This window comes from Phocoena phocoena, chromosome 12, assembly GCF_963924675.1.
Source record: "Phocoena phocoena chromosome 12, mPhoPho1.1, whole genome shotgun sequence".
In the NCBI taxonomy this organism is placed as follows: domain Eukaryota; kingdom Metazoa; phylum Chordata; class Mammalia; order Artiodactyla; family Phocoenidae; genus Phocoena; species Phocoena phocoena.
In genome coordinates, this window is record NC_089230.1 from 2,188,612 (window position 1) to 2,259,337 (window position 70,726).

At 51.3% G+C, this 70,726-nt stretch overlaps 2 protein-coding genes across 2 annotated transcripts; both read left to right on the forward strand.

Annotated features, from left to right (window-relative positions):
* Positions 1-23,683: 23,683 nt before the first annotated feature.
* UNC93A (unc-93 homolog A) lies at positions 23,684-50,546 on the forward strand. The gene is made up of 8 exons (XM_065889200.1): positions 23,684-23,770; positions 28,455-28,636; positions 29,534-29,763; positions 31,360-31,485; positions 35,510-35,724; positions 37,830-37,965; positions 39,058-39,189; positions 50,281-50,546. The coding sequence occupies exons 1-8, from the start codon at positions 23,684-23,686 to the stop codon at positions 50,544-50,546; spliced, it is 1,374 nt and encodes a 457-aa protein (XP_065745272.1).
* Positions 50,547-66,160: 15,614 nt separating this feature from the next.
* GPR31 (G protein-coupled receptor 31) lies at positions 66,161-67,114 on the forward strand. The gene has a single exon (XM_065889201.1). It carries the CDS (start codon positions 66,161-66,163, stop codon positions 67,112-67,114), a length of 954 nt encoding a protein of 317 aa, XP_065745273.1.
* Positions 67,115-70,726: the final 3,612 nt, after the last annotated feature.

Sequence of the window (70,726 nt, forward strand, 5' to 3'; positions counted from 1 at the left end):
CAGGCCGGAGGCTTCCTGGCTGTCCCTGGACCACAGCCAGCGGTAGGGGCCCTGCCTTCGGAGTCTCCTTTCTCTGGGTCCACGCTGCTAAGGGAGCGAACTCAGAGGCTAGAACGTGGCCTGCGGGGATTCTCCTTCACTTCCCACCACTGATGTCCCAATGCTGGCGCGACCCTGCGGAGCCTAGTGCTGGATTCAAGCCCCAGGGAGACACTGAAGTTGACCTGGGGGGTCCCGAAGCTGCTCACACACACCCCCCTCCTTCCCCACAGCTTCCCGGGGACACAGCAAAGAGGGAGGGAAGCATGGCCTCCTCCTTCTGCAGCCCACAAAATCGGGAGACAAAGACAATCCCTGGGGCTCTGGCAAATACCCTGTTTCCTCCAAATTAACCAGGAGAGTAACACCGAGCAGTGGCTCGCTTTGCTTTAGTCCGTCAAGCAATTGCTCCCATTCTTTCCTTTTCTTTTCAAGAAAAGCAAAGGAAAAGAATTGAAGGAAGGAAGGAAGAGAAACAGACATTTTCAAACCTACAACTGCAGCTTTCCAGGGTCCTCTTGGAGAGCTGAATGCGTCTGAGCCCTTGTGTGTGTGGCGTGAAGGGAACCCTGGCCACTCCTGGGAATCCCAAGATCAAAGGAAGGCCTTCCTGGCCACTGTGTGTGTTTTGAAAGCTGCCGCTTTGAAGATGTGATGCAGTTATGCGTTGCTCTCTTTCAGAAAGCGGCTTTACATTCTTTTCTCTTTCAGGTTTTTCTACTAAGTTAGGAAAACTATCTTGTCATTTACTGCCACCTCCTGTTCTGCCCCCGTGGTTTTTAGATGACGCCTCACCAAAGGGCCTGATCAGTGTGCGATGGGATGCCCGCTCCTGCGGGAGGGACCGGATGGGGAGAGGCAGGAGGCAGGTTTGTCTGGTGAGGTTCCTGGTCCCTAACTAAGAATTAAGGATGGAGGAGCCACCTGCCTTCCTTCCCTTCCATGGGCATCTTCTTTTTCATTCTTGAATTCTCCCCACTTTGTTGGGAGGCCCTGGGGTTTGGAAAAGTGTGAGAGAAAGCCCGGCTTGGACTCTGCTGAGCGAGGCTGGCGGCGGCCCTGACGGCCTGACGGGGTTTTCTGAGCCCAGGACCTTTCCAGCTTCCCCACCTGGCAGGCAAGGCCACGTGGCTGATTCTGGCCCGTGGGGAGGGGGCATACGAGCCCTGTCTCTGGATGCTTCTGACCGAGGCGGGGCCTCTCTCCCTACGCCTCCTCTGGCTGAATGGGGAGGACTTCAGGGACGGAAGGGTGGGAACATGGAGGGACCCAGCGCAACCACGGAAAAGGTCACTTACCCACCCGATGTTTTCTAAGCAAAAATTAACTTTCTGAGATTAAGCTACAGAATCGGGGGTTTATGTGTCGGGTCAGCTAGGACTATTCTGAGAAACACAGGCCTGTTACCCCACCTCCAAGCCCTGGTTTTCTTGTCTACACCGAGTGAGAAATAACACTGCCTGCCTTGCTGTGTTCACGCCAAGATCACAGGACATGAAATTTGGGGGTGTGCCTTGACCACCCCCAAATATTTGACAAACCAAATATTTATCAAGCATCTGTCTGGCCTCTTTTAAGACAGGCTCTCGCCTCTCTGATTATCTTCGCTGCCTTTCTCTGAAACGTCTCCATCCCTTTGCTCATTTGTGTGGCACAAAAGTCCTCACAACTGCCCATGATATACAGTGAGGGCAGCGCCATGACTCTGCAGCGGGCTACGCCCCGTCTTCTGCCATCTGCCGTTGTCATTCTTGCCAAGTAACATTCCCTCCACCCCGCCAGCTTCATCTGGTACACCAAGGGGATCAAAATCAGGACACCGGGACAAACGTGTCTATCACACCGACACCTAATCCCAAGAGGGCTCCGGTCCCACGATTGTCAGGATGACGGAGTCGCTCCCAGTAGGAACCAGGCTGGTATCACTCCCTAGGAGCTCATAATTATGTGTCTGGCAGCTGCACGCCCAGGCAGAAATGCACAGAGCATAGGCTCCAGGCAGGAAGCAGGGGCCCCGCCAGGGCCGGCGGACTCCTGGTCCTGAGGTCGGCCCCGCAGCCTGTCTCTGGGTGCCAGACACCAGCATGTCCCTAAGTCCCGGCCCTGGGGGCACCCACAGAGCAGGGCCCACCTTTTTAAAAACGTTAATTTCTTTTGCCCAGCTTGATCCGGGTATAAGTGACAAATGAAACTTACATATGTAAGGTGTACACATGGTGTTTTGAGTAGGAATACGTGGAAACTGTCTAGCACACCAAGTTCACTGACACATCCACACCCCACATAGCCACTGGTGATGGTGAGAACACTTAAACCTACCCTCTGAGCAAATTTCAAGTACACAGAAACCTATTACTAACTACAGGCCCCATGCTGGCACCTGATCCCAGGACGTCCTTACCTTTTAAGTGGAGGTTTGCGTCCTTCGACCGACATCTCCCCATTCCCTGCCCCAGCCGCTGGTGACAACCGCCCTGCTCTGGCCCGGCAGCTGGACTGCTTTTGATGCAACACAGGTAAGACAGGCAGTGTTTGCCTTTCTGTGTCTGGCTCATTTCACCAGACACCCTCTGGTCCATCCATGCAAACGACAGGAGTTCTTTCTTTGTCGTGGCTGGATAATATTCCTCACATGGGGAGTGCAGAGCAGATGGAATTGGGGCCTGTTTCAGAGATCAGAGCAAAGAAGGAGCTGCAAGCGCCCCTTTCAAATGGACTCTGAGATGCTCTGAGTCAGAAGAAGGTGATTAAAGGGCTTGGCCTGGGCAGGAAGCTCCTTTACCAAAGGCACCACCGGGCCCAACTAGGGTCCCCAGAAGCAGGGGCAAAATGGACCATAGGAAATGCAGCTCGTACATTACACACCACCTGTGTCTCACACGCGTGCACACACACACACACTCACGAGGCTCTCCCACAAGCCACCGCAGTGAACCAGGCACTGGCTGTCTGCTTCACATGACACCCTTACACTCACACCTCTGACCTCCGTGCACAGGGGCGGGGGGAAGCCCCGAGGCCAGTGGCCTGACACCATCTCAGCGGAGTCACGTCTGCCGCTGTCTCGTATCTGCCATCAGAGGTGATGACTCACCCGAGGAGCTGGCACGGGACAAAATCCCACTTCTTCTCCCCGATCAATGTGATTTCAAAACACACAGTCCCCAGACCCAACCGCTGGCCTGTGGCCCTAATCAGCCCTGAAATCTCAGACAGGACGGCCAAGGGGAAGGGCTGTCTGCCGGCCATCCATCCCCACGACGGACAGATCCACGGGCTTCCTCACCTCGTGGGGCAAAAGCCATGCCCTGGAGGCCTTAGAAACCCCACTAACGATTCATCTCTCACATGAGGGGAAAGAGAGTCTTGCGGGCTGCAGACCAGAATACCGGTGACTTGCTTCCCAGAAATGGCAGACTTGGGAGGTTTCCAAGGGGGACAGGCAGCCAAGGGCAAGGGGTAGGGGGGAGACAGGACCAGCGTTTGGCAGAGAAAGTGAAGGGAGGTTGCCGGTCCGGGGCTTCCCCCACGCAGAGATGGGGCTGAGGACGGCTACACAGTTTGCAAAGAGAAACTGTGTGTGTGTGTGAGTGTGTACACGCATGTATGTGCACGTGTGTGTGCACACATGTGTGTGTACACGTCGATGAAAAAAATACACAGCGTGAGAGTTGTGAGTTAGGGTTTATTTGGGGCAAAATGTGGACTATAGCCCAGGAGACAGCACTTCAGACAGCTCTGAGGAGCTGCTCCAAAGAGGTAGCGGGGAAGGTCAGTGTATGTGTGATTTTGGTGAAGGTGGGTACAGGCAATCAAGCGCACATTCTTGCAGGTTTCTGCTGGTCACTCCTTGCATGGGGTGTGGAAGGCCAGCGGTCACAGCAGCCTGTGATTTGATCATTGTAGAGGCAGATGGCAAGTGCCGATGTTCAGTCGGCATGTGCATGTGTGCACGTGTGTGTCCCTTCCTTCCCGCAGTTCCCGCCCTCAGGGGTCAGGGATTGTCACCTGTGACGGCTGACCTCTTCGGGCATGTGAGGAACAAAGCAGTGATCAGACCCTTGGCTGCCAAGCCACAGAGCAGCCCTCCCTGGTCCAGGTGTGTGAAGGCAGGAGGCCACACCTGGAGATGCTTCCTTGCCAGGCTGGCTGGGGCGGCTTTGGCTCTGATATTGCACCAGGTTCTGGCCACTGCAAGGACCCACGTGCAACCAGAACCTTTGGCGTGTGAGGCAGGACCAAGATTTCTTCTGACTTGACGTTTCAAAGACTCAGACGTGCGCTTTGCAAACCCTCCTTCGATTTGGTGGCGCAGACTCAGGCACCACCATCTTTCCATCTTTAATAGAAAGATCTATTAAAAAGAAATAACAAGCCCAGAATGGAGTCATTTCTCCCCCGCCAGGACAGCAACTTCTGCTGATTTCTGTTCATTGCAGTTTCAAGCTCTCCCAGAAACGGGACCTTTAAAGAGACCGTCCGAAATGCCTGGTCAGCACCCGTGAGGTCACTGGTGTGATTAGACCCCTGTCTTCCTTCCCCCAGAAGAAGGCGGCCTGGCCTGGAGCAGTCCCTTTCCTCCTCTTGTGACATCTCCCTGCCCCCTCACCCCGCCCCCTGTAAAACCCTGTCTTTTGGGTCCTTCCTCAGAGCTCCCTTCTCGTTGCTCTAAGGGGTGCTGCCAGATACGCGAATCACTGAATAAGGCCAATTGGATCTTTGCATTACTCAGTCTACTTTTGTATTTTAACAGATCAGAGCCATTGGCCCTCCATCCTCCCAGCCAAAGCAACCACGTGCGTGCGGCGACAGCGGGTCCCCTTGGCTGCAGGCGCGGTGATTTCTTTCTGCTGCCCATGTTCCCACGTCCCACACGGGGGCCCTTCCTTTCTCAGTCACACGTCAGCTACAGGTCTACGTGGGAGGTGATGATTCCTGTCACGTCTTGTAAAATCTCCTTGGGTGACAGTTGATACTTCCTGAAATGATGGTCTTACCAGATCTGCACCCATCTAGAGAAGGGCTGGGATCCAGGCCCCGTTACCTCCCACCCCGCTTCGGGCACCTCCCCAGCCTCGGGCTTTGTTTCTCATCCTCACACCCAACAGCAAAACGGCCAAGCAGAGGGCCTTGCTGTGCTCAGTAAGGACGTGATGAGACGTCTGTGAAGTACGCTCTCCCTAAGCTCGTACTGTCAGTGAAAACTGCTTGGTCAGGACCCTTCCCTCAGCACCTGGAGGAAGCATCTCTCAGTGGAGAGAGAAGTGAGTCCCCCGTACACGCTGCCCCCAGACCCAGCCGATGACCCCAGCACGTTGTCCACGATAGGCCAGGCCCCAGTTCTCAACCACAGAGGGCCCAGCAAGCGTGACACAGGGGTCCTTGGGGCAGGCCCTGGGCACAGCTTGCCTTGTTCAGGACGCTGCCCTTGGAGGCACTTGGGGTCTCTCTCCTCACTCCTCACGGCACTGCTGGCGATCCTGATGAAGCACTGCGAGACGTCTCTGGGGCCCCCTGTGAGGCCGCGTCAGCCTGTTACCCGGCCACCCGGGACAGCTGCCGGCCCGGGGGAGCCTCGGTCCCTGTGGAGGCAGCTGGCTGCTTCAGGGACATTGGGCTCTGCTGGCTTTCTGTCTGTCTTTCTGTCTGTCTGTCTAATGGGGTGTGGCCTCTTCACATCCCTCCATTCTCCAGGCGATTCTCAAGGTTGCCCAGAGAATGCAGGTCAGTCTCCAAGTACGAGCCCCCAGACGTGGACTTTCCTGACACCTGGTGGCCACTCGCCACCTCCCAGGGCACCTCAAGTCTCACGCATCTTAGGGTCACTGCAGAGGCTGCAAATTAGGCTGACTTGAGAGAGAGGAACAGGAGAAAAAGAAACAGAAGTTACTAAAGCGTGCGTGGCGTGTCTACACCGAGAACTCAGAGACGCGGAACTCAGGGTGGTGGGAACCCACAGCTCACACAGCCTCCCCGCAAAAGAACAACAGGCTTGGAGAGAAGGGACAGGCCAGAGGACAGGGACCTCGAGCTTCCAGACGCAGCGAAAGATGGAACGGCAGATGCATGGGGCGCTGACGGGAGGTGAGGGTGTCTCAGGGAGGGGCGGAGGCTGTCACGCAGGTTCCTCGGTGCCACCTCCGGGCTGAGAAGAGTCTAGAGTCATCTCATAATTAAGAATAGTCTGGCCCTTACTGATGGGGGTGCGGGAGAGTTTTTCTTGTATTTACTTTTTCTCAATGCTTTCAGCTCAAAATCTTCCCTGTGCCAGAGCGGCTTATCTGGGGTGACACCCCCCCGCCCCTCCAGAATCCAGCCCCAAGGGGCAGTGCAGCCAACGGGCTCTGGGGCCTGGCTCTTCACCACCTGGAGGAGATGACTTTCCCGTGCGTCTGCACAAATGTGGTCAGAGTCCCAGCCTGTGTCAGTCACCTGAGCAGGCAAAGCCCCCCAGGCCGGCTGGTTTCTCCTCAATCACTCCTCTGCCACAGCCCGGAGCCCAGACGGGACGTATCGCCGTTGAGTCAATCTCTCTGCCTTTGTTTCTGTTCCACTCGGAACGGATGCCCTGTTCCTCCCGAAGGACAGGCTCTGGTATCCCAAGAATGAGTCTTTCCTTCGATTTGGATCTGAGCTGAATTCCCTGGAATTAGGGGAAAAGCAACAAGGATGGGCCCCGGGCGCGTTGAGATTAGAATTTAAGAATAGTATCCACTGCAGGAAGATAAAAGCTTTTTCCTAAAAACTTAAAAACTTTTGCCAGCCATTCTCTATCGATTACTCTTGAGATGAAATGCTCGAGGTTTTGTGACCCAACCTTTATCCCCCTTTCAGGTAGATGTTGCACTCTGAAAAATGTTGGGTTTAGCAATACAGCAAAATTGGAAAACAATGTAATTATTCTTTTGTATACACTGGTTTCTTTGGATTTTTATAAATTCACCTGCTAAGTATGTCATTGTTGTAGGAAGGGGGACCCCTTCCAGGGCCCGAGAGTGGGCTCTTGTCTAACACCCAGAAATGAATTGTCCACGGAGACACACGTGCTGACAAAGCAGGAGACTTTATTGGGAAGGGGCGCCCTGGTGGAGAGCAGCAGTGTAAGCAGTCTCAGGGTTTATGGTGATGGGATTCGTTTCCAGGTTGTCTCTGGCTGATCATTCTGACTCAGGATCCTCCTTGGTGGCATGTGCATCACTCAGTCAAGATGGATTCCAGCCAGGAGGATTCTGGGAGACTGGTAGGACATACGGACTGAAGTCTCCTCCCTCCTTTTGACCTTTCCCAAATTCTTCCGGTTGGTGGTAGCTTGTTAGTTCCAAGGTCCTTACCTCCTGTTGTAAGATGACTCATGCAACTGGTTACTACGGTGCCTGGCCAGGGTGGGTGGTTTCTGTCAGTGGTTCCACTAACATTATGACTCAGCATTTCCTACAAGCTCACGTGGGGACATCTTAAGAGAGAGAGGGAGTTCCTCAGGGCCCCTCCACTGAGGGGACACCCCTGTTACTTTTCTCTAAAAGGACAGAGAAAAATTTCTTTCTGCACGACACATCGTGATTTTACCTTTCTCTGAAGATTTTCTTTCAGACATAATATACAGACACAATGCACAGAATGTATTGTGAATGAAGAATGTTGCTGCCATATCAGTAAACAAAGGATGTTGCAGCCGTCCCCAAAGGTGCACCCTGAGGGTACTCAGGATGGGAAAGAACAGAATGCCGGCCCCAGGTAGCTAAGGCGCATATCAATGTAAAATAGATAGCTAGTGGGAAGCAGCCGCATAGCACAGGGAGATCAGCTCGATGCTTTGTGACCGCCTGGAGGGGTGGGATAAGGAGGGTGGGAGGGAGGGAGACGCAAGAGGGAAGAGATATGGGAACATATGTATATGTATAACTGATTCACTTTGTTATAAAGCAGAAACTAACACACCATTGTAAAGCAATTATACTCCAATAAAGATGTAAAAAAAAAAAAAAAGACTGACTTCAATGACCCGGACACTTGCATCTTCCCATACACAGAAAAGAGCTAAATCCATTAACTTGAAATATCTGATTTTCTTTAATTAGCAGTACTCTTTTGATGTTCTGACTACCTGGTTTCCGTTGCACATATCCTGGCTCCCCCCTAACCTCTTGGGAGCAGTCCCTCAGAGCCATCGGAGAAGCTGTCTTCCAGACTAAAGTCCTCAGAAGGTCCAGCAAATAAAACGTAATTCTCAACTTTCAGGTTGTGCATTTTTTTCAGTGGACAGCATTATACTGTTTAGACTTTTGGTCCATGGTTAATACTCTGTCACATGTGAGTGACCATTTTAGATTCTGGGCTTCCAGGAATCAGAAAGCATACTTTCTCCTTGATTCTGTTCCGAGTATGACCGTAGGAAAGATCCAATACTTACAGCACTTCTGCAGAAAATATTTGCATAGTTTGCCTCAGGCGGGGCACTACCACAGGAAAATCGGGGGTCAAAGAATTTAGTGAGCACCAATTGTGTGCTCCGCAAGGTGCCAGACAGCAAAGCAGCCAGACCCTTGTCCTTGGAGAGTGAAAGAGGGTGCAGTGTGTGAAGGGCTTGGAACACCCTGCTCTGTGGTTCAAAGTAGTGTGACCGGGCAGGACCCAATGGGGCCTTCCTGGGACAGGCCACTCCCCCAGGTCCTCAGCAGCTCCGCTCTGAAGTACCCAGATCATAGGATCTGATGCACCTTTCCAGAGTTGTTTTACAGATGCTAAAACCACCACCAAATGGAAGAAATTAACTACTTGACGACCATGGGCACATAGCCCCCAGCCCTACTGGCACCTAAGGATTGATCATGTGAACCCCTGTGACCCCGCCCTGTGACCTCACCATCAACCAATCAGAACTGTGCACAAGCTGATCACACACCCTGGGACCACCTCCTCCCTCAGTTGGCCTTTGAAAATGCTTTCCTGAGACCCACGGAGGAGTTCAGGTGTTTTGAGCACAAGCTGTCTGGATTCCTTGCTTGGCGCCTGCAGTAAACACTTGCACTTTCCTTCCCCACAGCCCGGGGTCAGTGGATTGGCTTTACTGCTCTGGCGAGTGGACCCAAGTTTGGCCCAGTTACATGACGCCAGTTGAATTCGAATCTGAATTATCTGGGAAAATAAGACTATATGAAATACCTAGACGACAATGCCAGGCGATCCATAATTTACCGTGAGACGGTGTAATAAAATACGTTCTCAAGGAAATCCAAGAAAGCAAATGCCACTGTGAGCTCAAGAAGACATTTGCTTTCCATGAGTCGCAGAAGCCCCAGCTCACCGTCAGCTCACATCACTGACTTTTATTGATAGCTGTCAGCATCAGGTTTCACAGCCCAAGCTCATCTTTCAAGTTGCCCACTCATATGTAAATGAGATGTTCAAAAGCAGAGGACCAGCTCCTACCATCAGCAAAAGGAACCCCGTCCCCGCCTCGTGTAGCAGACTCATCACCCAGCCTAACCTTGCGTGGGCTGCTATAAGCCCAGGTGCGTTCCCTTTCAGAGATCTGTAGAGGCTGGGGGATACAAGTGCACCCTTGCTTCTGGGGAAAAGAAAGCGCTTTACAGGGGAAGAGCTAATATTGAGGGGGAAAATGTTGTCCTCTACCCTTCTAGGTTCTGGCTGGTCTAAGAATTAAACTGACATGAGACGGATTAACAGGAGAAAATCAAACAAAACTTTAATAACATGTATACATGGGAGACCCCCCAGGAAAACTGAGAAACTTTTCACAATGGCCAAAACCCTCACCTTAAATACCATAAAGATAAAAGAGGATGTTGAGATGGGGAGAGTCAGTTATGGGAAGTCACCAGGAAAAGTGCAGTAAATAAAGACGATTGTGACGCAGATTTAAGTCTTGCCTTCTCCACTGATAAAGAGTTTCTAGAGATATGGTCACCTTCCTCTTCCAGGTATAGAAAGGGAGACACCCTTACAAACCTACTCAGTTTCAGAGTTTTTTCCATGTCTGCTGTTTCTTATAAATAATCACCTTAAAATAATTAATACTCCAAAGAGGTATATTTCAGGGTGACCCCTTCTGCTCCCTACACTAGCTTCATTGCAACAGCACCCCGAGTTCTGTCTTCAGAGAAGGCAGGAGGCACCCTGTTCCTGAGTTTTTGTTTCAAAGGGCTTCATGTGTTTGCCAGCTAAAAATTGGCACTTGCCGTCTGCCTCTATAAAGACTAAGTCGCAAACTGCTACGGCCACTGACCTACAGCAACCTGAAAGGAGCTCAGGGTGGAGAGCAGGGACGAGGCGCTCTGTGCTCCGGGAAAAGCTGGCAGAACAGCCTTCGGGCAGTTAGATATTTTCAGGAGAAGATTTTAGGAGCCCAATTCTTGCATCTCCCGGTATCTAGAAAAGCAGTAAAATCATGAGCGGTGACGTCTGCTCCTCGTGACCGGCAGCCGGCCTCTGCCACCACGTGTGCCTGACGCACGTGCCCCCTTCTCTAAAATCGTAGCAACGCTGACCTTCCCCCGGCCTCTTTGCAGCGGTTCCTCAGAGCTATCTGAGATGCTGTCTCCCGGGCCATAGTCCGTGTTTTGCCCCAAATAAAACTTAACTCACGACTCTCACGTTGTACTTTTTCTCAGTTGACATGTTTAAGAAGGAATGTGGGCAGTTTGGGGCATTTTCGGTCCTGCTGTTTCAAATGACAATTAAAAAACATTATTGATATCCCAGTCTTTAAGGGATTCAAAGAAAGCCTGAGGCAGGCTGAGTTAGGACGCCTTGAGCGACCTCCCTTGTGGAGCCCACAGCTGGGCTCACACCGGCTCCAGAGGGACAGCGCAGGGCGCTGAGGACCAGGGGACCTGGACCCTCACCCAGGCCCAGCTCCCGGGCAGCAGATGGATGGGCCTGGCAGGGCCTTCCTGTGCCCACGTGGACTCGGGACTCTAGAGCCAAGGCTGGAATTTGCAGGGTGTAGGGGAGGAAAATTTACCACCCCAGAATGTGTCTCTGTGCAGTGACATTTATTTTAGGCACCTTATTTTTTTATTTTTGGCTGCGTTCAGTCTTCATTGCTACGTGTGGGCTTTCTCTAGTTGCAGCGAGCAGGGGCTACTCTTCGTTGAGGTGCGCGGGCTTCTCCTTGCGGTAGCTTCTTTTGTTGCGGGGCACCGGCTTCCCGCGCACGGGCTTCGGTACTTATGGCTTGAGGGCTCTAGAGCGCAGGCTCAGTAGTCGGGGCACACGGGCTTAGTTGCTCCGTGGCACGTGGGATCTTCCCGGACCAGGGCTTGAACCCATGTCCTCTGCCTTGGAAGGCAGACTCTTAACCACTGTGCAACCAGGGAAGTCCTAGCACCTTATTTTTAAGAAACAGAAGACTCAAGAAGTTTTTCTTTTTACCTCCCCCTTTAGCTACCTAAAGATTTTAGATTAAAGGGCCAGTTCTTGGAAGAGAGTTCCATAGTTCACTATAGTATGAAGGTGTATAGACACGGAGGAACCTGTCTACAGGTTTTTGTTGGGGCAAAGAATAGCGGCTTTATTCAGGAAGCCAGCAGACAAAGAAGATGGTGGGCTCGTGCCCCAAAGAGCCATCTTGCCTGAGTTAGAATTCAGGCTCTTTTTATAGTAAAAGGGGAGGGAGTAAAGTCAAACACTTCCTGGTTCCGGGGCAGCCTCCAGAGGGGATGTGTTCATTTCTTCCTCCCTGCAGTCATTCACAGGAGGGCTGGCCAGGATGTTCTTGTTAAAATTCCTCTCTGTGGGGCTTCCCTGGTGGCGCAGTGGTTGAGAGTCCGCCTGCCGATGCAGGGGACACAGGTTCGTGCCCCGGTCCGGGAGGATCCCACATGCCTTGGAGCGGCTGGGCCCGTGAGCCATGGCCGCTGAGCCTGTGCGTCCGGAGCCTGTGCTCCGCAACGGGAGAGGCCACAACAGTGAGAGGCCCGCGTACCACAAAAAAAAAAAAAAAATCACCATGGTTAGAGATTTGATGAGAGTGCATTTGATAAGAAAAGTTAGTTATTTCTGTGCCACACAACAGTTTCAGATAATAACTGGACAATGTGGGTATTGACAAATTTCTATGAAGTTCAAACAGTTTCTGGATACCCATATTACTGAGAAATATTTATACACATGTAAACTAAGAAGGTTTATCATCAGTTCCTATTTGATACTTCCCACATAATTTCACATACCAGATTAACTTCATGTATCTTTTAAAAAAATTTTTTATTGAAATATAGTTGATTTACAATGTTGTCTTAGTTTCAGATGTATAGCAAAGTGATTCAGTTATAAATATATATACATTCTTTTTTTACATTCTCTTCCATTATAGGCTGTTACAAGACATTGAGTAGAGTTCCCTGTGCTCTACAGTAGGTCCTTGTTGATTATCTATTTCATATATAGTGGTGTGTATACGTTAACCCCAAACTCCTAATTTATCCCTCCCCCCATCCCCTTTTGTAACCATAAGTTTGTTTTCTATGTCTGTGAGTCAATTTCTATTTTGTAAATAAATTTCTTTGTATCTATTGTGCTGGCCAAAAAGTTCATTCGGGGTTTTTCCATAACATACGGAAAACCCAAATGAACTTTTTGGCCAACCCAATATTTTTTTCAGATTCCATATATAAGCTATGTCATACGATATTTATCTTTTCTGTCTGGCTTATTTCCCTTAGTATGATCATTTCAGGGTACTTCCATGTTCCTGCAAATGGCATTGTTCCATTCTTTTTATAGCTTTTCCACTGTATATATATATACCATATTTTATCCATTCGTCTGTCTATGGACACTTAGGTTGCTTCCATGTCCTGGCTATTGTAAATAGTGCTGCAATGAACATTGGGGTGCATGTATCTTTTCAAATTATGGTTTTCTCTGGATATATGTCCAGGAGTGGGATTGCTGGGTCGTATGGTAGTTTTATTTTTAGTTTTTTAAGGAACCTCCATACTGTTCTCCATAGGGGCTGTACCAATTTACATTCCCACCAACAGTGTAGGAGGGTTTCCTTTTCTCCACACCCTCTCCAGCATTTATTGTTTGTAGACTTTTTGATGATGGCCATTCTGACTGGTATGAAGTGGTACCTCACTGTAGTTTTGATTTGCGTTTCTCTAATAATTAGCGGTGGTGAGCATCCTTTCATGTGTTTGTTGGCCATCTGTATGTCTTCTTTGGAGAAATGTCTATTTAGATCTTCCGCCCATTTTGACTGGGTTGTTTGGTTTTTGATATCGAGCTGCATGAGCTGCTTGTATACTTTGGAGATTAATCCATGCTGGTGGCGTCGTTTGCAAATATTTTCTCCCATCCTGTAGATTGTCTTCTAGTTTTGTTTAACTTCACGTGTCTTTTAGCAGGGTCCCTCTGGGAAATCTCAAAGTTAGTTTGAGGTCAAAAAGATTCCATTCAAACTTTGATTTGGGGAAGTTGTCAAAAATGTCAACAGATTTGAACATTTGATCAAATAAGATCACAGATCATTATGAAATAATGCTTAATTGTCTGTTGAAACAAAGGACAATGGGAGATTTTAAAGGCAAATACAGAAGTTTACATAATTGTGAATAAAATTTAGCTCTTTTAATATTGAGAAGACTCAGTTCTCCCAAGCAAAGACCTGATAAAGACACGAAGCACAGGAAGTTTTGGTAGGACACAAGATCTTTGCTTTCCAGGCAGATCACCCAAAAGGTAAAGAAAAACTTTTCACACTCTCTTATCAAGAGCAGAACAATAGTCTAAGAAAATTGTGCTCTTTTAACAAAAGAAAACTAAATTCTAATTTTGCACCAGATTGCACTTGTGTAGTTAATTAGAAGCCAGTCTGTGATTTGAAAGGTGAAACTCCAAGGGTATCTGAAGGCCAATAAAAGAAACTCAGAAACTGTACAGACTATGTGATGTGCTGGGAAAGGCATGACTTTGATGTGAGGGGCAGAGTCAGTTCCTCTACCTTAAATTTAAGGGCACAGCACTACCTGTGTCCATCACAGTATCATTCGTACAAAATGAATAGTATAAAGTGTTTGGCAAAACATAAAGTGCCGCACAAACGAGAGTGATGACAGACTGTGAGTGTTAAATGAATTCATGTATGTAGAGTTTTTATTACAGAGGATGGCGTGTGCCAAGTGTTCAGTGAAGGGAGAGGGCAATGTTCAATGAAAAACTCCATTACAGTTCACTGAATAGCATAACAGACACACCATTATAACAAATATGCTGGGAGAACAGAACACACAGTACCTACTCTGGCTGGAAGAATTGGAGAAGACTTTGAGACGAGGTAATTTTTCTGCAAGGACTTAAATTCTAAAAGAGAGTTCGCCAGGCAGAGAGAGGTGGGTAGGAGGGAAGGCAGGTAGGAAGGCACGACACGTGCTTAATAAAGACAAAGAGAAAGGAAGGGCAGCCAGCTAGTTCAGAGTATGGGCTTTACAGAGAGCAAAGTGGGGACAAGAGAGCAGTGTAGAGAAGAAAATACCTTCTTAGGTTGTCTGCAGGGGCCCTGTAAATTAGGCTCACAAAAGGCAGATTAACAAGAGACAAATGACAGAAGTTTAAGGTGTGCATTGCACTTACACGTGGGAGCACCTGGAGATGAGTAACTCACAGCAATGGTTGGAACCTGAGGTCTCCAGACCCAACTTTATAGGGAGGGAAGGGCACTTATGGAAAAGCAAGTGACATTTTGAAAAAAGAATGGGCCTCTAGGAAACTAGATGAGAGATGATAGGATTTGCATTTGCTATCAGAGCCATCTAGAGGTATTCCACATCTGGAGCTGCGTTACACTGCTTAGAAATCCTGGCTTAATGCAAGACAGAAGAGAGGAGACCAAAAGAAGCTCTTAAAAGCAGCCAGAGAGAAAACTCAGATCACCCACGAATGAATGGCACTAGACTGATGTGAACTTCTGAAACACAGGCATCTAGAAGATCTTCACAGTTCAAAGGGCTGACCTAGAATTATATGCCCAGCTTTTAAAATAACAGTGCCATAATTACAGTTTAAGATTAAAACAAACAAACAAAAAACTGGGAGGTTTTACCACCCAAGAAGAACTCACTAAAGGAAATTCTATATAATAAACTTCAAAAAAGGGAAAGTTATCCAGTAGAACGGTCTGACACATAAGAAGGAATAATGAGTAAAGACATGGTTGAGCATACAAATAAATGTAAATTAACATTGCCCATAGAAATTGAAGTTTAATTTGGGAGATTAAATTTAAAATAGCTAATATACTACAAGACAGCAACATACAAATTGGGAAGGATGCTCTTAAATTCTTGTTATTCAAATGGAAGGGTTAAGGCATTAATTAACTTGAGGTTAGTTACATATGTGTAGTTAAAAGTCAAGGAGTAGGAAAAGAGTACTTAATCTCTAAAATAGAGAGAAAATGGAGCACGAAAACAAGTATAAAGTCAACCGAATAAAAAGAAACTGTATAGGAGAACAAAAAGTAAAAAATTAGGACAAAGAAAAAACACAAATAATATTGACAAAGATAAGTTTAAATATTTCAATAGTCACAATATTATTGAACTAAATTTCAAGTGAATAGGTGAATTTTTCAGATTAGATTCTTTAAAAATTCAGCTACATCTTGAGACACACCTAAATTATAAGAATATGAAAAAGTTGCAAATAAAAGTATGGAAAAGTATATGTTAAGCAAATAGCAATCTTTAGAAATTTATCATTATTATATCTGTATCAAAAATTCTTTAAGACAAGTAAGAGCATTATTGAATAAATAGGGTTACTAAATAATTATAAAGATTCAACTCAGGGACTTCCCTGGTGGCACAGTAGTTAAGAATCTGCCTGCCAGTGCAGGGGACACCGGTTCGAGCCCTGGTCCGGGAAGATCTCACACGCCGTGGAACAACTAAGCCACAACTACTGAGCCTGCACTCTAGAGCCCGCGAGCCACAACTGTTGAGCCTGCATGCCGCAACTACTGAAGCCTGCATGCCTAGAGCCTGTGCTCCGCAGTAAGAGTAAGCCACCGCAATGAGAAGCCCGCACACCACAAGGAAGAGTAGCCCCCGCTCGCGGCAACTAGAGAAAGCCTGCGCACAGCAACGAAGATCCAATGCAGCCAAAAATAAAATAAAAAATCTTTTTAAAAAAGAGTCAACTCAATAAGAAGATATAAAAAATCTAAACTTATAAAGAAATAGGCTTTATTAAGTAAAATAAGTTATAACAAATCTAAACTTATAAAGAAATAGGCTTTATTAAGTAAAATAAGTTATAACAAATCTAAACTTATAAAGAAATAGGCTTTATTAAGTAAAAGAAGTCAGGCAGAGAAAGACAAATACCACATGATTTTACTTATACGTGGAATCTAAAAAACAAAACAAATAAACATAACAGAAACAGTCAAAGATACAGAGAACAAACAGGGCAGAGAGATTGGGGGAGGGAAAAAAATAGGCGAGAGAGGGAGTTCCCTGGCGGTCCAGTGGTTAGGACTCAGCACTTCCACTGCAGGGAGCTCGGGTTCAATACCTGGTCAGGGAACTAAGATCCTGCAAGCCATGGTACGGCCAATAATAATAATAATAATAATAAAATAATAATAATAGGTGAGAGAGATTAAGAAGGACAAAACTTCCAGGTATTAAAATAAATGAATCATGTATGAAATGTAAAGTGTGGGGAGTATAGTCAATGATTATGTAATATTTTTGATTGATGACAGATGGCAACTAGACTTATGATGGTGATTATTTTGTAATATATAGAAATATCGAATTACTATGTTGTGCACCAGGAATTAACATAGGGTTGTAGGTCAAGTATACTTCAAAAAACAAACAAACAAAATCATAGAAAAAGAGATCAGATTTGTTGTTACCAGGGGTAAAGGATGGGAGGAAGGGGGAATTAAATGAAAGCAGTCAAAACGTACAAACCGTTTTGAAAAAAAAAGGGAAAAAAGAAATAAAATAGGCTTTAGAATATTTAAAGCAAAACTGATGGCTCACCAAGGGAGTAACAGGTAAATTCACCATCATAGTGTGAGATTCAGTATTATTTCTCTCAATTACTAACAGGTCAAGAAGACAAAAAATAATCAAAAACATAGATATTTTGAGAAGTGCACTAAACTAGCTTCATCTAATAGAGAAAAAAATATATATAGATAGATACCACTCTGTACTAAAAAGTATACACATTGTTTCTTAAGCGCTGTGGTTTTGATTTGCATTTACCCTAATGACTAATGACCTTGCCCATCTTTTTATATGCTTATTGACCGTTTGGATAAATGTCTTTTTTAAATAAATGTCTAGTTTTTAGTTTTATTGTCTTTTTATTGTTGAGTTGTAAGAGTCTTTATATATTCTTGATTCTAGAACCTTATTAGATACATCATTTACAAGTATTTTCTCCCATTCTGTGTTCTTTTTCACTTTAAAAAAAATCGTACTTCATATATACACTAATATGTATAAAATGGGTAACTAATAAGAACCTGCTGTTTAAAAATAAAATAAAATAAAATTCCAAAAAACATAAAATCATACTTCAGTTCTTATCTTCTGAAGCCAGGATGCTGACCCAGGTCTGCACATCTGGGACTAGGAATGTTGGGAATTCTATCCTGGAACAGGGCGGGGGTCTTGTTTGGAAGCTTCACTGACCTAAAGGTAAATCCAATTCCTTGTGAAATCAGTATCTAATTGATCTTTGAATAAAGCACAAAACGCCCAGTGTCGCAAAATCAATCAAAAATCGCAAGAATTTACTTCACTTGAGAGGAGAGCTATGAAGGATGAGCCCTCTTTTGAAATGAGGTGATGCCCATCCATTGTCTGAAAACCACTTCTAAACCCAGACCTGCACAGGGACTCCCGAATTTCCGGGGGTCGGTCTGGCTTCTGTTGCCCACTGCTGGCGGTGTCTCCGATGGCAGCCTGGCTAACGGTACCCTTCCCAGAACCAAGTGTCCTGTGCTGAATCTATCAATAAACGAGTGGCCGAGGGAAGGAGAGAGAGAGGGTGCTACTGCTCTGTCTCCTCCCACACCTCTTGGAGCTTCTCCAGCCCCACAGGTTCTGTTCTCCAGAGACGGGTTTGATGTGAATCTACTTACAGACTCATTGCATGTAGGTATGCATGTGCCTGTATAGATGCGTGTCCATATGTATAGATTCTTACATGCATACACGCAGATGTAGATGATCTTTTTCATTAAAATGATTTCCTACCATTTTTCTTCAGAACCCACGCAATCGTTTTCAATAGAGGTCTTTACAAAATGTTCTCATTTAATCACACCAAGTCCTCTTCCAGTCTCTCTCTCTCTACATCTTGCCAACTACTTTTCCAAAGTAGTTCCCAGGTCAGCAGCTGTCAGGGCACCTGTAATTTACAAACAGCTCCTGCCACTTGCTGGAGCGACAATAGGTGTGACCACGTGATTCCCCAACATCCTATCAAAAGGAGTTATTTCCCCGCAACCAAAAGCAAACCAGGGAAACATCTCAGCGTTCGGAAGCTCTCCAAGACTGAGAAGCCGCGCGCTAGGATGGTGACTGGGACTTAAGGAGGTCACAGAACTAGGTCAAATTATTTGGCATTATTTGGTTTGGGGACAAAATTCAAATGTTATAGATGTTTGTGTGTGGTGGACACAAAGGCACAACATTGTCTTTGGCAATTTACCAACGTAACGCTACATCGCTGTGCTTTTGCCCGTACGGAACATCCGATCGATCGAAAACTACAGCATAGTCACCACTTTTGCCCCCATCGGGCATCGTGGGCCCATGTGCATTTGGCCCTCGGCTGTCCAAATTATGGCCTCAGATTCCTTAGCTACTCAGCGCCCGGCCGGGCCTCGCTTGAGCTGCCTGCTCCGATGTGCTGGGCTCACCGCGCCGGGCTGTGAGCTGCAGAACTTTCGGTTGCCGTGGAGAGAACCCTGTCTAGGTTTTCATCTGGGGAGCTGAGCGGCTGTATCAGTGGCTTGAGGGTATTCTGCCACTTTGTGGAGATGTGGGGCTGGGAACCGAATAGGACCGCCTCCCCAGACTTTCTATCAGATGACCTGCTTTATTTGGGGGATGACACATACCTCCCCTGAATTCGTCTGATTCTTCTCTTTGCTTCGCTGTCTATTTCGTGTTCGTCCGCTAGTACAGGAGCCCTCGCCATCCCTTCCGTGTGGAGCCCCAGCACCGGGAGGGGCACCTGGCACAGGTGGGCACCCAACAGGCCGCGCGCAATGACTGTGGAAGCAGTTCTCTGTCTAAGGCAGCAGAGGGCCCATTGGAAAGGGAGAAAGGTGTGCATGCGTGTGTGCACCTGTGTGCACAGCACGTGTGTGTGCGTCTGGGCACGCACGAGTGTGTTCATTCTACCCCAGGAGCCGCCATCATCCCTCTGAATACCCCAGGGCGGGGGGCGGTGAAGATCGCCCCCTCTGACTCATTCCACTTTGCACGGCTGATGGGGCGAGTGAAAGGCGTGGTCGCTGTGGCCTGCTGGCCGCCTCCACCGGGTTCTGAAACCGCACTCCTTCGGATGGACTCGAACCCACAGTCTCTGCCTTAGGTAGGAGGGGCCTTGAACCCGGTCGCACCTCAGCTGGGACTCGAACCCACAATCTTCTAACCGAAACCACACAACTCAGCTCAGGCTCTAAATGAAGCTCAGGTTCTTCATGTCCCAGCACAGAAAGAACTCAGCGAGAGGCAAAGCGGTAGGCAAGAAGTCGATTTATTAATACAGGACGGTTGCGAGGGACATCAACGGGTAGGTGAGAGGGCTGTGCCCCGAGAACTTAGTGAGCTACTTTTTGTAACCAAAGGAAAAGTGGGGAGGGAGAGAAGACCACCTGCTTCCTCTTCCTTTGCAAAGATGCTGCAGGAAAACGGGGCACGAGAGGATGGTCACGTCCCAGGTCTCAGGGGAGTCCCTGGGACGGGCTGTCAAGTGAGGGTCCTTGGCTTCAAGCAGGAAAGGACTCAAGATCAAGCCATAGTCAAGTGAAAACATGTTTACTGAGAGAGACACCCGTTCCATAGACGGGATGTGGTCCCTCTGAAAAGGCTAGCGCGCCCCGAGGCGTGGGGTGCTTAGTTTCCACAAGCTGAGCAATTTCATGGGCTAATGAGTGGGAGGGTTACTCCAACTCTTTGGGGGAGGGGCGGGGCTTTCCAGGAACTGGGCCACCGCCCACTTTTTGGCCTCCTGTGGTCGGCCTGGGAACTGTGATGGCACCAGTGGGCGCGTCATTTAGCTGATGTGTTACCATGAGCGTCTGCTGAGGCTCAAGGTCCACTGGAAGTTGAATCTTCTGCCATCTTGGGCGTACTTAGTTCTAACCAGTTTATGTCGTCCTCAATGGCTATGTCATTCTTTTAAGGTTGTGCCCTGCCCCTTCCCCTCCTGTCTCAGTTCAACAGAGGGCGTGTGACCTCACCAGATGCCGCAGGGCAGGGGGCTCTGCAGCTTCCCCTGGAAGGTTCTGGCTGCAGAGTTAAGCCTCTCAAATGTCCCAGGTGGAAATGGGTGCTCAGGACCCCAAGGGCAGAGAAGACCCAGAATCTTGAGAGGGCGGGGGGCTGATACCACGTGTGAGTGTTGTGAGGGTGGAAGTATAATAGCTGGACTGTTTCATGTCTTTTTGTGGCCCTGCTTCAGCTGAGTTTCCCTCAGGGTCTCTGCTGTCTCTGATAAGTGACGGGAATGAACTAAAGGGTGCTGACAGAGGGAGGGCTCGGCCCAGAAGAACCCCCGCCCAGCTCCAGCGTCTTTGTCCCCGCCCCGTCTCAACGCAGAGGACAGCAGGCGAGGCTGCCGCTCCGAGGCTTTAGCCGCTTTGGAAGACTTGCTATGAGAAGACGCTTTCTCAAGCCAGAGTCATGCTAACATAAATCGCTTTTCTTTTTTTTTTTTTTCCTTAAAAACAAAGCACTGAGTACATTGATTTCCAAAGTGTAAGAATTCCTAACTGAGGCAATAATTTGTTCCATGCCCTACCTATACATTTTTCATCTTTATGTAGGTGAAAGTTTAATTAATGTATAGAACAGATACGAATTCATATGGCACTGCTTTTATTAAGAAAGATGTCACATTTAAATGTCAGGAAAGGTGATATTAATCTTCTTACATAAGTCATTTCTTTAAAAGAGCAAACCGTTGATGGGACTCCCTTAAATTAGGAGTAACCTTTAGCTCCTTAACAGGAAGTTTGCTGATTTTAAATGTGATTCTTTAGCTCTCAAATCCATGCGACGCGGGTAACAGAACAGTGACACCTAGTGGCTGGTAGAATCACGCCCCACATCAGCTGTCCCCTGTTCTCTAGAACATTCCATCACTTTGCTATCCAATAAGCGATCATGAAAATTTAAGCAGGTCTACAAAATCATCTTTTGTCCTCAAAGTGAAATGGTACTGACGTTAATATTGAGAGTGAAATGACTATTGGCGTCTTTTGAGTCATTCTTCCTCATCTCTTTGGCCACTTGAGGGGTGCCCTGGCCTGGGGTTCACGGCTCTGGGGACACATCACCGATGGTGCAGAAATTGACTGAAAGGTCAAGACACCTTCCAGGGTCCTGGAAATTCCCATGGTCTTCCCATCCCAACCACGTGTTTGCAGGAGTGTGAGTCAGTGGGGACACCCTTGTCCCCACTGGGTCCCTTTGATTATGAGGAAAGTATCACATTACTGTCCTCATCCAGTAACAATTCGGGAGCAGTCCTGGCGGACGTTTCTTCTAAGAAGTATTTTGGGAGAGTGATGTCGCCAAGATGGTTTGACATAGGTCGTTCCCGACTTTGCTCCCCTCACAAGAAGGGCAACTAACCACATTCGAGAACAAGACAGCTCTGAGAGAACCCTAGAACTCTGGGCTGACCCTGCAGCGCCCCTGACCCCAGGGACCAAGAGAGATCGCGTTGCCGGGTAAGAAAGCGGCCACAGGCTGACCGCATTACCCTCCCCCCAGGCTGGCACAGCACCACGTGGAGAGGCCTCCCTGAGCCCCCGAGCATTTCTTTAAATATTGTCCCCACTGATAATTTCACTGAGAGTTAACGTCATCTTAGCTGATTTACATTCACTGGTGATTTCTATGTGCCAGGGCTGTTCCAAGGGCTTTCCCAATGGTTATCTTCTTGAAATTCTGCAACCCTCCTTTTTCAAGAGGAGACCGAGGTTTGGAAAGTCACGCGATCCACCTGAGATGGTCCAGCTAAGAAGTTACAGGATTAGGGTTAGAACTTCCAGATCTCATTCGTGTCCAGGGTTATCAGCCCTTTTCCTAGACTGTGCTGCTCACATGTCTCTGTTAAGTGTGAAAGTACGTGTTTAGTCAATCCCCAAAACTCTTATTTTCCCCAAAATGTGATTTTCATAGGAATAAGTTAAGCTGCAAGGGCGTGCTGTTCAAATGGTAAAAGGTGAGCTGTGTCACCACCCCGTGTGACATTTACCTACACTGTAAGGTTTGCCTTATTGATCCCAACTAGATGAAAATAACTCATTTCACAGAACTTTGGAAACAATCCCCAAACTCCAAATTTTACCAACAATGGAATAAAGCAACTGAACTAACAATTGGAAAGACAAATGATTTCGCTTGCTTATTGGCTGTGAGATGTGGGGTATGTTTAAACTCCAGACTGGTCCTGTCCAATACGATAGCCACTGGCCACAGGCAGCTATTTAAATTTAAATTTTAATCAATTAAAATTAAGTGCAATTACGCATCCAGTTCCTCAGTTGCGTTAGCCACGTTTCAAGCGCTCAAAAGCCACGTGTAACTAGTGGCTACTGTACTGGGTAGTGCAGAAAGTTCTCTTGGACAGCACTGCTCTAAACCTGCAATCCAAAACCTCCAAAGTCTTCTGAAGCTGCTTCCTGTCTGGTAATGGGTCTAAATTCTAATGATAAGTATCACAGCACTGTCAGAGGACAGCAGGTAAAAGTGCTTTGCAACTTATAAAGTGTTACATAATTATTTTTAATTATTGCAGTGTTGTAAAATCATAGTCTTTGACGTACTAATACTTTGGTCCTTGGATCTTCTAATCATGTTAACTCTTTTTCAGAAGTTGAACTATAGCTCTTGAAGCTGACATTTATTCTTTGTTCTTTAAGACTGAAGTACATTCCAAGTTCTGCACCATTGGCAATTTCTCTTAATGAGGAAGGTACCATTTATACGTATGTATGTGTGTGTGTGTGTGTATACACGTAATACTATGTAATATATATAATTATATAATATATGCGATTATATAATATATATAATATGAAAATCACCACTTTCCTATAAGGACCATATCTATCAGAAATTAGTAGAAAAATGTTCCAGTCCATATGAGCTGATAAGAGTCCTAATTTTTGCCCAGTTAGAAAGTGATTACTGCGGGTTCCAGAGAAGGTGAATGAGTAACAGCCCCGGGTGCTTCAGTGACTGTCAAGTTCATTACGACTCAGCAGCCTTAGTGACTGATAAACGTCTAACTCGGACTCCAAGACAGAACGTGTGACTTCTAGGTACTGACTGCTTTTCCTGGGCCCTGATTGGTTTCCTTTAGGGGACTGCAAATCTCCTGGTGCTTGCAGTTTTCGGGCAGCACGATGGAACGAGGCCTGAAGAACATTCTGGTGCTTTCCTTTGGATTTCTGCTTCTCTTTACTGCCTACGGGGGTCTGCAGACTTTGCAGGTAGGTGTGTACAGTCGCCATGTGATCTTACCTTTTGAATGTCTCTGGGACTCCAAGAATTCCCGTGGCACAGACAGCGAGGAACGTGGGGTTTCACCCTCCAAAATCCTCTAAAACACACAGCGGTTTTTATGTGCAACCCCAACTCCCAGTTCAGCAGGATGGCACGACCGGGGGTGTTTGACCCTCAGACAAGGAGAGCTGGTCTTGGGTTAGTGATAAAATCCACTTTGCCTTTGTGTGGGTAAAAGGAGACACAAGACGAATCACTGTGAATTTGTGGTCAGGGGCAGTAATGAGAATTCATCAGAGGTCCTGATACCACATAGATTCCTGCTAGATCTTCCCCCGGGTAGTTCCATTTTAAGTCTGATCTTTAACTGTGAATGAAACCGCAAGGAAGCCCCAGGGCTGGTCAGGAAGCAGCCTGTCATCACGCCCTTGTGCTTTCTTCACCAGCTTCGCGCTCTGTGGCCTGGGGGCTGCCACACAGAGAAGCATCTGCAAGGTTTCTGATGACGAGTTAGTGTGGTCCTGGAAGGTCTGTCAGTCAGCGACAAGAAGTAGCGCCTACTGTGTGCACAGAGCTGAACAAGAAAAGCGTGTGCGGGGGGCTCAGAATTGGAGGTGCAGGACAAGAGAGGAGAGATTCAAAATTTCCGTCTTCATTGTTACAGTACAAACCCTTTGGACTTGTAGGTTGGCGAGGTAGCTCAGATTCAGCCCTGAATTCCAAGTACATGTTTTCCTCCATGAACCCCTATTCAGTCTTTTTTCTGATTAGGGTCACAGAGAATGAAATTATAGCCCATGGTGATTCCCAGAATCAAGTTGAAGGGGAAGCACAGCCCTCTTTCTTGCCAGGATACTCCATGACTTTGTAGACATTGCTCAGAACGTTGTGATGTTGTAAAATGCTAATGTGTGTGGAACACCTGTTGTGTCTTGCTGCCTTGAGCTCACGTCGAATGTAGTGTGTGCTTTCTGGAAGGAGAACGTAGCGAGACCATGGACCCATCAGTGACGCTGTCCCTACAGAAGCTTGCCCCACGGGAGGAAGTCCTGCTGTCAGCAGGTGGGGCAGCTCCCCTGGGTTCGGGCGTGACTGATGGGGTCCGAATTCTCAGGAAGCAGTTGTGATCTGACAGCTGCCGCTGAATGACGGCAAACTGTCCCCCTTGGAAGCCAGGGGAGGGAGTGGGGGGACCCTAGGAGCTGCCAGAAGTCCCTTCTCTCAGGCTATGGCTGTGGGACGCTGAGGCCACACACACGTGGAAGCCTCACTCAGGAAACTCTCGGAGTGGCGTCTGTGTGGAGAGAGCAGCACAGCTGAGGGGGAGCCACACTGGCCTCCACATTCCGCAGGGCTCCTGGGCTGGGCACTGCTGTCACTGGTGTGGCCTCTTCCTCTCCAGAAGACCGGAGATGTTAGAGAACCAGCCCTCCCACCCTGCCGGGGAACTATCCCACCCGCCACTCACCACTGCTCTGTCCTCGCCCTTATCTGGCCCTATTTCCTTGCCCACTGCTCCAGGACATGTAAACATGGTTTAACTGTCAGTCAGGACTGGCTTCGGGAACAGCAGGTAAGGACAGGGATGGATGTGGCCCTAGGGATGGCTGGATCCCAGCCACGTTGAAGGGACTTGCCGGTCTCCATCACTTCCTTCTGCTTTCATCTGCTTGGCTTCTTTCTCAGGCCCCAGCGAGGCAGCAAAGGTGGTCATAGGCATCCCCAGAGTGCCAGCCCTGGTCTGGATTCGGTTGTGCACTTGCCCAGGACGCAGACACGCATCTACCCCGCCTTCCCCACGGCAGACGATCTCTTAGTTGTTATTCAGATCTCAGTGTACACATCACACTTCCTTCTCCCCCTTCCCTGTGCCCTGGGTCCCACATCTGGGTGAGGCACCCCTGTGTGCACGCCAGGTCCTCTGGCACACACCACACGGTGCCTGTGAGCTCCATGAGGCCAGGCCCTCGCCACCCCGTCCATCACTGTATCCCCTGCCTCAGGCAGCGCTCAGCACTGGATCCAGTGGATCCAATCCATTCCCCAGTATGGCGTCTGGGGCTCCTGTTGGTCTAGTCTGGCTGGCTGTCCAGCCTCACCTCACCAGAAGAGCTCAACAGCTGTGGCCAAAGACCCCAAAGACCTCCTTGGGGCCTTTCCTCTCAGGATGGGGCCTCTGTAAACACGTCCCCTAAAAGTCCCTCCTCACCCACACCTCCCGACCTTTCCCTGGTCACCTCCGCACCCTGCAGGTCTCGCGAGGCCTTAACTCCTTCCAGAAAGTCTTCTGACGCCTCTGGACTGGACCTCGTGCCCCCCCAGGAGCTCGGCCCCTGAGCGTCCCCCTGCAGGACTCACTGTCCCACTGCAAGTGGCCTGTTGGAGGCGTCACTGGCCCTGACAGTCCTGTCCATCACCCGCTCCTGCGTGGTGGCTGGTGGCTGGTGTCTTTCCCTTTTGTATCCCAGGAGCCACACATAAGCCTCTGTCAGCCAGTGCTTACAGTCGATTGACTTGCTGAGTGAGCTAAGCGACCGTCCTCGTTGTTTACATACAGGCTGAGCGACCGTCCTCGTTGTTTACATACAGGTCCCTCCCATGGGCTTCTCCTCGCGCACGGATTTTGCAGGCTGGCTCTCCTAACACATGGAGAGACAGGTATTTGTCTCTCCTGTAAAAAAAAAAAAGACATTTGGTTTCGAAATTTGGTTCCCACTTTGGAGATTGAAATCGGCCTTCCTTTCCAGCGGTGGGCAGCAGCGGAACTCCATTATAAGTAACAAATGTACCTCGCCGCCGGCTGGCAGCAGGGCTGTGGGTGGAAAGGAAATTCCAGAGCAGAGCAGTGCTGCCAGCCTCTCATTAGCACACAGAGAGGCAAGGTCACTAAGACATGAGACCTTAATACGTTAGTATTAAGAAAACAAAGGGCCCCGGCTGAAGCAGTTCCCACATTCCACACTCCTAGCAACTGGAGTTAGGAGCAGAGTTCCAGATAACCCCACTTCAGGCAGACTGTTCAACTTTTGTCTTCCAACCAGACTTTAGAATTTTCATGGGACCAGATGTTCTTGTTCTGTTTCAATTAATCAGCAAACATGACTAAGTACCTGTTTGGGGCAAGGCACTGGGAGAGATTCAGAAAAAGCAGAACGTTCCGTGCGCTCGAGACCCTTGGAGACCCTTGGCATGCACTTGAAGAAAGGGCACCATCTGGAAAGAGGATGAAGGCGGTCAGAGTGTGTTGAGGGGTGGAAAGGGAGAGGAAATCCTGGGGTGAGAACACAGCCTATGGGGCTTGGAGTCTCCAGGAGAACAGGAAAAGGATGGGCGGGGAGGGCTTCAGAGAGGCTCCCGGCTGATGGGTGGGATCTTCTGTCGTCTTGCTGGGGGACCAGGCAGGAAGGAATGGTAATAGTCCAGGCGTTACAGTCCTGGCTTTGGGGTCATCTGGACTAATTAGCTGAGTGTATGATCCCACGCCGCGTGTTTCTTTCCCCCGTGGAGGTAGTAACGCCTGTCTCAGCCACAAAGGAGGAGCACTACAGCTCTCATTCCGGTGTTCGCACTTTGCCGACGCTCTAAGGTGCTGGTTTGCTGAGTTTGGGGCTCTGGCGTCTGCAAGGGAAGAGACCCTGTGTGCAAAGTTTTCTTCTCTGGTGTCTGGTCAGTTGTGTGGGGCACAGCGGGGACCCCCTGCACGGTGACCACAGGGTCGGGCTGAGCTGGATGCGGAAGCGAAGGAAACACACTGACGGACCCTTGTGAAAGAAGGTCTGGCTGCGAAGGGAAGCGCTAGTCTTCTTCCCCGCCCCCTCCTCTACCCCTCCTCTCTTCCCCTCCCCTTCCCTCCCCCTCCCCTCCCTCCTCCCCTTCCCTCCCCTCCCCTCCCTCCTCCCCCTCCCCTCCCTCCTCCCCTTCCCTCCCCTCCCCTCCCTCCTCCCCCTCCCCTCCCTGCACCCCCTCTCCTCCCCCTCCCCCTCCCCCTCCTCCTCCCCTCCCCTCCCCTCTCTCCTCCCCCTCCTCTCTCTCTCTCCACCCCCTCCCCCTCCCCTCTCTCCCTCCTCCCCCCTTCTCCTCCCCCCCTTTCCCTTTACAAGTGAAATAAATGGAGGAAGCAATTATGCTAATAGGTTTTTCTTTCACGGCAAAAGCCAGAAGTCACCGCTGCCATTGCCTTGGCCTGAGCTGGCTCTGGTTACCTATTTGACCTTTTGTTCGCTTCACACCACGCTATGCTAGGCACCAAGTGAGGAATGACAAAAACAAGAAAAGTGTGCGTTGTGTCTACACAGCGTTAAGCTGGAGCTGCTGGCTCCGCCTCAGGCCTAGCGGGAACCTTGGTCTCCAAGGAGGAGCCTGGAGACGCGCGCGGCCCCTGGCTGCCCTGGCACCGCGCCTTCTCAGGGGTGAGGCAGGGGCTGCGGGAAGCAGGGAGCGTGAGGGCCCCTCTGCCCCGGGCGGGCCACACTGGCTGCTTCCCCCTCGTCTCCACTTGCTGATTCCCCTTGACCAGAGTTCACCGCAGTCTCCTCCCCTCCCATCCCTCAGCTGGAGGACAGGCCGCCCGCCCAGGCAGCCTGTTGCTGGGGGTCTCCAGGACCTGGGGATGACCCAGACCACCTCGCCCTGGCAGCCGGGCCCCTGACCGGGCTGACCTTGTCCCCACAGAGCAGCCTGTACAGCGAGGAGGGCCTGGGGGTGGCGGCACTCAGCACGCTCTATGGCGGGATGCTGCTGTCCTCCGTGTTCCTGCCGCCCATCCTCATTAAGAAGCTCGGCTGCAAGTGGACCATCGTCATCGCCATGTGCTGCTACGTGACCTTCACCCTGGGCAACTTCTACGCCAGCTGGTACGCCCACGTTCAGATGCTTCCCGATTCCCCTCTCGGCTTCTGGGACAGGACGGTAGCGTGGCCTTCTTCCCATGTTTTCCCACCAAGATGTCTCTGTCCCCTCTGCTGGGCCCATGCTCCCCCGACTGCCCATCCTGGCCTCTCCTGAGGCCTCCAGCTTCCCTCCTGGGCCAGGGCACTTTTATGGCCCAGCAACGAGGGGAGAATCTGCCTAAGATGTGGAGGGTGAATTTCAGGGGGATTTAGCAGAATGTGACCTGTGGAGCAAACCCCACACCCTCACCCCATCACAGGGAGTGGACGCAACAGGGCTGGAGCCAGTGCCCCAGGCCGGCCTGAGCTCTACCTGTGCCCTGACGGAAAGGGACCCTCGGGGACCAAGCTCTGAGGGCAAGGGCCACGTGCCCTTGTTGCCAGGCATACACTTATCAAGCATCTCTTTGAGGGACACCCCACTGCCATCCAGGATGTAGTGATAGGATGGCTTCACGTTATTCTTTTTCTTGTTACCGTAGAGTTCTCATACAGAATCCTCATGGAGGAGAGCGACAGCTAGATGGATAGGTAGATAGATAGATAGATTGATAGATAATAAATCGTTTCTAACGTACTGCCGTTAGAAATACCTAGAACCCGCCCAGCCTCATTTGTAACCCCAGCTCATTGTAGCTACGTCCAAACACAAAGAAACTGCGCTGGCACCGAATTTCACTCTTACAAATGATGCTGAACGAGAAAAGACACAGATTTTTGCGTTCATCTGAGGCTAAGGGGCGACTGTGTCGAGCAGACAGACGGCAGTGCTTCTCTGGGCCAGGCAAGGAGCTTCCTTCTCCCCGAACGGAGGGAAGAGCGGAGAGCCCGAGGCACCCACGCCCGCGTTTCATTTCTCAGGTACACACTGATCCCCACTTCCATCCTGCTGGGACTTGGAGCGGCCCCGCTGTGGTCCGCGCAGGGCACCTACCTCACCATCATGGGAAACACGCACGCAGAGAAGAGAGGAAAGGTTGGCAGAGACGTGGTCAGCCAGTATTTTGGCATCTTCTTCCTCATATACCAGTCGTCTGGTGTGTTTGGCAACCTGATCTCGTCTCTGGTGTTTGGCCAGACACCCGCTCAAGGTAACAGGAAGGAAGTGGTGACCGTGGAGGGCCCCTGGTCCCTCTACACACGTCCTCATTCAGGACTTGAGCAGGTGGTCCCGTGAGGCCGCAAGGCATGGCTCTCAGGCTCCCTGTGCCTCAGGGTCACCTGGCCCCCGGCTCTTCCCCAGGCAGTCTGGTCGGGTCTGAGGGTCCGTCTGGTCCACGGGTGCCCCAGCGATTCCAACCCTGGCCTCCCCTGAGCACAGGGGAGCCTGAGGTGCCCTGGGGAAACTTAGGGCCACCACTCAACTGTGCAACTCGGGTTCACGGAGTCCTTTACTATCCTTCTAGACTAAGAACGGGTCCCATGGATTTATTTTGCCCCCGAATTGATCCATTCACCAGCGTTTTCCTTGTTACACAAAGGACCACTTATCACTTAACAGATTTGAACGTTTGGTGACGGATGCTTTAATTCATCCGTCTGCCTGACCACACTCAGACAGGGCTGCAAAGTATGGACCTGCCTTATGCCTGCACCCTTTGATGTCTGAGGACTTAGACCAAAAGGACAGAGGAAATAAATACCTTCAGTTCTCACAGGAAATGTACTAATGGGGAAAAATGTTCTAACTCTCCTGCTCTTATCGGGATCATGTCTCTCTCCCTCAGCCCTGATCCCGTTAACCCATGTAAACTCCCACGTTTGGGAAACAGTAATAAAAAATCCGTCTCCCCTTTTTGCCCATGTGATGTCATCACTTGCTAAGTGCATCCACAGAAGGGAACCTTTACGGTGGACAGATACCAATCGTTACTCAGTATTGGAGGAACCGTCAGCAATCAGCCAACAGAAGCTGGGGTGAAGGTTCAGTCTCTGACATGACTGTGGTGAAGGGGCGAACGGGTTTACTTTTAAAGACATACAGACAAGCGAGCTTCAGTCTCTGCCCAATCATAGGACACAGAATGTGAGCGCCGGAAGGCACTGAGAGAACACTGCAAGTTTTCTCAACCTCTCTAGGCTTCCAGCCTCCACACTGCCTTCTCATCCGCCGAGCTGCCCATCTCACCGGCCAAGGGGATTTTGCAGCATTTTATGTGATAAAATCTGTTTGATGGAAACAATGAAACACTGAGTGTTCTTTCCTCCATGACATCCATCGTCTCCCTCCCGAGATTGGTTGATCGTTCAAATTTTATTCTTTTAATGGAGGGGAAAGTAACATTCAGAGAAGGCATGCAATAACCTGCCGGAGGTCATGGGACTGGTTCCAGATGAATCTGAGAGAGAACCCAGTGGGCCTGACACCCAGTCTAATGTACTCGAGTTCTGAATTAATTCCGAAAAGGGGACGAGGTTCAATTACGTCAAGAATGTAACAAGTCACCGACATTCATTGCACATTGGTCCAGAGTGTCTTAAAATCAAGTACCCAGACACGTGCCCAATGGGAAAAGCATTCTGGGACACTGGGTCAAACGAGCCCTTGTCTCGTGACTCTGACCTATGGTGATGTCTTGTCCTCTGCGTGTCCAGGCTCCTTTTCCCTGGGCGTTTTCTTCCTTGTGTACCGTCTCCTGTCAAGTTACCCGTGTCCTCAAAGCACCTCTTTGCTTCCTCCTTCACAGGGACCATCCCGGAGGAGCAGCTCCTGCCCTGCGGGGCCAGTGACTGCCTCATGGCCACGGCGTCTACCAACAGCACCAGCCGTCCCTCCCAGGAGCTGATCTACACCCTGCTGGGCGTCTACACGGGTACGTGCTCGGCACCAGGAACCCAGGCTAAGCGAGCCCATCGCCTTCCTGGGTTGAAAAGACCACCTGCTCAAAGTACGAATAGTCTCTCTTCACCTGCAAAAGCCCCACAAAACGCGTTCAGCTGGGTTGTACTCAGCCTTTTCCACATGAGACCGAATGCAGCAGCCCTGCTGACCGAGGCCTCGGTGGTGATAGAAGCACTTCACGTCTGCACCGTCCAGGCCAATAGCCATTACGTGCACTTGCTTAAATTCTAATTAACGAAAAGTAAAATCACTGTTCTGAGCTCACAGCAGCCACGCGGAGCAATGGCGGCCCCTTCAAGTGGACCACGGCCTTGGTGGGTTGGCTACTTGTGTTCTAAGTACGTCCAGGTGGGTTTAGGGAGTCCCAAATCCCGGTGTTATCACCTTTTCCCAAGGAGTACATTTGAACGGTTTCTGCCGAGAGGCTGGGTTTGGGCACGGGTCTCCCCGGCACCCACCCCCGGGCATCGGCGAGGCCTTGGGGCTCCCACTGCTGGTCACAGGGCAGCGGAAGGCACAGGACATTGGAAGTTCATGAAAGATGGTTGCCCGAGGGAGTGAACCCCTATGGTTCTTATCCTTAGACGCTCATTTGAATGGAAAATGTTTATGTTAATAGCTTTCTAGATGACTTTGCTCTTACGGATGTGTCACCACTTTGACCCTTAGACTAGTTTTGTTGTTGTTGTCACCATTTGAAGAAAATTTAAGGGTATTCTCTGTCATTCTTTTTTTTTTTTTTTTTGGCGGTACGCGGGCCTCTCCCTGTTGCAGCCTCTCCCGTCGCGGAGCACAGGCTCCGGACACGCAGGCTCAGCGGCCGTGGCTCACGGGCCCAGCCGCTCCGCAGCATGTGGGATCTTCCCGGACTGGGGCATGAACCTGTGTCCCCTGCATCGGCAGGCGGACTCTCAACCACTGCGCCACCAGGGAAGCCCTGTCATTCTTGAATTCTAGAATCTGTAAAGGTCTTGGACTGTGTCCTTCTTAAAGATCAAGCGTCTGCTAGGTATCGGATTTGGTGGGACTGAGTGCAGGACTCCACTGGGAATCAAAGGTCCAGAGGCCATGTGCATGGTCAGTTTGTCTCGCCTGTGAGATAAGCTGCCACCCACACACCGGTCTCTTTCAAGGTTGCTTCCAAGTCAGGGGTGCCAAGTGAGCCCTTTATGCTGCAAGGCAGAGCGAGCGCTGGCAGACGCCGAGCAACGTGCTAGAACTTCTGTGGCCCAGAAACCAGCCAGACAAGACCCTGACTTTCAGTGACCTTAGAGTCCAGATGTGCCTTCAACTAACCAATATTTGATAGGACACATGTTTTGAACAAAGTTCCCAGTTGACATGTAGTTACATCTTCTGGGGAAGTTGCGTTCTAGGGCAGCTTTGATGGTGGTGGTACCCAAGCCAGGTGTTGAAGGGTGAGTAGGAGTTTACCAGGCAGAGAAGGGGACGTGAACAACACTGAAGGCGGAGAAGCCCCAGAGGGAGCCAGAGTGGCTGGAGGACAGGGGCCTGGAGGGGGCAGAGGAGCCAGAGACGGGCGTGACCAGCGGTGGCCTTGAGTCTGGACGCGCACTTATTTGTCTTGTAGACAGATTCTCGTGTTAGTTTAGTGTGGGCGTGAGAAAAACTGTGGACACAGAAACCAATGCAGGGGCGATACAGTGACCCAGAAGACGAAGGGGAGTGAGGACGGTGTGCAGAGCGAGAGAGGGGCGGCTCAAGAGAGTTAGAGCGACAACTAGCAAGACTGGACACGGGATATGGGAGCGGATGGGCCGACATTCTGTTTGGGAAACGTTCAGCCTGATGTGAGGGCAGAACAGTGAGTCCCCTGGGCGGTTAGGGACCTTCCACAGAGGTCCTGGTGCACAGAGAATCCAGCCACCTAAGTCCAGACGTTTATGTAAAGCAGGGACCTTGCAGACGTCATACGGGGAAACTCTCTTAGTATCTGGATCCTGGTTCGCAGGGCTTCACAACCTTCTTCCTTCAAGCAAGGCCATGTTACCACAAAGAGAAAAGAAAATTATAAAAAACAGAACTAAAGTAAGAAAGGAGAAAAAGAGACCAAAGCAAAGAGAGCACCATCTCCCCGGAGTAATTTTCTAGGACTCCTGAGCTCTGTCCTCACGAGGCAGCATATTAGCCCTGCCACCAGCAATCGCCCAGTCCACGCCTCTGCAGATGGCCCTGGACCAAGGGACCCTCTGGACACGCGTCTGTGCCCTGGTGAACATGTGGCTTCTAGTCCTACCCCCGGCCACCGCCGCTGTGTCTCAGCCCCCGTCCCGGGGAAGCTGTGTCCTGGGGCTGCTCCGAGCTCAAGCCGGGGAAGGAGCTGTGGCAGGTGGCGGGTGTTCACAGCCAGCTGATGTGCCGGTTTGGAGGAGCGCCTGCGTGCGCTGACTTGCTTTGACAGTTAAGTGGGAATCACGACCCCAGAGGACGTCGGTGCCATTGCGAAATGTCTGCGGACAAGAGTCCGGCCTAATAGACTTGGTCACAAGGTTGAGTTACCGTGAAGTGGGGGAGGGGACCAGTGCTTAGCCAAGAGGAAAAGTAGCTGAATTACAGAGATAAAGCTTAGATGTAAAGTGGAACTCCTCAGCATGGAAATGTATTTATTAACTACGGACTTCTCTGGGATGCGTGGGGGGACTGGTTTTACCATTTCTCAGGCAATTTGGAGGAGGGCTGACTTGGTAAGCCTCACCGTTTCGGTACGGCTCAGGCAGCTACACCACAGTGAGGGGCGAGCCTGCTGCCTTGGGCGTCTGTGGCTACAAGAGATGGAAGAATAGCAGACAAGGTTGGGGGCCAGTAAAGACACAAAGTGGCTCAAATCCTCTTTAAAGGGTGATGGGTCAAAGCCAGCAATAAGCGATAAAAACTGTTCTGAAGTGTCCCCGATCCCACCAGGAAGAGGAAAGACCACCACCGGTCCTGAATTCACCTGTGGATCCCAAACCATGTGTATCATCATCCTTGTAGATGGAGGAACAGTAGAGACATAAGAAATGACAAAGGGCCCTCAGCCTCAGTGAGGGAGCGAAAAGGTGTCCACGTAAAGAACAGGAAGATTAAACAGACATTTGTTCTCCCTCGAGAGACAGGAAGGTGGGTTCATGACAGAGAAAGAGATCTCGTCATTACCTTCTGGAATCATGAAAGTACAGGATATCCCCTCAAGGGTGAAAGGAATAGTTGTCTTGAGTCATTTTTTTGATAGATCCCCTGTTCACATGGTCCCAAATACAAATATTGTAAAAGGGAAAATCCCCCTCTCACCGCCACCCAGCTTTCCCGCAGCCGTAGACAACCCACATAGTCTTTAATTCTTAGACACACCGACCGCACGTCTAAACAAATATGTCTTTATGCCCCTCCTTAGCCAAATCAAATGGGAGCACAGTAGACTCCCAGCTCTGTACCTGGCTTTTCCTTTCAGCCATTTGTCTTGGGGGGAAACTTCCCATCTCAGTATGCAAAGAGCTCCTTTCCTTTCTCCAAACGCGTCATCCCACTGGGGTTGGGAGATACCCTAATACATGCAGCTCCTACCACAGGACGTTTGGATGAAGAGATTTGGGATGAACATGAAGAGAAGCCAATGGTAACTTTCCTGGCGGGACCCATAACCCTGAGAAGGGAGCCTAGCTGTTGGTAGAAATTACTTTGAGGATTCTGACGAGAAATGGTGCATGGTTAAGGGCCCTGAGGACCTCGGGGGTCTCTCCCCAGGTGTCTGTGTTTCCCATCACCTGCTCTGTGGGTGAGACAGCCCGACAGTCACAGAACCAGCACACGAGGATCGAGGCAACGTGTGTGGCCTCCGAGTCCACAACAGGGGTCAGGGGCTCAGCCTGCCTCCTTCACCTGAAATGTGGATCTGAAACCGACCCTCCGTTTCGAGAGGAGGAGGAAGTGAGGAGATGAGCCCGCGCGTGCACGGTGCCGCTCTAGCCCTGTCCACCCCTCCCCTGTCCTTTCAGGGAGCGGCTTCCTGGGGATCCTGCTCACCGCCGTGTTTCTGGAGCCCGTAAAAGACGCTCAGCAGAAAAGTGAGGGAGAGAAGCAAGCGTCACCGTTCTGGTCCACTTTGCTGTCGACGGTCAAGCTGTTCAGAGACAAGCGCCTCTGCCTCCTGGTCCTGCTGCCGCTGTACAGCGGGTTCCAGCAAGCCTTCCTGGCCGGCGACTACACGCGGGTAGGACACGAGGCCGGCGGGGCCGGCACGGGGTCCGGGGCTGCGCTGGGTCCTTCCCGGCCCCAGGAGAGCCGCCGTGTGGTTAGGACATCAGCCCACCTGGGAACACCCCTCACTTGAGATGTGTTTTCAGGGAAAGGACCAAAGCTGCTCCGGAGTCATCGCAGGGACACTTACTTGCCTGTGTCCTCATTGTCCTCTGTGTCCTCATTTTAGAGTGAAAAATAGGGAAAACCATGAAATCCACAAATAACACTGAAATTCCTTATTACCTAGTTTTTAAAAATTTTTTATTTTATATTGGAATATAGTTGATTTACAATGATGTGTTAGTTTCAGGTGTACAGCAAAGTGATTCAGTTATACATATACACATATCTATTCTTTTTCAAATTCGTTTCCCATTTAGGTTATTACAGAATATTGAGCAGAGTTGCCTGTGCTATACAGTAGGTCCTTGTGGGTTTTCTATTTTTTTTTTTTTTTTTTTTTTTTGGTGGTACGCGGGCCTCTCACTGTCGCGGCCTCTCCCGTTGCAGAGCACAGGCTCCGGACGCGCAGGCTCAGCGGCCATGGCCCACGGGCGCAGCCGCTCCACGGCATGCGGGATCTTCCTGGACCGGGGCACGAACCCGTGTCCCCTGCATTGGCAGGAGGACTCTCAACCACTGCGCCACCAGGGAAGCCCGGGTGTTCTATTTTAAATATAGCCGTGTGTACATGTCGATCCCAGACTCCTAGTTTATCCCCCCACCTTTTCCCTTTGGTAACCATAAGTTTTTTTTCTAAGTCTTTGAGTTCGTTTGGTAAATAAGTTCAGAGGTATCATTTTTTTTTTAATTCCACATATAAGCAATATCATATGATATTTGTCTTTCTCTGTCTGACTTACTTCACTTAGTAAGATAATCTCTAGGTCCATCCATGTTGCTGCAAATGGCATTATTTCATTCTTTTTAATGGCTGGGTAATATTCCATTGTATATATGCACCACATCTTCTTTATCCATTCCTCTGTTGGTGGACATCAGCAGGTTGCTTCCATGTTCCATCCCCACCCCAGCTCCCTCCCGGGAAGGCTTGCCAAATGGGCCAGATAAAAGGCAGGGTAAAAATCTGAATTTCAGATAAACCACAAATATCTCTCAGTGTAAGTATGGTCCTGAGTATTTGGACACCCAAGAGTTTCTCTGGCAGCCCTACTCTTAGGACAGTCCTGTTGGGGTCTTGGAGTTTCAAAGAATGAAGACAGAATGACAAACAGTCCTCCCGCTATCCAGATGCAAGGGGCCTCCTAGCCAGTCTCCTGTCTGTCCCCAACCCTGCCCCCGAGTCGTGGCAGGAGCACTTCTTCTCATCTCTATGGAGATTCCCTTCCTGTTCCTTCCATCTTCTTCTTTTTTATTAAGACTTTATTTTCTTAGAGCAGTTTTAGGTTCACAGCAAAACTGAGCGGAAAGGACAGAGTTCCCTCACACCCTCTGTCCCCACATGGGCACATCCTCGCCCGCTGCCTGCCTCCAGAGGGTCCGTTTGTTACAACTGAGGAACCTACATGGATACATCGTCATCACCCCGAGTCCACAGCCTACCTGAGGACTCGTTCTTGGTGCTCTACATTCTCAGGGTTTGGACAGATGCATAATGACATGAAACCATCATTATGGTATCGTTCAGAGGAGTTTCAAGGCCCTAAAAATCCCCTGAGTTCTGCCTGTTCATTCCCTGGCTCTGTCCTCACCCAGCTGTCTTATAAGCAGGATGGGAAATGACCCACACCAGCAAGAAGAGTTCAAATTCGCCCCTGTATAAATAACATATGGTACAGATACGCGGGGAGAAGTTTGCCAGGCAGCCATCCAGAGCGTTCCCTGTTAGTTCTCACCCAGAGGAGGGTTTTCCTTACAAGCACAGGTGTTCTCCACCCTGGGAGCTGGAGGCCAGCTTCGCGGGCCAGCTTAGCGGGCCAGCGGTCACAGGGCAGAAAGCGTTTCAGCATGGGCTGTATTCCCGGATCAAAGTGAACCCCCAAACTGCAACTTCAGAGCCCAGCCCTGGAGCAGACCTGAGGCAGTGCAGGTGACTGGTCTGTGCTTCTCCTCCAGTCCTACATCACTTGCGCCCTGGGGATCCAGTTCGTGGGCTACGTGATGATCTGCTTCTCCGCCGTCAACGCGCTGTGCTCCGTGCTGTATGGGAAGCTGGCCCAGTACACGGGCAGGACCGCTCTCTTCGCGCTAGGTAGGTGGACCGTGGACGCACCGTGGACGCGCTCCTGGGGCAGGTCTGGCTCCACTGCGGGCGATTAGAGCGTGTGTGATGAGGGCCAGGGTTGGGGTAAGGATGGGGTTTGGTGGAGGCACAGAAACGGGGCCCACACCCACAGTGGGGGCCATGTCTCCAAGGCAGGAGACAGGGAGCCTTCCAGAAGGAGGAGATCTGTGTTCACGTGGGGGATGAAGCTGGTCTTCTAAACGGGCATCACCTTCTATTTTTCTTGAGGGAGGAAGAAAGATCGGAGACAGCGTGAATAAGGAGAAATGAGGGCGTTAAGGAGACAGCTACCTGGTGGCCCAGTCAAGGCCCAAAGGGTCTGTGGTGATGCAGCAAGAGGGAGGGAACACATTAACCATTGGTCAGTGCTCACTGGGGGCCAAGTAATTTGCTTTATATTGAGGAGAGAACAGAGGAGCATAGTAACTTGCCTAAGGTCACACAGCCTCGGAGAACCCAGGATGCACCTGCTGTTTCTGCTCCTTGGCAGTCCCTGAGGATCATAAGCTGCTCTGTTCCCACATTCGAGGGACATCACAGTGTCTGCAGAATCACCAGGCCAGGGCTTAGGATTCATTGTGATAAAGTCAGGAGGAAGGAGGAAGTTCTCCCCCCGCCTCTCCCTCCTTGTCCTGTTTGGAAGCCCCAGCTCCCCCGCTGGGGGCACCCCTTCCCGTCCCCTCCTCATGCCCCCTGCTCAGTGAGAAGCAGGGGTCCCACCACTCGCTCCTAATGAAGAAGCCCTTCTCTCTCCCACTCTGAACCCCCATAACCTGGGGACCCCTCTGCCCAGCAAGGCGACACTTTCCTCTAAGACACAGAGGTGTGTCACCCCCAGGCTCCCCACCCGATGATGTGGAGGCCAGAGGTGGATGGAATCGCACACCTGCCAGGCGTGCCCTGCATTTCACCTGCAGTCTCCATGGGCCACGTCAAAACCCACCTGAAGAAATCAGTCTGAATTATTTTAGGAAACATCATTCCCGCCTGGAAGCAAATGATCAGAAGACTTGTCCTGTAGCACAGAGTATCTGAGAGAAGTCCTTTCCCCGCTCACAGGTGCCACGATCCACCTGTCTTGCATCATCGGCCTCCTGCTGTGGAAGCCTCACCCCCGCCAGCTGCCTTTGTTCTTCGTATTTCCGGGCCTCTGGGGCGCGGCTGACGCCGTCTGGCAGACACAGAACAATGGTGAGTGCCAGGCACAGAGCCATTCCTGCTCAGGTGGCCCCGCCTTGGCCAGTCGTGGGGGGACACGTGGTGGGTGGAGGGCCCCCCAGGGGGGTGTGGTGACATGTGCAATAAGGGCAGTGGAGCAGGGACCACACAGGTGGGAGGGCTCCAGTTCCACACTGGGGATTTGCAGTGCTTTCTCTGAGTGTCTACTCAGATCCATGATGTCCATGAAGTGTGCAACTTTCTTTCCTGAAATGATGGTTCCTTCGTGGCTTCCCCTGGAAGAGCTGGTCTGAACAGAACAGCCACTCTCAGCTGAGGTTGGGGACAGGCGGAAGCGCTTACAGGTTACCGTGACAACGTCCCTGCAGTGGCTCTAGGGCTGGTGGGGGGGAGGGTGTCAGTTTTCGGGAGAACGGAGTTAAGGGCGGGAGGGTCAGCAGAGGCTTCGTCGTGGGGGCCATGCCCAAGTGGGCTCCTGTCGGATAATCCTCCAAGTAGCGGGGAGCCTGGGGGAGTCAGGGAGGTGGGGAGGCCGGGAGGGAGCCGTCTTTGTCGCTTTAGTGCCGCAACAGGACTCCACAGACTGGGGGGATTGTAAACAGCAGACATTTACTGCTCAGAGCTCTGGGGCTGGACGTCCAGGGTGAAGGCATCGCAGATTCGGCGTCTGGAGGGCTGGTTCACAGAGACTCTCTCTTGCCGTGTCCTCATGTAGAGGCAGGGGCGAGGGGCCAATCTGGGGCCCCTTCGCAAGGGCACTGACCCCTCCCTGAGGGCCACACCCCACGACCTCGCCCCTCCCAGAGGCCGTCGCCTTGGGGTTTCAGACACTGAGAGGAGAGGCTGGCTGGCCCGATGTAGGGCCGACGTACCGCTGAAGGGTCCACTTTCCCTCAGCCCTGGTGGAAGCAGCAGCAAGCGTTTGGGGCGGGGGCTGGCAGGGTCACTGCTGCCGTGACTCAGGAGACCGCGCGGACCCACCGGGAGGCGGAGGGCAGGGGCGGAGGCTGGGAAGGAGGCCGAGGGGCGGAGCTCCTGGACGCAGGGACTCAGTGGTCCCCGGGCCAGGCTGGGCATCGGGATCCCCGGGCTGAAGGTGGCAGAGAGCCCACAGACCTGGACGCGTCAGCTGAGGGGCTCGGCTTGAGCTTGAACGCGACACAGAGAGGACTCCAGCGGGGGGACCCAGCACTGAAAAGGGGCTGTTTGGGGCGCGTATCACTTACGATTATTTCAGGCTGCGCCGCACGGCACGCGGGATCTTAGCTCCCTGGCCAGGGATTGAACCTGGGCCGCCGTAGTGAGAGTGCTGAGTCCTCGCTACTGGACCGCCAGGGAAGTCCCTCTCGTAGGATTTTAGATTCAGACTGAAGGGCTGTGAGAGGAGGGGCCAGAAAAGGAGGCCGAGAAGGTGGGGGAGGGAGGCCCCTGGCCGGGAGGGGAGGGGTGCCCTTTCTTTGGAACACAGAGGAAGGCAGTCAGAAGGAAGGATACGGCCCCTTTGTCACCACGAGGAAAGGAGTTAATTCACGCCTGAGACACATGGCTTCCCAGAGGAGCCACAGCTAGCGACGACCTAACAGACGGTCTTCACCGCGAGCTGGCCGTCAGTCCTGCGAGGATTCGTTCGCCGATGTAGGCCAGCCAGGCGGCATCGGCCTCAGCGCGCCAACCCCTGCAGAAGCGCGGCCACCGGCCTGGGCCTGGGGCAGAGCGGGACCCCGGCCGGAGGTCCAGCCGCAGCCTCGGCTGATGTTGCAAAGAGGGCGGGTGAGGGGCGAGGCGGGCAGAGCCGCTGAGGGCAGGGGTGCCCCCGCCAGCGCAGGGGAACTGGAGAGCTGCCCTCAGGCCGCTGAGAGCGGTGTGCGTGGCCGGTGCTGTCCGGCACCCTGCGGGGCCCTGCACCCCGACACGGTGGCCACCAGACGTTCGACAAAGACCTCGGAGGCCAGGCTGTGGACGTGAGGGACACGGGAGAGGCAGGCGGGGGGCATCAGGGCAAGAGGTCCCGGCAGCCCCGAGTGCGTGGGGAGCTGGACAGCCGGAGCCAGGCCTAGGCTGGAGGCCCAGGGTTCAGACTGTGGTGCAGGGAGCTCTTCCCTGGGATGCAGTGGGTGGGAGTACGGGCCGCCCACGGCGGGTGGGAAGGGAGTGGCCGCAGCCCAGGAGGAGACGTCCAGCCGAGGCCCAGGGAGGCCTCCTGTGGACGCAGGCTCCCCGCGTGTCAAGAGGCGCCCTGGGTTGGTGGGTTGGCGGTGTGTCCTGCCAGGGGATGAGCCGTAGCTGACTGGGTCTGGGGGGGAGACCACTGGAGGACACGGAGGGCAGCTTGAGTTCTGTGTGACCTAATGGGACGAGGGCTGAGGGCGGGAACCCTTGGCCCTGAGTTTCCCGAACCACCTACAACCCTGGCCCCGGGCGGGGGGATGTCGGAGGCCCCAGGACGTGAGCCGTCTACACAGCCGGCATCCTGCAGATGCGTGAGCCCAGGGCCCCAGAGGTGAATTTGGCTCAGAAGAGAGCCTCTTCCTTTGGAAACACCACCCACCATTCAGCCCTTATCGGGGAAACACCCGGGACTGGAAACTGGGTCAGGCCAATCCACAAACAAGCCACAGGCCAGCGTTTCCAGGGACAGGAGGCCTGGCCGCTGTCCCTACACCCAAAGAGAACAGGTACACGTGACCTCACCCATGGTGGACTCAGTACTCCAGGACGGCCTCTCCTTACTATCTTATCTGTTGCTGGCTTATGAAACAGCTGAAAACATCACTGAACAAACCCCGTGCTGTTGGAACCAAGGGGTTTGGGTTTCACAATCTTGGCAGGAGGCTCTCCTGAACTTCTGAACCAGGTGACAAAGGTGTGTGAGGCTCAGTGCCATAATCTGGTGTGTTTGGACAAAGGTCAGTTGGTGGAAGCAATGACAAACTAGTCTCAGGCTGGGCTGCAAGGTCGCTCAACAGAAGAAATACTTAATCGGTAGGGGACAGGTACACAGACACCACGCTAGCTTTTCTTGGCAGTGCAGACTTCTAAACGAGTGCAGGTCACAACTTCTCCCGTAGGACTCTTAGGCATTTTCCCCAGGGAGCGTCAGGAAAGAATTGCTTTCAACATCCCAGAGGAGGTGTGAAAGACCCCCACTATTTTACTGAACAGTCCAAATGCTTCTGCCGTCTTGCTTTCTAATTAGCCGACATCTCTGAGTTCACTCGAATTTTTTACCGTATTTACACATTAGAAGTCAGCAGCCATGCAATAGTCCATACGATAATTCCTTAGGTGTTTCAAATGATTGCAAATAAAATGTTTGGATTTCTTTCTCCCTGAGATATAGGAGTAATTGCTTTAACTCTCCTTTTCTTTCCACGGACATGAGAGACCCTCAGGCAGAGCCTGTCAAAATTGTGCAGAGTTACATGAGGTCCAGTGAATAACTTGGATAAAGACCTCCTTGAATAAGGAATGCTAATTTAAAATGAATTATTTCTGTCTTTTTGTTCAGATCAAAAGTAATTTGTTTCAAGGAAAAATCAGTTGCCGGGGAAGATTGTTGTTTTCGTGTACGATTTAAGAATTCCTTTTGGTGTCTGTACTGGCGATCATCTTGGCTAGGAGGAATTTTTTTTTTTTTTTTTTTTTTTTTTTTTGAGGTACGCGGGCCTCTCACTGTTGTGGCCTCTCCCGTTGCGGAGCACAGGCTCCAGACTCAGCGGCCATAGCTCACAGGCCCAGCCACTCTGCGGCATGTGGGATCCTCCCGGACCGGGGCACGAACCCGTGTCCCCTGCATCGGCAGGCGGACTCTCAACCACTGCGCCACCAGGGAAGCCCTAGGAGGGATGCTTTAATGACTGAGTTCCCTGCAGGCTGGCTCCACCAGGTTCTCTCGGGCTCACCACCCTGCAGCGTGGTCCATCCATACCATCTCTGTATTTTCAAAAACTGGACATTTTGTGTAGCTTTTGCCACCTCCCAAGATCAGCTCTCTCTCATTTTTGCTTTTTCAATAGCAAGTTGGATTTCTAATCCTATTCTCCCTGAACGTGTCTCTCTTCTAAGAAGATCTGTGAGTCACATACTTTCCTAGTTAATGAGACTGGATACAAGTCAGTACAATTTAACCCTCCTTTTCAGTCATCACCTCTCAGTTTACAAACTGATTGTTTCAATTCTCCAGTTTAGAGGCAAATCAGGGGCGGGAAGCATCCAGGCCCCCCCGTCCTGGGGCAGAACCGTGCTTCTCGCTGCCCATGTTCCCACTGGGCTCCGGGGATCCCTCCGGCCGTTGGAGCCCGTGATCTGGGCGGCTTTCTGTTTATCCGCCCTGACAGTTCACGAAAGGGGGTACCGTTGCCATGGCAACCCTTGTGAGCCAATGCCTGCACTTGAGATTCAGAATGTCTGGCCTAAAAATACTCTTTTGCCCTGTCAGCCACCAATGGGGCTGTTTTCATGTTGATAAACTCAAAAAACCTGTCTTCTCTTACATGTCCAGTTCATGTATCCTGTCTTTTCTAAACAAACAAGACTCATTCACATCCTGCCATCCGACCACAGGGGTCAGCATCCGGTCACTTCCACCTGGTGCCTTTCCCAGGTCAGGCTGCCAGCAGGCTTTTCTCTTCCTTTTTCTTTTGGAATAATCTTAGATCAACAGAAAAGTTGCCAAGACAGTACAGAGTTCCCATATACTGTTCACTCTGTTTCCCTTAACCGGAACATCTTACAAAACTGCAGTACATTTGTCAAAACCAAGAAGTTAATATCGGTACATAACGAAGCTTCAGACTTTCCTCAAATTTCTCCAGGTTTCCCCCGCACCATCCTCTGTGTGCTCCCGGATCCCAGGCAGGCACCACATTACAGGTAGCCATCCCATCTCCTTTGTCTGGTCTGTGCCAGTTTCTCATTTTTCTTTGTTTTTGATGACCTTGACTTTTGGAGAATACTGATCAGGTGTTTTGTAGACTGTCCCTTAATTTAGGTTCATCTGATGTTTTCTCATGATTAGGCTAGAGCTAAGGGTTTTGGGGAGGAAGACCCCAGAGTGAAGTGCCTTTCTCATCACATTGATTGGGTACAGAACAGCACGTAACTGGTCATTGATGCTGTGGACCTTGATCGCTGGTCAAGCCAGGGTCTGGCTCCTCCCACACAGAGGGCTACTCTTCCCTTCCACTGTCAGTTCTTTGGAAGCCAGTCACCAAGGCTACAATTCATGGGGAAGTAATTACCCCTCACCTCCTGGAAGAGGAGTGTACTTGCATTAGGTATAGTTCTTCTAGGACGAACATTTGTCCCTCCTCCCCAGTTTATTTAGCTATTTACTCAAAAGTTTGTCTACATCAGTATGGGCTCATGTATTTATGGTATCCTTTGGGTTACAATCCAATGCTACGTTACTTACTCCTTTGCTCTAATTGTTCCAACTTTGGCGACTGGGGTCTTTCCCGTTGGCACCTGTGTCCTTTCGACTCGCCCCCCCCCCTCCCCACCACTACCTATTTTGGGTTTTTTTAGTACTTCCTCACTGTTAGGCACTCCAGAACAGTCTAGGCTCATCTGGTAACTCCTGTGCCAGCCCTAGATTAGCCATTTCTCCAAGAAGCCTGGGTGTGTTTTATTGGAGAATGGTATTAGGCAGTAAGATCTGGGTGCTGGGTGTACTCATTGCTACTGAGATGACACCGTTTCTAGGCACTCTCAGTGGACAGAGTGAGGAGATGGGCATATGCTTACTGGCCCATATATATACACACACACCTATTTACTTCTGTATCTGCGTATCTATCTATCTATATCTATCTATAAAATAAGGCTGAACTCACACTGACGTCCCAGCACACAGGCTCATTCTAGCACCCCCTTCTCACCCGCTGTCCCACTGCTGATCTTTGACCGTGAGAAACCCAGTTTCCACTCTGTATACCACATTGCTTATTTGTTCAATCCTAGCTCACATGTAATTTCAGAATTGTTGAACTATTGCTTTGAGAATACTTCTCTTTTTCACGTCTTTCCCTTCTGCCCTCCGTGTCCTTAACGGTTGGAATTTGACACAATTAATGTGCTGTCTTCTTTACGTTTGGATTAAAATAGGAAACAGATCATGAGTAATTTCCCCAAAAGCCTGACTTTAGTTATGACTGGCTCTGCCCTCTCCTCAGGCTGGGCCATATTCCCAAGTGGGGGCAAATGGAGTCCCCCAGACTCCCTTTCTCTGCGTTTTCTTAGACGGCAATTCCGGCTGCTGACATCAGCCTTCTGCCAGCCGTGATCCAGCCTCTCCTGGACACAGCCATCTGAGGAGGGGGCAAGGGAGGGGTCCTTTCCTCTTGTCCAGCTGTCACACGTCTTCTTCCGTCTCTGTCGTTCATCCAGAGGCACAGCCAGCTTCCCACAGACTTCTGGGTTCCAGGTCATCCCGGTGAGGGCCCCTCCTGCCTCCCAAACTGCTGAGCTGTTCTGCACGCGAGGCTGTGAGCTCACAGCCACTCGACCTCTCTTGGCTGCGGGTGGATCCCCTCACCAGGGTCACAGTTCAGAATCAGACTCACAGAATGGCGAGTTCTTCATTTGGCATTTAAGGCTCTGGGGGCCCAGAAAGTTTAAGTTTAGGGGAAAACCTCAGGAAGCTGAGGATCCCATAGCCACTTAAAAGGCTGAACTGGACTTGAACCAGAGCTTGCCCAGGAGAGAGTGGGCAGTGGGTCCCCTTATCCTGGAGCACAGTGGTCTATAATTGTCACGACCTAAACTTAACCTTGAACTCGCTTAAAGACCCCAACCTATAGACCAAAAGCGTTGACTTAAAGCTAGAGTTGGCTGTGTTACTGGATTTTCAAAACATCAGGGCGCATCTGTCAGCTACCACAACCCGCTAAGGAAGCAGCTGGACCTTTTTGCTGGAGAACAGGACATAATCCACCACTTGTAGCCATAGTGTCTCACCTTGGATTTTCTTCTCTAGCATCTTGTTTTTAGGTCCTATTTTAGAGTCACCCTCAGAAGAAAGACAAGAGACCTTTAAGTAATCTCAGAAGTTAAGTGCCAGGGTGTGGTTATTAGGTTCTCTTGGTGCGTTCACCTCCATCAGAGAGGGCTCTTTGCAGACTCCACACAAGAAGCACACCTCCTTCTGAATGTTCCAGACAGCCTCCAGTTTTCCCAAATAGGCATGTGTTGTTTAAAATGTGTATCTTATGTCATGTCTTATATCTGCCCGATGGACCCCCACCCTGAGCGGTTCCTGTGCAGATGGATATCTGAGTAACCAAATGCCAAGGGGCGTCTCCTGGGCGCTGACATTTCCAGGCAGGGCTGCAGGAGACCTTGCTGCTGCCCTCAGACCTTTCCCCCCTACAAGCCTCCCCTCTCCTGTTCTAAACGCGGGGGAGAAGGGGAGGGGTAGAAGGAAAGGGGCAAAGTTAAAGGAACAGAATGAAAGCTGAAAAATGAATATGTGCATGAAAGTTCTGCCATCAGCTCTCCCCACCACAGCTGCCCGCCCTGTAGGCGGGACAGTTCTGAGGACATGCCCGCCGCCCTGCGGACTGCGCTGCCTCTGGGAATGAAGGACTCCGGGTGCAGATTCTGTCTGGTCCCGCTGGGCTCGGGGCTGTCTGCCCATCCCCCCCCCCCCGCTCTGGAGTCCACGCTTGACATTTTGGTTCATACATTATCTGACCCACATGCAAAGGGGGTGCCTTGGCCCGTGCCGTGCTGTGTGTGGTCACGTATCCTTTGTTACCTGGACTGCCTCACCAGCGTGGGCTTTTGGGTTGTAAGGGGAAGGGGAGAAAAGGAAGGAGCAGCTCTCCCCCCAGGACTGCCCACCGTTTACTTGGGTTACTGTTTGTCCTTTGAGAGGTGTGCTGACCCGCAGGGGTGTGCTGACCCACAGGGGTGTGCTGACCCGCAGGACGTGCTGACCCGCAGGACGTGCTGACCCGCAGGACGTGCTGACCCACAGGGGTGTGCTGACCCGCAGGGGTGTGCTGACCCGCAGGGGTGTGCTGACCCGCAGGACGTGCTGACCCACAGGGGTGTGCTGACCCACAGGGGTGTGCTGACCCGCAGGACGTGCTGACCCGCAGGACGTGCTGACCCACAGGGGTGTGCTGACCCGCAGGACGTGCTGACCCGCAGGGGTGTGCTGACCCGCAGGGGTGTGCTGACCCACAGGGGTGTGCTGACCCGCAGGGGTGTGCTGACCCACAGGGGTGTGCTGACACTGCAGGGGTGTGCTGACCCACAGGGGTGTGCTGACCCGCAGGGGTGTGCTGACCCACAGGGGTGTGCTGACCCGCAGGGGTGTGCTGACCCGCAGGGGTGTGCTGACCCGCAGGACGTGCTGACCCACAGGGGTGTGCTGACCCACAGGGGTGTGCTGACCCGCAGGACGTGCTGACCCGCAGGACGTGCTGACCCACAGGGGTGTGCTGACCCGCAGGACGTGCTGACCCGCAGGGGTGTGCTGACCCGCAGGGGTGTGCTGACCCACAGGGGTGTGCTGACCCGCAGGGGTGTGCTGACCCACAGGGGTGTGCTGACACTGCAGGGGTGTGCTGACCCACAGGGGTGTGCTGACCCGCAGGGGTGTGCTGACCCACAGGGGTGTGCTGACCCGCAGGGGTGTGCTGACCCGCAGGACGTGCTGACCCGCAGGACGTGCTGACCCGCAGGACGTGCTGACCCGCAGGGGTGTGCTGACCCGCAGGACGTGCTGACCCGCAGGGGTGTGCTGACCCGCAGGGGTGTGCTGACCCGCAGGGGTGTGCTGACCCGCAGGACGTGCTGACCCGCAGGACGTGCTGACCCGCAGGACGTGCTGACCCGCAGGGGTGTGCTGACCCGCAGGACGTGCTGACCCGCAGGGGTGTGCTGACCCGCAGGGGTGTGCTGACCCGCAGGACGTGCTGACCCGCAGGACGTGCTGACCCGCAGGACGTGCTGACCCGCAGGACGTGCTGACCCGCAGGGGTGTGCTGACCCGCAGGACGTGCTGACCCGCAGGGGTGTGCTGACCCGCAGGGGTGTGCTGACACTGCAGGGGTGTGCTGACCCGCAGGACGTGCTGACCCGCAGGGGTGTGCTGACCCGCAGGGGTGTGCTGACCCACAGGGGTGTGCTGACCCGCAGGGGTGTGCTGACCCGCAGGACGTGCTGACCCGCAGGGGTGTGCTGACCCACAGGGGTGTGCTGACCCGCAGGGGTGTGCTGACCCGCAGGACGTGCTGACCCGCAGGGGTGTGCTGACCCGCAGGACGTGCTGACCCGCAGGGGTGTGCTGACCCGCAGGGGTGTGCTGACACTGCAGGACCGGGCTCAGCGTTTTGCCACTTCATGAGTCACCATCCAGCCATGCGTCCACTTAGTCATTCAATAAGGATTTTCGCTGACGCTGGGTTGCGCTGGAATTATCATTCCAGATAAGATGGGTTCCTGCCTCAGGGAACCCACGGCCTAGCAGAGGACAGGGGGACGCAGGGCAATTCCATCAGCCAAAATGGTAGGCGTGGTGACGAGGCAGCTCCGGGCAGTGCAGCAGGACATCGGCCGGGATGCTCAGGCAGGTCCCCCTGTTGAAAACTTTCCCTTCCTCAGTGTCCCCCTTCCAGACACACTGCTGCCTCGCTCACGTCCTGGGGATGGGGTTGATTCCCGTTCGGCGAAACTTTACCACACTGCAAACAGGAACAGAAAATCATTTACCTTCACCTAGAAGCATTATCAGACTGTACTAGCTTGCTAGGGCTGCCATGACAAAATACAGCAGAAATGGAGACTTGAGGTCTGAGATCCAGGTGTGGCAGGGCTGTTCCCCGAGGCCTCTCTCCTGGGCGTGTACTCGGCCATCTTCTCCCCGTGTCCTCATGTGGCCGTCCCTCTGTGCATGTCTGTGTCCTGACCTCCTCTTCTTATATGGACACCTCTTATATAGTCACACGGGATTAGGACCCACCCTGATGATCTCCTTTAACTTGATCACCTCTCTACAGGCCCAACTCCAAATACAGTCACACTCTGAGGTCCTGGGGGCCAGAACTAGTACATGTGGATTTGAGGGACACAGTTCAGCCCCTATCACAGACTCAGGTCATTTCTCTCCCAAACCTTCAGACAACCACCCAAGGGCAGAAAGAGAAAGACAAATACCGTATGCTAACACATATATATGGAATCTAAGAAAAAAAAAAATGTCACGAAGTACCTAGGGGTAAAACAGGAATAAAGACACAGACCTACTAGAGAACGGACTTGAGGATATGGGGAGGGGGAAGGATAAGCTGTGGCAAAGAGAGTGGCATGGACATATATACACTACCAAACATAAAATAGATAGCTAGTGGGAAGCGGCCGCATAGCACAGGGAGATCAGCTCGGTGCTTTGTGACCACCTAAAGGGGTGGGATAGGGAGGGTGGGAGGGAGACTCAAGAGGGAAGAGATATGGGAACATATGTATATGTATAACTGATTCACTTTGTTATAAAGCAGAAACTAACACACCATTGTAAAGCAATTATACTCCAATAAAGATGTTAAAAAAAAAAAGCCACCCAAGGGGGTTTGAGTCCCTTCATCAAGAACTCGGTGTGGGGCAGTCTCGCTTGGAGGCTTCACCTGGCTGAACGCTCTTACCCCTAAAGTCTCCAGGAGGGGAAGGAAAGGCCCACACAGTGGTAATCCCCTTGCCCTGCGGCAGGCACCAAAAACCCCACGGTTGAATAACTTATGTACTGTGCACTTCCCCTAAGTGCAGGAATGAATGGCCTTCCCCCTTCTCGCCTTCACCTACACGGGTCCCACCTCTCGGCCTTGCTTTTCTCACCTGCGAAGCTCGGGCTTGGGCCACGTCCCCTACAGTGCTAACTTTCATCCGTTCTGTTTCTTGTATATATGATGGCTCTTCACTGCTAGAGAACATCACCTGACTTGCTATCATCCACAGCGTGAAATAATTCCAGTTTTTACAAAGGAAGGTCCTGGTTTTATTAGGAAAACTGGGCCGTGGGGAAGTTGCATATTTTCGGTAATGATCAGAAAGGTCGTTTGCGGTTTTACAGCCACATTTTCACCCGTCTCCCCCCTGCAGCTCTTTTCGGGGTCCTGTTTGAGAAGAACAAGGAGGCCGCCTTTGCCAGTTACCGCCTGTGGGAAGCCCTGGGCTTCGTCATCGCGTTCGGATACAGCATGTTTCTGTGTGTCAGCGTCAAACTCTACGTCCTCCTGGGCGTCCTGAGTCTGGCCATGGCGGCATATGGAACTGTCGAGTATCTGGGGTCCAAGAAGGTGGCCAGGCAGCTCACCGAAGAGCAGACAAAACCAGCTGAGGAAGGAGTAACACAGACAAAAACGTGAAGCAACAAACCCCATGGTGGATGAACCCAGAGCGTATCAGCGGGAGAGTTTTACCTGAAGATGCCTCAGAGTTTATAGCTGATTCTTTATGACTACTTCAACATTTCATTTTTTACGTGAATCTTCTTTTCTATTTTATCAAATTTTTCAGTCCACCCTCTCATCCATAGAGATCCAGAGTATACGTGAAAGATACAAACTCAGGGTACAATCAGCCACTCAGAACTTGCCTAGAATCATGGGTAACAGCTGATGCTTGTTTTTGTTGCTGTTGTTAAGAATTGGAAGGCTGCTTAAAAAATGCAGCCCAGGGCTTCGCTGCCGGAGCAGTGGTTGAGAGTCCGCCTGCTGATGCGGGGGACGCGGGTTCGTGCCCCGGTCCGGGAAGATCCCACACGCCGCAGAGCGGCTGGGCCCGTGAGCCACGGCCACCGAGCCTGCGCGTCTGGAGCCTGTGCTCCACAACGGGAGAGGCCACAGCAGTGAGAGGCCCGCGTACCACCAAAAAAAAAAAAAATTGCAGCCCAACACCATCATTTTACAAACAGGTAAACTGAGGTCCAGGCAAGTCAGTGACTACCTCTGAGAGTCAGTAAGTGACAAAGCCAGACTAGGGTTTATGTCTCTTAAAACTTATAGAGTATGAGTTTCTAAATAAATGCAATTACATTATGGACTTGACTCTTGTCCACATACTTTGGACACACACACACACACACAAGTCATCACATTACCCTGTTGTAGACCATTGGAGACAACAGACAAAAGTAATTTCCAGGGCTTCCCTGGTGGCGCAGTGGTTAAGAATCCGCCTGCCAATGCAAGGGGCATGGGTTCGAGCCCTGGTCTGAGAAGATCTCACATGCTGCGGAGCAACTAAGCCCATGTGCCACCACTACTGAGCCTGCGTGCCATAACTACTGAAGTTCGCATGTCCAGAGCCCATGCTCCGCAACAAGAGAAGCCACCGCAATGAGAAGCCCACGCACCGCAACGAAGAGTAGCCCGCACTCGCCACAGCTAGAGAAAGCCTGCACACAGCAACAAAGACCCAATGCAAGTAAAAATAAATGATAGATAAATAAATTTTTTAACATCTTTATTGGAGTATACTTGCTTTACAATGGTGTGTTAGTTTCTGCTTTATAACAAAGTGAATCAGTTATACATATACATATGTCCCCATATCTCTTCCCTCTTGCGTCTCCCTCCTTCCCATCCTCCCTATCCCACCCCTCTAGGTGGTCACAAAGCACCGAGTTCATCTCCCTGTGCTATGCGGCTGCTTCCCACTAGCTATCTATTTTACGTTTGGTAGTGTATATATGTCCATACCACTCTCTCACTTTGTCCCAGCTTACCCTTCCCCCTCCCCATATCCTCAAGTCCATGCTCTAGTAGGTCTGTGTCTTTATTCCCGTCTTACCCCTAGGTTCTTCATGACTTTTTTTTTTTTTCCTTAGATTCTATATATATGTGTTAGCGTATGGTATTTGTTTTTCTCTTTCTGACTTACTTCACTCTGTATGACAGACTCTAGGTCCATCCACCTGACTACAAATAACTCAGTTTCGTTTCTTTTTATGGCTGAGTAATATTCCATTGTATATATGTGCCACATCTTCTTTATCCATTTATCGGTTGATGGACACTTAGGTTGCTTCCATGTCCTGGCTAAAATAAATTTTTTTTAAAAAAGAATGTATAGAAGTAATCTCCAAAAGGATACGACATGTGAGGCTGATAACACGATGAGCCTGGAGGTGGGGCATGCCAGTCACATGCCTTCTGCCCACTCACCAGCAGTACCTACGTCCCTCTGTCTTGCTCCTTCTTCACCATCTTTGACGGCTCGGGAACACCTGGTAACGCGGTCACGGCCCTTCTTTGAGCCCCGCTTTCTTTCTGAGGCATCCCAACCCTCTGGCACCTCTCAGACAGTGTTCCCCGTGTTTCCTCTTTTCTCCTTTCATGGACCTGTCAGTTAGATGGCTGTTTAAACACCACCCCCCTGTGGCCAGTGTTTCCGAGGTGCGTCCTTCAGCCCAGCCCAGCGCCCTCCAGGAGGCCACCTGGCCGCTCTCAGGGGCACTCTTGCCTCTAGGGCTTTGCTCACCTGCCTCGTCGACCTTGAACACTCTCCTGCCCTCAGCCCCTATCCATCGAGCTTGTCTGGGCTATGCTCGTGGCCCATGAACACACACTTTCTGACCTCGGTCTTTTGTATGAGCATCTCCCCCTGCTGGACCTCAAGCCTCCCAGTGTCCACTATGTAATACTAGTGGGTGCCTAATGGAGGTTTGTTGAGTGAAGAAAATGTAGCAATAATTCAAAGAAGGATGAACCCATCCTTGGCCTGTCCACGAGCTTCCAGCCAAAGCCTGGCCCTTCCTCAGTCGTTGGTTCACTCACTCAGTACCAACCGAGCCCCAGATGCCCCAGATGCAAAGCTGAGCCAATACACACGCTGTCCTTCCTTCCTGCAGCTTTCAGCTTCAGCCAAGAGAGAAGACAGGTGTTAATCAAATAAATAAACATTTTGGCTGCTGTGAGTAGACACATGAGGCCTCTCAGATGCCACCTGCCCCCGCTGGGATTCACCCAGGACCCCCAGCTCCGGGACTGGCTGCGCTCTGCAAACCCCGCCGTCCAGGCTGGGCCGTCCTGTCCGTGTGGCACCCTCTTGCCCCACCCGTCCGTCAGACAGCTCAGGTGCTGTGCTTCCCCTCCGTCCTCCGGCCGGTCTCCTCCAGGCCACACACACACACAGCCGCTCCCCATCACGTCCTGCCTGCCTTTCACAGCTCCCAACTTCCAGTCCTTCCTGCCGGCGCCAGACCCCCCCCTCTGCCCAGGACCAACCCCCTCCATCCCACAGCCCAGCTCCTTCTGAGGGCTCTCAAGTTCACGGTCTGAACGGACCACGACTATAGTCTTAACACCACTGACGCTTTACGTTCTCGAAATCTCATAGCACCGTTTCCCCTTTTCTGCCAGTCTTGCTGGCCACCTTGCGCTGTGTCTGTTTGCAGGAGGCCTGACCCCTTTGCATTCCCCCAATGCGGAGCTCAAGTAATTTCACAGCGAGTCAAAGCTCATTGAGCATCTCTGCAGAAGGCGCTCGACGAGGGCTGGGTAGCACGGACCACCCGCCGACCTGCAGCGCTGAGACTCTGTACATAAGCCACGTGGGCCCTGCCTGCACATCAGGCTGACCACGGCCTGATTCGGAGCTGGGCTTTGGGTGCTCCCTCAGCTCAGAGCATCTGAACCTGAGGTGCCCTGCCTTGCTCAGGAATCCCTCAGACCTTGGCCCCGAGACACAGTGGCGCCAGGAGTATGCCCTAGGCTGAGGGTCCTGCAGGGATGCACGCTGTCCAACAGTGTCCCAGCATCAGAGCCCGGAGACAGGGGCCCCCCAGGCAGTCCTGGGTTTCCTTGATTTCTTTTAATTTTTCGGAGGCCGGAGAGGCGCCCTCGGCTACTGACAGCACTGGTGTGACCTGACGCAGGGCTGCGCGCTGTTGAGTAGCTGCCTGCGCCCCGAGGATGGGCTGACCTGGCTTAGAAGGCAGCCGGGAGTGCTCAGTCCTCCTGAGCCTGGGTGCTGGTGCTGGGGGCACTCTGCCTGCAGAGATCCAGCAGACACCCAGAAATGAGGGGGATGTGGGCAGAGAGGCCCGGACTTGAATGTGCGGCCCAATGCTGCCCCGTCTCCCAGTTCCAGGCAGAGAAGCCAAGCGGAGGGCATCTCGGCGTGGCCCTGAGGCAGATCCCACTGCCTGAAGAGCGCACTCGAGGCCGAGGCGTCACCAGGCTCTGAACAGATGGCTGAGCACCTTGTTCTGTTTGCTGCTGCTGCTGCCCAAAGAAAACTGTGCCAGGAGCCCAAGCCCCTCCGGCGACGGGAGGGCGTCAGGTCCAGCTGGACGCAGGCCTGGGCGTCTGGAGGGCCGCCGCCAGGGCTGCCGAAGCTTCCCAGCTGGATAACACTTTTCCACCTGCCAACCGGCTGCGGGGCCGGCACTCTGGCCCTCCTACAGGGCTGCCTACGGCATTCGGGCCGTTTCTTTCCTCTTCATCCTTTGAACTTGGGCGTGTGCCCAGGTGCCCTGGAACGACGGGGCCGAGAGGCAGAGTCCTCGGGGCTCTTGTCTCCACCTGGGCAGGAGCGGGTGGGGAGGGTGAGCAGTGGGGCCCCTGCGTCATGTCAGCGTTGCTCTGGGAAGGCTGAATGGTGGCAGAAAGCAAGTGATTTAATCTTGCTCTTACTGTTCCATTTGCAAAATGGGACTCTTCCTGCTTCGTAAGGAATCATTAAGACAGTGTGCGGGCTTCCCTGGTGGCGCAGTGGTTGAGAGTCCGCCTGTCGATGCAGGGGACATGGGTTCGTGCCCCGGTCTGGGAAGATCCCACATGCCGCAGAGCGGCTGGGCCCGTGAGCCATGGCCGCTGAGCCTGCGCGTCCGGAGCCTGTGCCCCGCAACGGGAGAGGCCGCAACAGTGAGAGGCCCGCGTACCGCAAAAAAAAAAAAAAAAGTAAGACAGTGTGTTATTAAAAGGGGAAAGGGGCAGGGGAGATAAATTAGGAGTTTGTGATTAACATAGACTACTATATATAAAATAAACACAAGGACCTATTGTAGAGCACAGGGAAATATACTCAATATTTTATAATAAGCTATAAGGGAAAAGAATCTGAAAAAGTAGAGAGAGAGAGAGAGGGAATATGTATATGTAAAAAAATAAAATGCTTCGAATTTTTTTTAAAAAGACAGTGTGTTATTATAAAACACTGTGAAGGGTTGCACACAGTGGAGTGAAGAGAATGAACACCCCAGACCAAGGTTAAAATGCAACGGTTTTGTCTATCTCTGAACGCCGGTGGAGTTATTACAAGCCTCGACTGGATTGGATCCAACAATCGTAAATCTCTTGACCCACCTCCCAGGGCTCAAGAACAAAGGTATAATCTTACTACTTGCTCAGAGTAATTAATGAGGGCAAGGTTTTTAAAAATATAATGTATGAAAGCATATCACAATATGTTGTTAAAAATTTCCTAAAAATTAATGGTATATCCAAAATAAAATGTTAAATGTAGAAATAGCAAAGTTCAAAGCATATAATAATAAGGAGAAAGTGAGCATGGCAGTCATCTAGGCTTATGCTCCCGGACTCACGGTCATTGTCTAAAACGAGTGCTGAGTTTACTGGCAGCCCAGGCGATAAAAAAGAGCACAGATGGCCTAACGATCATTATCTGATACAAGGAGGCTTGCCAGCGTTTCAAAAGAGAATAACTTCCTAGGTCCTGAGAGAACAGTTTCCGAGGTCCTAAGATGTAAAGGAGTATTCATGTGGGTCGCAGGTGAGGAATGTGGACAAGCCCATGGATGCTGTCTATGTTCTGGCTGGTTGGTCCTGGTGACCATTGACAGTAGCTCAGGGACTTCTGCCGGACGGTGATTCCGTGGACAGGTAGGGCCAGGGGTGCTGCAGGGCCAGGAGGGCGGCTTTCGGTGAATAAGGTCAGTCACTTCCCACTGAGCCCTCCAGGAGCCTGGAAAGTTCTACTCAAGGCCAGGCTTTGGGCCTTAGGTGACCCACACCCTCAGCCCCATGCAGAACGCACTAGCACCGCTCCAACAGGGTTTACATAGTCAGGGAGTAAAGTATACAAGCCAGTTTACTAGTCAGAGATGAAGACAAAATAAATCACATAGAATGTGAGGGTTAAAAAGGACTAAGGTGTTTGTCAATCCTTTCCAGTTTCACGTTCAGATCAAAAACGAGGATGGTGTTTCTTCCCGAGTCCCTTTCCAGGCCGAGGTCGCAGCTTTCCTCTGCATCCCTGAGCCCCCTCCAGCCCCCTCCAGACCTGGTCTCAGAACCTCCCCCTCCCCCAGCCCCACGGCCCTCTCCAGGCCTCCCTCCTGCCCATCACCTGTGTTCATCTCCCATTTGCCACCTCCCCACGTGCTTCCAACTGCTCCATCAAATTACCTCCGCTCCGGCTCACGGGGCCCAAGCTTCCTGGTATGTCTCCAGGGCTTCGTCTCTGCTCAAGGGCAAGTCTCCCCCCTCACGTGCCATGGGGAGGTGAGGCTCTGCAGGCAAGACCAGCTGGGACACATTCACGGTGGTGCTTCGTCTGCTGGCCTCCAGATGCTCAGCTAAGCGTCTGGGTAAAGCAGCCTGTGGCAGGGGGCGTCTCGTGAGCTGCAGGGGCGCCCCCAGCCCAGGCGACGCGGTTGCCCCCCACAGGGCCGTCACCACCACCTTGCTGAGCCCTTGACCAGCCATGAGCCTTCTGCGTGTGTTAGCTCATTTCATCCTAATGGTTGGGGGCCGTTTGGGTTTGTCTCTCCCGACCTCTGACCCAGGGGTCCAGCCTGGCGTGGAGCCCAGGCATCAGCATTTTTAAAAGCTCCCCAAGTGTTTGAAAGTGTAGCCGGTGTGAGGCTCCCCCGGGTTTAAAATCGTGTCATTTCTCTGCTACTGCAGCAGTTTGCTCCCCCCGGCCTCCAGCCACCCACTCCGGGGGCCAGGCCTCCCCTGCGGATCTCTGCCCCCCAACTCAGCCACGGGCAGACAATACTCGTGAGTTCCGGGGGGGCTGGGCCTCGGCTCTCGGCTCTCTCCCGCCAGGCCCCAGACACTCCTCTGCTTCCAGCATCACCTCCCTCGGTCGTCAGCCCCTGTGGGTTTTGCTTCTGCGAAAGCTTCCAGCCCCTCTCTCCTTGGTCTCTGGTGCTTCACGAGCCGACAACAACCTTCCAAACTGCCGGGGTCACGTGCTGCTTCCCTGCCCACAAGCCACCAGCCGTGGTCCTTTTCTTTCAGGGTGAAATCCAGCGGCTTAGCCTGGTTTACAGGACCCTCCAGGATTCGGTCCTCTCTCGTCCTTTCCCCCACCATCCCTTTTCTCCCCGAGATATAATATACACTTCCCCCAATACAAGTTTATGTGTGTATTACTTACAAAGATAATCATCTCTGCATCTCGGCGGGTATTGCTGGCTTTATTAAAGTTCCTTTCTTCCTCCACTCCTGGCCTACATTAGTGCTCAAAATTCCCCTTAGATGTCTTTCCTTAGGGGAAGTCTTTTAAAACTGCCCTAACCTCCCCCAGGCAGCAGCCTGGCTGGCTCAGGTGCCCTTCCATGGCTTCCCCAGAGGGTTCTGCCCTTTCTTCCTCGCCGGCCCTTGAGGCTCCTCCCGGGATAACAATCTGTCCCCTTCTCTGTCCCCTCCCAGCGTAAGGGTGGGAACGTGGGCAGATCCCACAGCTGGAGGAACCTGGGTCTGGAGCAGCAGTCGGTTAGTTTGTCCTTTCCTCCCGCCAGGGCTCAGCACCCTGGAGGGGCAGCAGGTGGGAGAGGAGTGCGTGTCCGGGGCCGTGGGGACCGCGCGGGCTGTGCCGCATCACCCGGGCTGCGGGAGCGGGCACGACGGGTGCACGGCGCCCCCTGGCGGGTGGGGCGGGCGGAACAGAGCGCGCGGGCGGGCGGTCCCGGGCCGGTCATTCACCTGAGTTCCCCGGGCCATGCTCCAGCCACAGGTGATGCTCCTGGCCCACCTTCTTCTGGTTCAGTGGCCCGCTTGTTATTTCTGTTAGAACATCAGTCCGACCCTCAGCGCAATGCTCCTTCACCTCTTCTCCCCCAGTTCCCTACAAAAATAAAACAAAAAACCACAAGCCTCCCCACCAGGCTGCTTTGGGAGGGAAAGCCTCTTATCTAGGAATTCAGAAGCAGGTCATTCTCCTATGAGGCTCCGTCCATGTCTGCCCTCAGGATGTTTTCATACTGTATGGAGCAGCCCTTAATTAGAGACTAGTTCTTTCCTTCCAATCTCCAGTTCTGCGGGGTTTCTGTTTCCCTCCACCTACCACCCTGGAATGTGATCAGGGACCCGAGTGGAGATTTTAACCTGTGGCCATGAGATCCACAAGGATTCACTGGTGGACACACACAGGGAAACACGCATTCCATCGATGAAATTCTGAGGCGAGGGAAACATCCTTAAAGAAAACCAGGTTTGGGAGGGTTTACATTTAATGTAGGTCTGTGGGAGGTTCCAAGAACGTGAGGAACCCCAGTGCCACCGTTTGAAGGTCTTTGCCCCCAGCCCCTCCCCTCTGCTGCTGTCTCCTCAGCCCCCTCGCTGTCCCACCTGCCCCTCCAGCTCTGCAGCTGAGTTTCCTACTCCCACCCACTGCCAATCCAGAAAACAGGCAGAGGCCTACTGTGTGCTGGGTGGTCACCACACAGGGTAAATAGGGTAAACAATGTCCGTGACAAACCTTACCAAAGGGAAAAAATTTAACTCTGGTGCACCCCGTAGCTGCTGGGAGACATCTGACTGAATGCAATCCAAACGTTGAAGAGCCGAGGGTCTCCATCACCCCAGGCGGAGTGACGCCAGGGCCATAAGACTGACCAAGAGGGTCTCCAGGGACACAAATGGCTGTAACGTGCTCCATAAAGCAAGTCTGAGGTGGCGTGGGCCCAGAGGAGGGGGCAGAATCCTGCCGGTGGGAAGGAACAAAGGGCAGGTAAGTGGGCTTTGAGAGCCGTGGGGCAGACATCTTTTGGGCAAAATTAAATTCTTTTTTATTCAGAAAAATCCAGAAGGTATTGTGTTGCTCATTCTGTGCTGAGACTACAAATACTTATAATTCTTCTAATACTTCCCAGCTTTGAGCAATTTATATACCAGTGAGGAAGACCAATGAGGACACGCATTTGTAAAGAGCGACATGATATATAATGCAATACAATGTGTACTTGAGTGGCAGCGGGGTCAGGGACGAAGGAGAAACATCCCGAGGCGGCCAGGCGCAGGGAGAGGCCCAGCGCCTGGAAAGGGCAGCCGGGGATGTGGAACCGCAGCTCAGGCACAGCTGTGGACCGCCCACCAGTCCCATGCTGGGAGGGCCGCCCACCTCTCTCAGCCTCGGTTAGCGACTTCCCCACAGATTCTCAGAAGTCCCCGGAGCCAGGCAACGGCCCGGGCCAGAGTCCTGCCCTTCCCCTTTCCGAGGGGCCTCTGCTCTATCCCACGTGGGCTGACTCTCCAGGAGACGTGCTGACTCTTCACTCTCTCATCTGAGTTTCACCTCCGGCCTGGGAGGGGGACCTTATAGAAAGGAGCTATGTCATTTCCAGGAAAAGAGGTCATTTCAGAGGAAGACGCTGGAAGCAGTCTCAGAGGCTGGAAGTCCCTGCCTGGGGCAGAGTGCGAGGGTCCTGGGCACCAGTCTGAGTTTATGGTTCATGTCAAGGAAATTTAGCACCCTCAGAATGTTCCTAGGATGTGAATAGCACGTGTTTCATGCCTAAGAAATCACCTTGAGCATCATTTATTGTTGCGGAAAAATTTTTAATCTTACAAAAGTAAAATTTCAGCAGAAGTTGAGTAATTGCACTTAAACTGCCACACGGTGTGCAAACGCACTTCCTAGTTTAAAAAAAAGCCCTTTAAGGTTTTTCTTCATTTTTTTTTTTCAGGACAGGTGTAAATGAACTGAGTTTCAAACTCAAAATGATGAAAATCCCCTACATAGACCTTCCTGAGTGGATACACAAGAGGAAGATGAGGACAGAAGTTAAGGTGACAGCACAGGACTTGTTTTCAAAGGTGTTCTTTTTAGTTTCATTGCTCCTGGAGAAATCAACTTATATCAAAATATGGCATTCCTTATATTTTTTGTGAAACTGAGAATTTGTAATTATTTATTCATTCAGTTGTTTATTCAAGAAATCAGTGGGGACTTCCCTGGTGGTGCAGTGGTTGAGAATCTGCCTGCCAATGCAGGGGACACGGGTTCGAGCCCTGGTCCGGGAAGATCCCACATGCCGCGGAGCAGCTAAACCCGTGCGCCACAACTACTGAGCCTGCACTCTAGAGCCCGTGAGCCACAACTGCTGAGCCCACGTGCCACAACTACTGAGCCCGCGCACCTACAGCCCGTGCTCTGCAACAAGAGAAGCCACCGCAATGAGAAGCCTGCACGCCACAACAAAGAGTAGCCCCCGCTCGCCGCCACTAGAGAAAGCCCGCGAGCAGCAACGAAGACCCAACATAGCCAAAAATTAATTAATTAACAAAAAAGAAATCGGTGGATCACTGCCACACACACAGTCCCTCTCTGCCCCTATGGGTGGAGCTGCGTCTGATCCAGGTGACACACCTGGGTCACCCAGTGGTGGTGAGTGAGCGGTGATGACGGCAGTGCTATTTTCGAAGGCTGGTCCCCGAAGGCCCTCTTGAGAAGTGACAGTTGAAGCGAGTTCTTGAAGGGAAGTGAGCGCAGGAGCGTCTGCGTGTGGCGCGGAGACAGGCACGACGGTGCCTCGAGGTTGAAGGAGTTTCTGTGACTTTCTCTTGCAAGAATAAGTAAAAGTATCCAAGAGCATTTTCTAAATTAGATACTACCACGTAGTCTCAAGTTACGAAAATTAAAACAATCTCATCTTGATGCAGAAGTATAAAGTTGAAAGTTCAGTGGAAGGGAATAAATAGTAAAGAAATAAAGTCAAATATGTAGAATGTGATAAATTTGCTTTTGAATATTTTGTACTTTTATTTAAAAATTTTCCTTCTGTCGCATCATAGGAAATCACAGACGCCCTTCTGTGGAGCTAGCACCAGTGAGTAGAGACGGTCCGTAGGGGACAGGCTCCCAGCGGGCGGGGTCGGCATGGGGTGTGGCCAGCTGAGTGCCACCCGCTGTCCCGGCCAGGAACCCTGCAGGGGGCAGGTTTCAGCAATGACCTTCATGCCGCTGCTGAAATTTCCATGCCGTAAATGAGACGAAGGTCACTGGAAGCCGTGCCACGTCGAGGAAAGGCAGGGAGAAGGGACGTCACCTCCAGGGCTCTGCACTTGCTGGAGGAGACCTCACGTCTCGGGGGAAACTCACCGAAAGTGTCTTCACCAGGGAAACAGGCATGAGTAACCCCAGGACGCGGGCCCCCTTTCTCCCTTCAGACGGAGGATACACGCGGGAGCTCGAAACCTGGAAGACGGGCAAGCAGGGCATAGCTGCTAACGGTTTATGAGGTGGCCAGTAGCCTCCTGCCTTGACCACGTTTGGGAAGCAGTGGAATCTTAGTCCTTATTTATGCAGCAACGTCGTGGACCTGGAGATGCTCACACTAAGTGAAGTCCACCAGACCGAGAAGGACAAGTACCTCACGATATGACTTATGTGTGGGCTCTAAAACACGATCCAAATGAACTTATCCGTGACACAGAAACAGACTTACAGATGTAGAGAACAGACTTATGGTTGCCAAGTGGGGCGGGAGGATGGATTGGGAGTGTGGGGTCAGCAGATGCAAGCTAGTATACATAGAATGGATAAACAAGGTCTTACTGTACAGTACAGGGCAATATCCTGTGATACACCGCAATGGAAAAGAATATGAGAAAGAATGCATCTATGTATGACTGAATCCCTTTGCTGTAGAGTGGAAAATAACACAACATTGTAAATCAGTTGATTTACTTCAATACTTCAATAAAATACTTTTTTTTTTGTTTGTTTGTGGTACGCGGGCTTCTCACTGCTGTGGCCTCTCCCATTGTGGAGCACAGGCTCCGGACGCGCAGGCTCAGTGGCCATGGCTCACGGGCCCAGCCGCTCCGCGACATGTGGGATCTTCCCGGACCGGGGCACGAACCCGCATCCCCTGCATCGGCAGGCAGACTCTCAACCACTGCGCTACCAGGGAAGCCCTACACATATATTTTTAAGCATAAACTGTGTCACACAACAACTATTTTTTGTGGCTTATCTGATCATTTTCCCGGATCAGAAGACACGATGCTGCAGGGCGGGTTCCCTGGCGGGTGGTGGGACTGCCCCCTGCCCACCCCCTCCTCAGCCTCCCCTGGTCAGCACTGCCTGCAGTTTCTTCTCTCTTCCTCTCTTTCTCAGCTCTTCTTTCCCCAGGCATGGAGATGGGCCGACATCATGTCTCTGGCTGTGAGAGCTGTCGGAAAGGCATTTAGTGGACTTTAAACCCTTGTTTTCATGAGCTCAGTCACAACATCTTAATCACACGTATTCTCTCTCTCTCCCTCTCTCTCCCTCTCTCTGTCTCTGTGTGTGTCTCTCTCTCACCCAGAGGGTGTGATGCCCACCTGGACATAATTAACCACACAGCGTACACTGCCAGCCTTAGTCTCGGACTGACGCTTCCAAAGAAAATGGTTCCCTCTCATGTGTAAACTCACAGTTTAAAAACTTAATTTTAAAATTTACAGTTATTTCCTGATTATTAAAGTGATCTATTCTGTTATAGAATATATAGGAAGCTCTAAAGTAAAAAAAAAAAAAGTCGTTTATAATCCCATTACTTGGAGATAGCTACTTGCTAAAATTTTGGTAAATTTCCTCCCAGTACTTTCTATAAACAAGCAAGATTAGGCGCTGCTCTACACAGTTGACATTGTGGATTTTTTTATCCATTTAATCTGTAATCTTAACTTCTCATGTCATTGTGTTTTGAAATATTTAGAACATCGGTATAATAGACATATTACAGGGATCTCCTGTCGCTAAGTCTTTGCTTATGTCACTAGCTATCACTTCATGAAAGATTCTAAGACATGGAACTTGTGTCCGAGGTATAGGAGGGCTTTGTGTGTGTTTGATTTTAATTTTTGTTGTTTGTTTCTAGTAAATAGGTGTAAAGTTGACAAAGAAGATCTTACGTCCCTTTGGTGTTCTTTCTAGATCTATTAGGCCAGGAATCCGGGGAAGAAAAATAATTTGAGGGGACCTGCCGAGGAGGCACTGAGAGTGGATTCTCCAAGGACGGGACCCTGCGTCCACGGACACCAGGCCCTACTCCCTGACCCAGACTTGCACCCCTGGGACCGTGTCACGTCCCGGCAGAGCTGCAGCCCTGTCGTTCTGTCAGTGACCTGAGACATACCCCTCCAGCCTGGTTTCGCTGGGCTCGCCCCAGGTCTCTTCAGCTCTGAGAACTTGTACTTGGCCCGCCAAAGTGTGAGTTTCAGGGACAGGCCCTCCTTTTCCTGTTTCTCAGGCTTGTGGTTACGAAGAGACGGCCGCTCCCCAAGCTGTGACACTGGACGGGCAGCCCCCTCGTGGGCGAGTGGGTGGTAGATTCCCACAGGGCTTGAAGGGTAGGGAAACTCTGAAAGAGAATCACAGTTTACTGACCAAGTATTCTTCATTTATTGACATCGAACAAAAAGCGAAACCAACTGGAGTGAAAACACAGAAGTTTCCTTAATAGGAAGAGTATTGAAGAAATAGAATGGTTTTTGAAAATGGAGTTTCTAAGGATAAAAAGATTTAACAAGATCCCTAAGGGAAAAGCTTGAATATTATAACTTTAAAAGAGAGGAAGTAAAGGACAATTCAGTCTTTCAGAAGTAAGGGAAATACACCAGGGTGTTGATAAAGACAAGCAGAATTTTCAAAAATTCTGTAACTTTGATTTTCTATCTTTAAAAAGGAAAATGTGTAATTATTAATGTTTATGTTACCTATTGAGCTAGAATATTTATAATTTAGAAAGTCTTTGGTGGACTGTGGACAGAAATCTGCAATTAAGGGGTAGCTTTTAACGTCTCTCAAGTTATCCTCGTGTTGACAGAAAGGATTTCATCCGTTTCTTCCCTGCATTTGTGTAACTCCCGTCCCTGAAAAGATGAGTGAGTGCCAGCTTTTCTGGTGTTACCGTGCATGTGCCACGGCATCCCTGGAGGTGAGACACGTGGTCCCCAGCCAGCCCTCACCTGGAGCAAACGCATCCTTGTGTGCCCCCAAGGAACCCTTTATAACAGGCATGCAGTTCATGGGAGGTGTCACTAGAGGTACCAGTCGGGATGTTTCTGCAGCTCTGGACGCTTGGAAGACTCTCCAAGCGCACCTTCTTAGGAAACACGAGGCAGGTGAACCTGCGTGACGCAGAGATGGGGGGACGTGTGGGCTGGTGGCCCAGTTGGAAAGGAAAACCCTGATAAAATTAAAGCAAAAAGGACTGCAAGTCAAATGACCCAAAATGTCATGTAAATCAATAGTCGTGGTGGGCTTCCTGAGACATGGACTTTTCATGCACACAGGAGTGAGGCTGCTGCCAGCAGGGAAGCGGTGGGCAGCGTGGTCAAGACCCTGGGCTCTGGTGCAAGCTGGGCTGGGGGGACCTTGCTCCTGCCGCTGACTGCCCTGTGACCTGGAGCGAGTGACCTAACCTCTCTGAGCTGCCACGCCTTCATCCATAAAATAGGGCTTTCCCAACGCAGCCAAAAATAAATAAATACATTTATTTAAAAAAAAATAGAGCTTAAAATTGTACCTACTGCACCTCGTGTTGCTCGGTTCGTTGCAATAACACAGGAGAGCACATGACACGTGGAAAACATGCAGCAAAATAGTAATTCTTACTGTTGAGACCCCTTAAAGCTTCCAAGTTAGGTCTCAGAAACGAAGGCATCGACGCACCGTGGAACTGCAGTTGGGTGCGAAATTGTATTACTACATTGGGAAAAAAAAAAAAGTTTCGTTAAAAGTCTAAGCATCGGGCTTCCCTGGTGGCGCAGTGGTTGAGAGTCCGCCTGCCGATGCAGGGGACACGGGTTCGTGCCCCGGTCCGGGAGGATCCCACATGCCACGGAGCGGCTGCGTCTGTGAGCCATGGCCGCTGAGCCTGCACGTCCGGAGCCTGTGCTCCGCAACGAGAGAGGCCACGACAGTGAGAGGCCCGCGTACCGCAAAAAAAGAAAAAAAGTCTAAGCATCGTTTTGTTAAAAGTCTAAGCATCAGACAGAAGTTAGTAATTACTGCAGCAAATGTATCTGGCAGCCGAGATGCCCCAGATACAGTGCACAGTGCTGTATCTGTAAGAGTACCTCAACTACAAGGACCCCGCAGGTAGCTATTGTCATATTCACCCCACATTGCTGCTAAGTGGAGAGACCAGACAGAACCAGAGTCCGTTTGATTCCAAAGCCCGAACCAGGCTGAGCAGGGACTTCCCCGGGAGTCCAGCGGTTAGGACTCCGAGCTTCCACTGCAGGGCGCACGGGCTCCATCCCTGGTCAGGGAAGCCTCCTCAGCAGAAAATCAAATCTAACAAAATGAAAGGACAGGTGAAAATGGGCAACTACAAAATGGCCAGGTCCCCCCCACCCCATACCCTCTTCGAGGGGAATGCGGGACCAGATCTACCGGAAAACAATGCAGACTTAGAGAACCGTCTATTTGTTTCCATCATTATTTTAACTTTATAGACAGCAAGTCTTCCCAAACTTCTCAAGCCCCTTCAGTGATAGCTGTGGATGGAGAGCCGTGCTCACGTGGACACTCTCAGGACACTAGGGCTTCAGTTTAATGCCAGATGTGGGAAGTGAAACACAATTTCCCTGCTTTCAGGGCAAAACAAAACTGCAAGAGGTTTTTTCCCTCTGCCCCGATCCTCTTTCCACAGACAAATTTTAGTTTGCCTTTGACCTTATTCGATGCCGGTCAGTGTGCTTTCTGTCCTTCTGTGGGAAAGAGAACGAACTCGGGCCTGCGTCCCTGTGCTCCGCTGCGTCAGGCTCGGCCGTGGCGGGGACTCGGCCACATGTTGCCACCCAACTGCTCTGTGGCGCACAGCTACGCAGCGGAGGTGAGCACGGCCTCGCTGCTGCTGCTGGAGTGTAGCCTGGGCACGCTGGGCAACGCCGTGGCGCTCTGGACCTTCTTCTTCCGTCTGAAGGTGTGGAAGCCCTACGCCGTCTACTTGTTCAACCTGGTCCTAGCAGACCTCCTGCTGGCTGCCTGCCTGCCCTTTCACGCCGCCTTCTACCTGCGGCAGAAGACCTGGGGCTTGGGACGTGCATCTTGCCAAGGGATGCTCTTCCTGCGGTCCCTGTGCCGTGGGGCGGGTGTCGCCTTCCTCACCGCCGTGGCCCTGGACCGCTACCTCCGGGTGGTCCACTCGCGGCTCAAAGTCAACCTTCTGTCCGTGCGGGCGGCCTGGGGGATCTCGGTCCTGGTCTGGCTCATGACGGCAGCCCTCACTCACCAAAGCGTGTTCCTCTCTGAGGCCGAGTGCCCCAGTTCTGAGCCCAGGACGGAGTCCTCCTTCAGCCTCATCTGGCAGGAAGCCCTCTCCTTCCTCCAGTTTATCCTTGCCTTCGGCCTCATCCTGTTCTGCAGTGCCGGCCTCATCAGGACTCTCCAGAAGCGGCTCCGAGACCCACACAAGCAGCCCAAGCTGCAGAGGGCCCAGGCGCTGGTGGCCATGGTTGGGGTGCTGTTCACGCTGTGCTTTCTGCCCAGCTTCCTGGCCCGCATCCTACTGGCCATCTTCCGAGGGGCGCTCAGCTGCGGGGTCCTGAGCTCCATGGTCCACGCCGCCGACGTGACCGGCAGCCTCACCTACCTGCAGGGCGTGCTGAACCCCGTGGTGTACTGCTTCTCGAACCCCGCCTTCAGACGCTCCTACCGCAAGCTCTTCTACACCCTCACCCTCAGGGCCCGAAAGCAGGAAGCAGAGGCTCCGGGCTGTGAGCTCAGAGATTCTTACTCCTGAGGATGGCCAGCTCCCCACCTCGCGTCCACGACAACTACCCGGGGGGCGCTGAGCAGTCACGATGGTTACTTAAGATTCTGCACTCCAAGCTTGAACGCAACTTCAGCAAGTGTCACTGTTGTTTAACAGGATTTCCTTCAGCTATTTTGTGTCGCAGAGCAGTTCATCAAAATGAGCGAGCAGAGCCTCCTTTACACAATTCCCATGCAGGTTCAATCACTAAATGACTAAGACACAGTCATAGCTGGAAAAAGATGCTGTGGTGGACCGGTGACGCGGAAGGCGGTGGAAGCGGTGTTGCAGACGCGGTCCTGACTCCGTTTGGTGTTGGCAAGTCACTTTATCCTTCTATGCTTGAATGCAAAAAATGCAAAAACTCTATGCGCTTTTTCTACTTACTGCACAGACTTGTGGTAACTGACATGGCGAAGTGGGGCTTTGGGTCTAAAAACAGGTTCCGCAGGGTGTAAGTGTCCTGAGCTCAGTTCTTAGCTCACAACTGATTGGTAAACTTGAGCTTCACCTGCACAGATTTTACACATTACATCCAAGACAACACCGTCAGCGCCCTCGTTTATTATAAGGAATACTTTCCTACTAAACGTCTCAAAATTGCTTCTAGTACTTTTTTTTAAGTTTGAATGCCTGAATACTTTTGAAACTCAATCTGCTTCCCCTGCTCTAAAAAAAAATCACTGTACTTTAAGCCTCCTGGGAGAAACACACAGCGTGAGATACCAATTTGCATGTGAAATGGTGATTTCCACCCAATGGCAACTCCTGAGGACAGCAGCTAGGGACCAGCCCGGGTGCAAGGCCACTGCAGGGAGGGTGGGCACAGCCCCTGGACACCAACAACGGCTGCATCTTTTCCTCTCACTCTTCTTAAATTATGTCCCAAATTTGTAGCTCATGCCGGTGACAAAGGATTTAGGAAGTCCGCTTCCTATCTGCCTTATCTCTCACTCTCTGTTCAAGGCGCTTGTGCTCTCCCCCAAAGGGACTCACCAAAGTGCTTAGAAGAGGCCTGGGGTCTGCGTGTAATACAGGGTCCCATGCAGCCCACACCGGGTGGCCTCACCTGGAGCTGCACCTGTACTGCCCCCAGGGAGAGACCTCTGCTTTTCCCAGGAGGTAGTCCTATGATCGCTGTAATAGTTAAGGTTAAAACTGCTGGCATTAGGCAATAGAAAAGGGCAAATCCTCACCCTCTCCCGGAGCTGTTTGCCTCCCGGGTAGGTTCCTTTTACCAGAACCAGACTTGAAATGCGGCGTGACCCCCACTATTGTGCTTCTGAAGGATGTAGACCCTGTTGACACCGCAGTGTAATGTGCCCAGTGGTCCCCAGGGGAGCGAGGGTCCCATCAGCAGCATTGTGCTATTTTCTCGGGTTTTATTTCCTCCTTAGTGAACAGAATTTCAAAGGGCTTAGAAGGGAAATGTGACCAGATGAGATGCAAAGAGGTCAAATAAAATTCTCTGATGGGAACATTCTATGCTGTGTTTCTTCCCTCTCAAAGAAAAGAAATGTCTCCATTTTTCTTCCTTTGGTCTTACTGCATATGCAATTTTTAATGCTCCTTTTAAAAAAATCCAACATTTAATATAAATATTTTCCATATTATGATAAATTCCCCGTAAGCATTACTGATGACCTAATCGTCTTCCCAGAAGCTGTTTCTTAACCATTTCCCTGCTGATGACATCTAGATTCTTTACTCCCCACACAAGTAAATTCCACACCCCGAAAGCATGTACCCATCTACAGACATCAGGCGCCCTTAGGTGGGGCAAAGCCAGCTCATGTGGTTGTCTAGACAGGCCTGCTGGTGAACGCTGGGCACGAACACTTCTCACGCACGGTCGGTCCTGCCTGGCTCCCTCCACGATGCTACGGCCAGTGGCTCTGCCTGGCGAAACGGGGAGGTCTCCTCACAGCATTACTGCCTCTCAGGCTCTTGCTGACCTTCTCCTGGACTTGCCGTGGGATCCAGGAGCTTTGAAACCCCCATGTCTCGGCTAACCCCGGGGCGGCCTGACTCGGTTGGTCTGGGAGACATGGGTAGGTTCAAAGGCCCTTCATTAACCCCGTTACTGTGCAGCCAGGGCTGAGAGTCCCTGGGTTACTGGCCACGGTCAGAGCCTTTGGGTCAGCATCTGCTCGGTCACTTCCCTGCTCTGTGACCCGGGACAATTCACCGAACCGCTCTGAACTTTCCTCTTCCATAAAATGGGGATAATAACAACAGACCGTACGGGATTATTGTGGAGACCAAATAATACATAAAACTCTGTTGGGCACAGAGCCTGGCACACGACAATATTCAGTGGGTGTTACTTTGCTGTTTCCAAGTGATAGGTTTATACCCTGATCTTTGTTTACGTCTCCAACAGTCTGTGGGCCCTTTGCAGACACAGCTTTTCGCCAGTACACCCTCAACACAGAGCCTCGTGAACTGGGTGTCAAGCCGTTCTGCTAGGTCAAAGCTTTATTACTATTCTTTCTTTCTAGTAATTCTTTTCTGCATATTTTCTAAGGATTCTGTGGAAAGGACAATGCTTTGTAGTGGAAGCTTCAGGATCCTCTGAACACCCATCTCTGAGGATGTTTTGGTCACCCTGTCCTGTCACTCCCGTCAAAGACACCAGCTCTGCACTCAGACAGTTGTCTGCTTTAAAGACGTAGAGTGACAAGGTTCTCGTGTTCTCCAAATTATTTTCTCTGAGAAAAGGAAAAGACTCAAAATGAAAGTGTGATTAAAGAGCACACGGTAGGCCTCAGAACCACAGCTATTTGCTACCAGTAGCAGATTTTGGTTTCTTTTCCCGTGTGACTCGCTTCTTGTAAGACAGCAGGTACCCAGCCCTGGCTGCGAGGCTTGTAAATCTCAGAACTGTCTTAATCCCGACATATTCAGGAGCCCAGATCTTCATGTGAGTGGTGCATTTCTTTCCCTATTCAGGTAATGCCATCCCTGTTTCAAAATCCTGGTCATCTACGCCTTTTTCTTTCCAAAATCCAGCAGAGGCCACTGAGCCCTCCCTGCACACACCCTGCAGGTGCCGGTGTGCTGTCTGGGACACTCCAGTCTCTGTCCTGGGAATCCCTACCCGCCACTCAGGTCCAGCCTCTGGGACCTACCTCTGACATGCCCCAGCCAGACCCCAGCATAGCGCCTGACTCAACCTAGCCCAAAGGCCTTCCGTGGGCCTCACGTCTGCTCTCCCCACCCAGTCAGCTCCTTGCACGGGGCCTGGCACACAGTAGACGCTTAATAAATCTGTGGAATAAACACATAAACAAATCAACCAGGTTTAAAGTTAAAAAGTTCACTTTATCCACTATTTAATAGGTTTTTTTTTTTTTAATTCACTTTGAAACACTAGATCCAGAGGCAAACTTAAAATTGTATCGTAAAGAATCTTCTAGGGAAACACAATACAAAGGAAAATATAATCTTCCTCTATATTTTCATAATAACTTCTGCCAAGAATTCAGGCAACGATTTTGATCTATCTAAGGGTCGGGATGGCGAACGGATACCATGTTTGGCCGTGGCCTTGGCGGGAACTGGGAAATGCATCACGTACCTCTCAGAGGCTTCCCGAGC

Excerpts from the sequence above, each read along its gene's own strand:
- UNC93A (XM_065889200.1), top strand. The coding sequence starts at position 23,684 with ATGGAACGAGGCCTGAAGAACATTCTGGTGCTTTCCTTTGGATTTCTG. Across the intron at positions 28,637-29,533 it reads GGCAACTTCTACGCCAGCTG|GTACACACTGATCCCCACTT; the intron begins GTACGCCCACGT and ends TTCATTTCTCAG. Across the intron at positions 29,764-31,359 it reads TGGCCAGACACCCGCTCAAG|GGACCATCCCGGAGGAGCAG; the intron begins GTAACAGGAAGG and ends CCTCCTTCACAG.
- GPR31 (XM_065889201.1), top strand. The coding sequence starts at position 66,161 with ATGTTGCCACCCAACTGCTCTGTGGCGCACAGCTACGCAGCGGAGGTG.